Raw genomic sequence first — 71,717 nt, forward strand, 5'->3', positions numbered from 1 at the left:
TGAGGATGGGAAGAGGTCCACCACAGGGCAGATGTCCCCAGCCACATTGTCACTCTAGGCTAACTTTTTATTCTTTTAACTTAAAATGTTTCTATTTTAATGGGAGGGATCACATATGTGTGTGATGTGTGCATGTGCCGAGGCCAGAGGAGGCTGCAGGGTGTCTTCCACTCTACCTCTCTGTCTTCTCGGAAGATGGAGTCACTCACTGATTTGGACCGCTCTCCTTCTGCAGGCCTTGCTGGCCAGTGAGCTTCTGACCTCACAACGCTGGGCTCACAGGTGTGTGGCTATGCCCAGGTTTTTTGTTTTTGTTTTTACACAGGTGCTGGGAATTCTAACCTCATGTTTTCACAGCAAGTACTCTCATCTACTGAGGCATCTCCCTGGTCACTAGACCTGCTACTCCCCTTGATGAGCCCCTGCAAGTCTGGGAGTGTCATCTGATGCTTGGAAGACATGATTCAACAAAGCAGGACTTTCGCGCATAAAGCCTGGAACTTTGGGTAAATGTGATTTTTTTAAAAATCTGGCACAGGGAAGGTTTTTAGTCTGGACCCTTAGGAGTACCATGAAACATCAAAAGGATGATAAAAGCACAGCTTCATCACTTACTCAACACAGCTGGTTAAGACACTGGCCAAGCTTAGTGCAGTATTCCTGTTTTCAAATTATTATTTTTATTTTATGTGTATAAGCATTTTGCCTACATGTATATATGTATGTATGTATGTATGTATGTATGTATGTACATTCCATGTGTGCTTTGTGCCCCAGAGAGGCCAAAAGAGGATGTTGGATACCCTGGAACTGGAGTTAAGGGGTCTGTAAGCTACCATGTGGACGCTCGGAACCAAACCAGGTCCACTGCAAAAGCAGCCAGCCCTCTTTAACTGCTGAGCCTTCTCTCCAACCCCCACCCCTCCCCCACCCCGGTGTAATATTACTTAGTTGTCTACACTTGGAAACGTTCCTGCCTCAGGCCCGCAAACAGAATGCTGTTGTCCTGAAAGAGGTACTTAGCTGCTTCAAAACATGTCTGGAAATTGGAAGAGCAGATCTATGCAATATCAGTGAGGACAGGGCTCACTTAGCCCAGGCTGGCCTCAAACTCCTTCTGTAGTAGAGGATGACCTCTGATCCTTCTGCCATCACCTCCCGAGCCCTGGATTACAGGGGCCACCACCATTCCTGTTTCATGAGATACTGGAACAGTGTGCCTCCTGCATGCTAGGCAAACCCTCCACCAATGAGCCCCCCTCCCCCCACATCCTTAGAACTTAAGCCACCAAATGTATTGCATTTGTTGCAGCAGCCCAGCTAGCCGATACAAAGTACTCTCAACTTTCCTATTATTAAGTCCAGCTGGAGCTTCAAGTCTGGAGCCACAATACCTAAGGGTTTCTAGGCCTGAAACCTTGTTACAAAAATGCAAACAAGCAAACAAAAGGCCTCTTGTCTGGGATTCTTTGATGCTCTCCCAGTTTACTGCTGCCCGCCTTTATACTTAAAGCCGCTGTGCTGTAGTGGTTCCTCCCCACTCGTGTGTGCACATTTGTTCTCCATTGAAGATGGAGTTGATCTCTCCGTGGGGGAAAAGCTGAGGCTATGCTTGCATGCCCGCAATGGGGGCCCTGTCCCTTGCTCATGGCTCTTTCGAAGCCCTGCCCGGAATCTTTTCTGGGGCTGCCTGGGTGAGGCATGTCTCCTGGCCTGGATCGGTGGGTATCATCGGGTCTGTTCCCCAGCAGCCCAGGTCTGTTCCCCAGCAGCCCGAGGCAGTGGTCAGGTCTGTGATCCCGCGGTCGCTCAGGCCCCGCGCCCCCCGCCCGCGTCTGCGGCTGCGCGGCCGGCCCGGGAGGGGGCGCGGCGGGCGGCCGGGAGCGGGGCCGGGAGCGGCATGTCTCGCTACACCAGGCCCCCCAACACCTCCCTGTTCGTCAGGAACGTCGCCGACGCCACCAGGTGAACCAAGACGGGACCCCGCGCGAGTACGGTCCGGGGCGGCGGGGTGTCTGGGTGCGGGCTGGGCGGCGGGCTGTCTGGCTGTCGGATGCTGGCCCGGTACCCCGGTGCTGAGTTGCAGGCTGTCAGAGTGCCAGCCGGGTGTCGGGGTGCCAGTCGGGGGTTGGGGTGCTGGCCGGGTGTTGGAGTGCCGGACCGGTGTCGGGACACCGGACTACGGGCTGTCGGAGTGTTGGGGTGCTGACTAGGTGCTGTCGTGATGTCAGGATGCTGGCCGGGTGTCGAGGTGCTGGCTGTGGTGGCAGTGATGGTCCCGGCCTTGTTGTCACTGCGTCCTGCGGACGCCGCCCACTAACCTTCCGGAGGAACTGGGGCTGTCTCATCTCAGGATGCGCACCTTAGGCCTTGTAATTTCCTCTGCGCTGTTCAGACAGTGCTTACCGCCCAAATTTAATGTACGAGGCCAGCCTGGTTATAAAACGAGTTCCAGGACAGCCAAAGCTGTTACACAGAGAAATCCTGTCTCAAACACAAACAAACAACCAAGAAAACAAAACAAAAAAACCCAATAAATAAATATATATACACAAACGACTGGTCAATTCGATGTATATGTTTTTGAGTGCTAGGAACAGTCTTAGCCTTCATCATGGGTAAATAGTCAGTTTCAGTGCTGGGAGTCTTTATCCCCTCTAGCCCTCTTTGAAAATTCTGTCTAGATGATGCCAAGCATAGAGCTTAAGAAATGCCCCTTTTCATATAGCACTTTTTCCTTCGATAGGAGCCAGAGGGAATGGGAGGGGTAACATTAATAGACACCTGAATTTCACTGGAATTACTTAACCCTCTTTCTAGTTCTGCAGTCTTGTCCACTTAAGGAAAAGTTGAAGTTCAAGGAGTTGCCTGGACCCAAATAGGCACAAATCTATACAGCTCTTCACTTGTTAGTTATCTGGAGCAATCATGATATAAGTTTTGTTTTGTTGAGAGAAGGTCTGTACCTAGTCCAGGCTGGCCTCAAATTCCCTACAGAGGCTAAGATGACCTTGAACTTCTGATCCCTATTTCCTACACCTCCCTCTCAAGTGCTAGGATCACTGGGTGTGTGCCATCACTACACTGATAATTTACTCTTAGGGATATTGAGTACTTCAAATTTGATCACTATAAATATATATGTGCTACAACTGTAGACTGTGAATTAATAGAATTTTAAGATGCCTGTGTTTTATAGTTCTTTTCTTAACCAGTCTATCAATACATTATTACATAAAGAAAATTTAATATTTGGGTAGGCTTAAAAAAAACTCACACTTAGACAACTTGAACAATAAGCACCGGGTCTTCATGGCATGTTTACAAAAGAAACCCCAGGGCTTTCAAATTCTAACGGCCACAAGAGCTAGGCGGAGTAATACAGGTGGGTGAAGCGGTCAGCTTAAAGGCATAGTAGAAGGGTGTGGGCTGCAGCAAATGGGCAGGAACCATCTAATAGGGAAGTCATGTTGCCACTTTTTCTTTTCAGTTCTAGAGAAGCAAACCCAGGGCTTTATGCACGCTGGGCTCCCCTCCTGAGCTATAGTTATGGGGACATCGCTTCAACTTATTTCATTATTTCCCTCTTTCTGCTCTGACCTCTCCCAGAGCTGTGCTTACAGGCATGTGCCACTACTACCTCCAATCGGCCTCATCAGAAACCTGGATTTTTGTGTATATTTGTATACATTTATATATACAATATATAGTGTATATATTTGTAAGTTTTAAAACGTGGGGTTGGGGATTTAGCTCAGTGGTAGAGCGCTTGCCTAGCAAGCGCAAGGCCCTGGGTTCGGTCCTCAGCTCTGAAAAAAAAAAGTTTTAAAATGTTAGCATTATTAAGTTGTATAAGGGGCCAGCAAGATGGCTCTGTGAGTAAAGTTGCCTGCCTCCAAGCCTCAGCATCTGAGTTCTATCCCCGGGACCGACATGGCGGAAGAAGAGAACAACCCCCTCATGACCTCCGACTCACATAAGCCACATCCACACACACGATAACTAAATAAAGATGTATTCAGTTGAATAATGTGAATTCTCATTTTTGTAGATTTAGAAGCTATGAAATACTGGCTATTTTATATTTCTATAATGTTCAAACATTATGCATACTAAATGAAACAATCTGGGCTGGGATGTAGCTCAGCAGTAGATTGCTTGTCTTATATTCGTGAGATCTTGGGTTCTGTCCCCAGCACCATAAAGTAAAACAAACAAATAAAAAATGTCTTCATCTAACTACTTACCTTGGATCCCATGAACCCTCCACCCTGTGCTGAGGCTGATAGTTGAGAGTTACTAATTCTATTTCCTGTTCTTTCATCACTTTTTAGCCTGCCCCGGGGAGGTAATCAAAACTGAGATTATTTTGCATCAAGAGAATAGTAGTTTCTAGTATTTGTTAAATATTCACTATGTGACAGGTGCTATGTGACAAACTTTGAATAAGCCAGAGAAATGGCTCAGCAGGTTAAAACACTCGTGGCCAAGCCTGACAACCTGAGTTCAGTCCCCAGGGCAAACAAGGCAGGCGGAGAGCTGACTCCTTCGTGCTGTCCTCTCACCTCCACATGAACATGGTGACATGTGTGCCCGACACACACACATGCAACAAATGTAATTTTTAAGAACTTCACATATATTATCTTATTTAGTTTTTACCATCCCGTATGTCTTTTTTTTTTTTTTTTTTTTTTTGGTTTTTCGAGACAGGGTTTCTCTGTGTAGCTTTGCGCCTTTCCTGGAACTCACTTGGTAGCCCAGGCTGGCCTCGAACTCACAGAGATCCACCTGGCTCTGCCTCCCGAGTGCTGGGATTAAAGGCGTGCGCCACCACCGCCCGGCCATCCCGTATGTCTTAATTAGGATTACCACTGCTGTGATAAAACACCATGGCCAAAGCAACTTGGGGAGGAAAGGGTTTATTCAGTTTATGCTTCCACATCACACAGTTCATCATCAAAGGAAATCAGGACAGGAACTCAAGCAGGGCAGGATCCTGGAGGCAGGAGCTGATGCAGAGGTCATGGAGGGGTGCTGCTTACTGGCTTGCTCCACAGGGTTCCTTTAGCCTTCTTATGGAACCCAGGACCACCAGCCCAGAGATGGCACCACCCACAATGGATTGGGCCCTCCCACATCAATCACTAATTAAGAAAATGCCTTACAGCCTTCGCACAGCCCCATCTTATGGAGGCATTTTCTAAATTGAGGCTCCCTCCTCTCTTAAGACTCTGGCTTATGTCGAGTTGACATAAAACAAGCCAGTACATTGTATGTATGCTTAACTTTTATTTCAGTTTTTAGAGATAGAGTTTCACTATGAGGTCTAGGCTGTACCTAAATTCATGGTAATCCACCTGCTGTAGCCTCCTAAGACTATATGGTGTGAGTTTGTTTGCTTGCTTGTTTTCGGAAAAGGAGTCGTGGAGCCCGGGCCTGCCCGCAACACTCTGTGTAGAAGGAAGATAATGCACTCCTGATCCTTCTGTCCTTCCTGAGTGCTGGAAAGACACCCTGTGGCACTTTACCCAGTTTAGAGTCTGTATGTCATTGATTAACACCATGGACAGAGAAGAAACTGAGGCTTAGGAGGTTAAGTTGCTTGCCTAAAAATGCACAGCAGGTGGACAGTGTTGTGGCAGAGCCATTAGAGATAACCTGCAGTAACAATTTTTTGTACAAAGTTTGTCTAAGTTAATTAACAATATGTTGCCTTGACACTTTTGTTAGCTTTGAAATATCAGTATACCGATGAAGAAAATAATCATATATAAAATATGATTTAAACTATGTGGAAATGGAATTTTAAATATATATTTAATAGCATATTAAATATATATTAGCATTATATATATATATATATATATATACATATATATATATATATATATATAAGTATATAATGACATTGGAAGCAGAGTGGTGGTACATCCCAGCACTTGGGAAACAGTAGGATCAGGAGTTCAAAGCCAGCTTGGGCTACATGAGGCCTTGTCTTTTTTTTGTTTTTTGTTTTTTGGTTTTTTTTGGTGTTGGAGAGGGTGAGAGGAAGGCAGGGTCTTATTATATATTCCTGGTTGTTCTTACAGGCACATGATACCACACCTTTAAAGATCTTGTCTCAAAAAAAAAAAAACCAAACCAAAAATGAAACAAAAAAAGGAGGAAGCGGAGAAAAATAAAATGAGATTATAAAGAAATTTATTTGGCTGATTTTCTTTTCTTTTTTCATGTGTTTTAAAAGTGTGTGTATATGTGAGGTTGGGGGTCAGGTGTCATCATCTACTTCTCTCTACCTTATTTTTCTGAGACAGGATCTCTCACTGAACCCAGAGCTCACTATTCCAGCTAGACTGTCTGATCAGCAAGCCCAGGGTTCCATCTCATGGAGCAGGCCTATCTTGGTTACTGTCCTATTGCTGTGAAGAGAAACCATGACCAACACATCTCATAAAAGAAAGCATTTAATTGGGAGCTTGCTTACAGTTTCAGAGGTTTAGTCCATAATCATCATGGTGGGGGATGTGGCAGCAGGCAGGCAGGCATGGTGCTGAAGCAGTAGCTGAGGGCTTACATCCTGATCCTCAAGCAGCAGGCAGAGAGAGACTGGGCCTGGTGTGGGCTTTGGAAACTTCAAAACCTACCCCCAGTGACACACCTCCTCCAACAAGGCCACACCTTCTAGTCCTTACTAAACAGTCCACCAACTGGGAACTAAGTGTTCAAATATACAAGCCTGTAGGGGTTATTCTCATTAAACTACCATAAGACCTTATATCCAACTTATAAAAACATAGTTGGTTACACCTATAACATTTTTGCCATGATTGTACCTATGGGCGTACCTTGCCTGCAGGTTGGTTCTGGAGGGTAACTAATAGCATTGGCAGTGGTCTATAATGCTTTATGTGTGTGTGTGGGGGGGGGGTTGAGATTCCATTGGCCAGTAACTAAAAAAGAGGTAACCTATTCTTGGTACTGACAGTTTTATTTGGTAGTGTATGGTATCTAGTTGGCATATCTCCCTCCCCCATTATAGGGTAAATCCATTTAAATGCCTTTTATATATGTATATATTTTAGGCAACTTCTAACTGTAGTAGGTTTCCATATGACTTTTTCAGAAGGCTGTTGGAGTTAATTATCCCTTCCTGTATTCCCTCCAGCACCCTGCCCCTCTTCCTTCCCCATTCAATCCTTCCTGTTCTGTTTTTCCCTTTTATCCCTTTATAAAATGGCATTCTATTTCCCCTCCCTTAAAATTCCCCTCCTCCCCCATAGCCCCTTACTGATTACATAAACTCTGTGGGTATTCCAAGTGAAACACACATATCTAAAGATTCAAAGCTAATATCCATATATGAGAGAAAATATCTGATGTTTGCTTTCTGGGTCTGGGTTACCTCCCTCAATGATTGTTTCCAGTTCCATTTGTTTATGGGCAAATTTCATGATTTAATTTTTTCCTTTCTCCCTCTTATTGAAAATAGATTTTTTTCTCATAATATATCCTGATTATGTTTTCCCCTCTCTTTATTCTTCCCAGCTCTTCCCTACCTCCCCTCCCATCCAGATCCCCTTTCTGTCTCTAATTAGAACACAAATAGGCTTCAATGGGATTATAATAAAAATGTAAAAGAAAACAAAAACTAACACATTGGAATTGGACAAAACAAACAGAAGGAAAAGAGCCCAAGAGAAGACAAAAGGAACAGAGATCCTCTTCCTCACACTCAGGAATCCCATAAAAACACTAAACTGGAAGCTATCATATATATATATATATGCAAAAGACCTGTAAGGTAAAAGAGAGGAAAAATAGACAACTAAAATAATAATTATTTTTTAAATGAAGTGCTGTGACATGACATTATGAGGCAAGGAGCCTCCAGAGATGCTGGTGAGTTCATTTTCTATTGGAACAGAAATGGAGAGAGCAGACATACTTATCTTGGTCCTGACTTTAGTGGAAATGCTTTGACTTTGAGTGTCATTTGTTTTTGTTCTTTTTAAGCTTCCAAGTTTACCATTAAGTTGTCACTATGAGAGTGCTCAAGCTTTTTGATGAAGGCACTTAGTGTTAAACTTTTCCTCTATGACTACCTTCATTGTGTTCCATAGATGTTCTGTCTTTTGTTTTCACTTAACTCTAGGAAATTTTCAGTTTCCATGATTTCCCCCTTGGCCCAATTTTCATTAAATAGTATGCTGTTTAGTGTCCACGAGTTTGTGTACTTTCTGCCTTTCCTATTGCTGTTGATATACATATCAACATACATTCTTTTGTGGTCAGATAGACTACAGAATGTTATTTCAGTTTCCCTATATCTGTTGAAACTGGCTTCGTATCTTAATATGTGGTCAGTTTTGGAGAAAGTTCAATGAGCTGCTGTTCTTTAGTGTTTGGGTGAACTGCTGTAGATATGTGAGGTCTGTCTGCTTTATGTTATCATTTAACTCCAGTGTCTCCATTTAGTTTTTGTTGGCGGCCTGTCTATTGATGATAGTTGGGTATTGAAGTCACCCACTATCACTTTGTGAGGGTCAATATGTAATTTGAGAGCTAATTTATGAAACTAGTTGCCCTGTGTTTGATACATACATGTTTTGGATTGGAATATCCTGTTGGTGGATTTTTCTTTAAGTAAGTATGGAGTACCCCTCCTTATTTCTTCTGATGAGTTTTGGTTTGAAGTCTGTTTTGTCAGATATTAGAATATATACACTTGCTTCTTGGTTCCATTTGCTTGGGAATTCTGTTTTCTGTCCTTTGACCCCAAGATGTTATCTCCCCTAGATGGTGTGTTTCTTGGAGGCAGCACAAAGATGGATCATATTAGTCTGTATCCTTTTATTGGGAAATTGAGACCATTAATACTGATAGTTGTTGAACAGTGTTTGTGGACTATTCCTTTACACTGTGGAAAAATATGTCACTGTGATTGGTTTAATAAAGAAGTGACTGGCCAATAGCTGGACAGGATATAGTTAGGTGGGAGAACCAGACTAAGGACACTAGGAAGAAGAAAGCCATAGTCAGAGGAGTTGCCAGCCAGACACGGGAGGAAACAGGAGGTGCAAGATGAAAGAGAGATAATGCCATGTGGTAGAATGTAGATTAATATAAATGGGTTAATTTAAGTGGTAAGAGTTAGCTAGTAACAAGCCTGAGCTATTGGCCGAGCATTTATAATTAATGATAAGTCTCTGTGCATTCACTTTGGAGCTGGCGGTCCCGACAAAAACTCTGCCTACAAGTGTTTATTAGTTCTTGTTTTGTTACCATGGTATTGTTTTCTGACACTTCTGAGATCTTGTGCCTTCTTGGGTGTGTTTAGTCTTCCTTTCAGACCAAGGTACTCCCTCTGCAGAGCTGGTTTAGAAGATGTAAATTAAATGCTTTAAATCTGCTTTTATCATGAAATATTTTATTTCTCCTTTAATTACAACTCATAGTTTTGCTGAGTATAGCAGGCTGGGTTGGCATCTCTGGTCTTTCAGAACTTGCAGAACATCAGTCCAGGGCTTTTTTGGGTTTGGTGGTCTCCATTGACTAGTCAGTGTGTTGGTGGCTAGAGAGATGCCTCAGCAGTTAAGAACACTGGCTACTGATCCAGGTGACCTGAGTTTGATTCCCAGCACCATGTGATGGCTCACAACCATCTGTAACTCCAGTTTCCAGGGATCTGATGTCCTTTTCTGGTTTCACTGAGCACCAGTCACACAAGCAATACACCCACATACATGTATGTAAAACACTTCTACACAGAAAATAAAAGTAAATCTTAAAAAGTTACTGTAATTCTGATGGACCTGTCTTTATATGTGATTTGATCTTTCTCTCTTGCAGCTTATAATACTCTTTTTTGTTGGTTTGTTTAAGTCCTGTACATTTAGTGTTTTGGTTATCATGTGTTGTGGGGAGTTTCTTGTCTATTTGGTGTTATGTATACTTCTTGTACCTTGATAGGCAACTCCTTCTTTAGATTGTGGAGAGTTTCATCTATGATTTCATTGAAAATATTTTCTGTGCCTTTGACCTGGTTTTTCCCTCCATCTTCTATACCTATGATTTGTAGGTTTGATCTTTTCATAGTGTCCCAGATTTCCTGGATGTTCTGTTCCTAGTTGTTTTGCTTTGGTTTTGGTTTTTTGGTTTTTCAAGACAGGGTTTGCTCTTAGTTGTTTTGTTTTAGATTTAGCATTTTCTTGATTGAGTGATCCATTTCTTTTACCTTGTCTTAAAGATTTGATGTTCTCTCTTCTGGTCCAGTCTCTTGGGGATATTTTCCTCTGAGATCTTTGTTTGGCTTCCTGAATTTTTTTTAAAAATTATTTCCCTTTAGCTTTTCTTCAAAGATCGTCTCTCTTTTTTAACTTCTATTTTCATATCTTGAATTGTGCTCATCTTTTCATTCAACTGTTTTTTCATGGTCTTCAGGGATTTATACATATCCTTTGAGTTCCTTGAACACATTTATAATTGCTATTTTGAAGTCTTAATCTTGTGCATCACCTAAGTTGCTTGTCTCAGGGAATATTACAGTGGGGGTGCTGGTTTCTGAACGAGACTTGCTGTCATGGTTGTTCATTGTGTTTGTGTTTTTGCAGTGGGATGGAGGCATCAGGATTAAGACTGTGGTGTTTCTTGGTGTGGATTTCTGGTCTCACTCTTGTTGAGTAGGTGTTTGGATCTTTGCTTGCTGTTACCTCAACTTGTTGTGGACCAGTTAAATGATGCTTGGTTTTCAGTCTTGAGGCCATTCTGGGTTTCATGGTGGGGATCCCCATGGTTCCTAGTCAGTGCTGTGGGTAGGATGACTGACATTCAAGTGGACCAAAGCCAGTTTTTTTCAGAAGACCCATTCCTTCTGATTTATTGAATGAAAAGGTGAAAGGAAAAAAAAAAAACCACTGCCAACTAAAAGACTATTTGAGAAGGCAGCCAAGCAACATTAAATAAAGTAAATCATAAACTAGACACTGCCTGGGCACATAGTGGATGCCTAGTCAATGTTAACTGAATCTTTATGTAATCCTTCCCAGATCCTCACCTCTAGCCTTAGTAACTGATGGCTTATCAGGAGAAGGCACTCCATGTGCAATGCTGACAACCCCAGATCCCCAGATCCTACCGGGAAAGAGGAGAATTAACTCTTAAGAGTTGTCTCTGACCTTTGCATGCATGGCAGGTGCCTGCCCAGACTCACGGACTCACATCATACACACAAACAGATGTTAATATGAAACTAAAATTTTCAAATGTAATTAAAAAATCAGACATTATTATCTAGTCTGGAGAGGTTAGTTAATCTCACTTGCATGCCCACAGGCTTTGTGAACACATCACGTCTCCTTCCGCAGCTCTGCACCAGGAAGCTCTCGGTCTCCCCTTTCTTTCATCAAGCTCTTTACTAACTTTCATCACTGACAACAACTTCCTTCCATTCGCTGCAGCCAGGAGCTGTGCAGTCACCTTGGAGTCTCCCCACTCTGCATTGTTTCCGGAGCATTCTTCTTTCTTCAGAGCCGTGCTTTGAACTAGAAGCTTAAGGCAGAGTCCCTGTGAGCTCCCCGAGGCTGTGTGATTAATAACAGACTAGTGCGTGATTCCGTCTCCATCATTGTCTAGCTCAGTGACGTTAGAGACAGGCTAACCTGTCTGTGAACAACCATAGAGTTGTGAGAATTAAATGACCTTCAGATGAACGGCTTGTGTATGTAACTGTCAGCTAGCACTGCTAGACAAGTTGTGCCTCCGGTTAAATTGTAGCTCCACAAAGACATAATGCTATTGTCAGGTCCAAAGGAAACTCCAGTTCTCCAGACTCCAAAAAGCATTCCAAATATCCAGAAATGAGCTCAGCCTGGACTACAGGAGAATTGCCCCACCTGCAAATTCCCTCCAGCTCACAGATTCCCTCCCCCAAAGCTACTCATTCTCCTTATAATCCTGCTATTCTTGCTATGTTCTCTCTGTAGTCTGCTCCTGCTTCTCTCACTATTTTCTCTAGTCTCTGTCCCCTGCTGGTCATCCCTCTCTCTCGCAGACAGCCCTGGCCAGGTCCAGTCTACTTCTGTCTCTCTCTGTTCTGGACTCTTCCAGATGTCCTGGCTGTCTCTCTTTCTCTCTCTCTCTGCTATTCTTTTTTAAGTAAGCCCTGTGCCTATAATGGTAGAAGGCATACAGGAGGCTCAAAACACCATCAAATATAAGAATAAAGTAGTTATTTTGATTTGGGTTATATGGGAAAATACACATTTTTTTTTGTTAAAGTTCAAGAAATAATTCTGAGACTGCTTTAGATTCTAATTCTTGCTTTCTGAATACAAAATTCCAATAAACATGAAGTTATAGTGAGACAAGTGAATATATTCTTAAATGAAACCATCAAGTCTTGTGATGGAAATAACTTTCAGAGATGGATATGCTGGGTTTAACAACCACCTGTAATGTTTGTAAAAATACAGACTCCCAGGTCCCTAATCCAGACTCCCTGAATTAGGGTCTCCAAGAGAGAAAGGGTTGAGAGTGGTTTGGTTTTGTTTCCCTTTTAAAACCTTGGGTGAAACTAGGCATGGTGGTACACCTGCAATCCTAGCACTTGGGAGGCTGAGGCAGGAGGACTGTGAGTTCAAGGCCAGCCTGGTCTACACAGCAAGACTTGGTTCTCCTGTTATGCCCAAATCTCAGGGACCCCCAAAAGACCACCATGGAGCCTGAATCCCATATGTAAAAGCAAAGAGCCTTTATTATCTTCAAGCTCCGGGGGTGAGAGCAGAGAGCCCAGAGCCCAGGCAGGGTATCAGAGCAGAGGCTGGGGTGAGGGGACCTCCAGAGTTCAGGACCCTGATTAGCTGATATTTGTCTAGGGGTATCTGTAAAACAAAAATAGGTGTGTGCTAGACTCAGCGACATCTGGCTACCTTATCTAATGGTTGGAATGTTTGGGATGTCAGGTACTTTCCCTGGGTAGGGTCAGCTTATGGCTTTTCCTGGGTCTGGGTGTTTCCTGCCAGTAGGCCTGTCACAGAAGCTGTGTCTGGGCCTTTAAACCTGTCATGGCAGCTGTGTGGTCAAGCTGTTTTGGGGCCCCTCAACATCCCCCACTCCCCAAAAGAAAGAAATGTAGATAATTGTTACAAGAGATAGTTTTAGATACAGAAGTTTAGATAATACACTTAATTTTTTTTTTTTTTTACTTTTATTTGCATGTGGGCCTCTCTCTCCATGCTTGAAGATTAAAAGACAACTTGAAGGACATTGATGGGGCAATGTCTTTCTGTATGCTGTGAAAATATGTTGCTTTGATTGGTTAAAAAATAAAGCCATTTGGCCTATGGCAAGGCAGCTTAGAGGCAGGCAGAAAATCCAGATAGACAGGAAGAGAAAGGAAAGGAAAAAGCAGAGGCCAGCCACCACCAAAGGAACAACATGCCAGCAGACTGGTAAGCCACGGCCACGTGGCAACTTATAGATTAATAGAAATGGGTTAGTTTAAGATATAAGAGCTAGCTAGCAAGAAGCCTGCCACGGCCATAGTTTAAAAATAACATTAGCCTGTGTGTGTGTATTTGGATCTGAGTGGCTGCTGGACGGACAGGTGAGAGAGACTTGTCCTGACCGCCGGCCAGGCGGGACACAAGAAAACTTTCAGCTGGAGGAGATTGTTCTCTCTTTCCACCATATGGGTGTAAGGTTTTGAACTTAGGTCTTTAGGCTTAGCTACATATGCCTTTACCCATTGAGCTGAGCCCTCTCATTGGCCCAAAAATACACTTTGTTTTGAAAGTTTCAATTGGATTTCTGTAGGCAAAGTGTTTATTCCAGCTGTTTATATTTTTTTGCCTTATTTCTATACCACTCCAGGCCTGAAGACTTACGCCGAGAATTTGGTCGATACGGCCCCATAGTAGATGTTTACATCCCACTTGACTTCTACACTCGCCGCCCCCGAGGATTCGCTTACGTTCAATATCCTTTATTTTATATGTGCATGCAAATATAAATGGGTTTATATGTATTTAGGAGTGTATGTTATGAGATCGACATTGCCTAATTAAATGTGTTTCTTTATCTCAGAAAATCTCAAACAGTCTACAGTAGCTGGCAAGTACCCCCATGCCCCCAGTCTGGGCCAGCTTGTTAGCTAGACTCCAACCATAAACCTAGCATGACAAAAGGCACCTAAGCTGGAGCAGAGTAAAGAGGGAGGGTGGACATGGGTGTAAAGCCTGGAAGAATGAGGCCTTTATCAAGCAAAAGACAGTCTTTGAGACTTCCGGCTTTCCTACATTTATTCAGAGTTATGGAATCAAAGCTAAATCTGATTTTATTGGTTCTACATCTCTGAAAAGTCCACTTTTCAAGTCCTTAAGAGCTAAAGGTCAAGGTTCAAGACCCAGTGTCACTGAGGTCATTGCCAGTCTCCTTTTGTGTGCATTTTTTGAGCATTTTTGTTTGTTAGTTTAAGAAACTAGTAACAAGGCCCAGTATGGTAGCTCAGACCTCTAATCCTAGAGCTTGGGAAGCAGAGGGATCGCTGTTGGTTCAAGGACAGCCTGATCTATATACAGAGCTTCAGGCCAGGCAGAGCTACAAAATGAGACCCTATCTCAAGAGAGAGAGAGAGAGAGAGAGAGAGAGAGAGAGAGAGAGAGAGAGAGAGAGAGAGAGAACGAACAAGCTAGTAAGCAGCCTCCTGAAATATAGCTACTTCCATTTTACACAGCTATTGTCCATTATAGTAAGGCTTGGGATCATATGCTTTAGAGGAGGGAATTTAGTGGAGCATTTCAAATCAGGATATGTGATTCCAGATGGTCACAGATTGTTTTTGAATGAAAAACGAGGACATGACTGCTCCTATATATGGCTGAGGAAAAGGTTCATTGTAGACGTGAGAAAGAAAACAGCCAGAGGCATCTGGAAGGGGCCCAGGCTGAGCTGGACTATGGGGGGTGGGGCAAGAGAGGAACTAGGACCCAAGAGGCCAAGAGAGCATATATCCAAAATAGTTAGTTGTCTTGTAGAGGGAAGAAAAGCTGGGGAAGGGGAAGGGGAAGGGAAGGGAGGGGGAGGAGAGGAGAGGGGAGAGGAAGAAAGGGGACAGACTGGGTAGGGTAGGGGGTAGGGTATGCCAGCCAGGATGACTCTGTAACAGGTACTTGCAGAGCTGAAAGATGGTGGCCAGCATCCACTTTGATATGTTAATAGGCACCTCAGCCGTTTCCCAGGTTTCTTTGAGACCTAACTGTTTTCCTGTTATTTCACACTTACATCCCAGTAGTAAGACCTAAGGGACTGTTCAAAGTAGTAGGTTCAAAGGTGGGCACCATCCTCAAAGGACCAAAGTAGTCCTTTGGGTTAGCTTACTTTTATTGTTGCAGTTTTGTTTATGAGTCATTTCTCCTAAATTTCATCACTAGACTTTTAGTGATAGAGTACTTTTATTTACAGAATAAAAGCTTCTACACACTGATACTTTCAGTAAAAACCCTGATGGATCCTTTCTCTGAAAAGGGGGTTGAGAATAAGCTCTAAACAGTTTATTGTAAAATGCCAAATAATTTGAGATTAATTTTTTTCTCACGTTTCAAATTAGGCTGCTAATTGTATCTACTGTTCCATTTTTTTAAATTCATGTTTCTAAATCACAAGAGGGGATTTGTTTTCATAATAAAATACAAAAGCTTTTCTGGTTATTTATATTGGAGCCAGAACTTGGTTTTCCTGTAACTTAATTTCACATGTAAATAATACCCTAGAAATAGTTTTACTTACCATCTGATGTCCAAAGTGTCCTTAACAGCTGATCATGTTTGAAGATGTTCGAGATGCTGAAGATGCCCTTTATAACCTCAATAGGAAGTGGGTATGTGGCCGGCAAATTGAAATACAGTTTGCACAAGGTGATCGCAAAAGTAAGTGTAAATGACCATTAGCTCTCGATTACTTAACAGAATGGGCCTCAGTAACAGTAGCGTTTTACTTAAAGTTCTTCAGAAAGTGATACCGACTGAGTGGCAGCTACTGTGGTTTTCAGGTAGTGAACTGTTAGAAGCCTTGTTCTTCATATTCCAGCACCAGGCCAAATGAAGTCCAAAGAACGCCATCTGTGCTCTCCAAGTAACCACAGGCGATCCAGGAGCCCCAGCCAGAGGAGATCTCGAAGTCGAAGTTCATCCTGGGGAAGAGACCGGAGGCGGTCAGACAGCCTGAAGGAGTGAGTTCTGAAAGCAGCCGTGCACGGCTTCATCGTCTACGTTTTCTGGAAAACATTTTAAAGAATACTAGGGTCGGGCTACTTAGATGATGATTTTGTTTAATATGCACAAACAAACTTTTGTAGAAAGATATGCTCTTCTCTATCATGTATTGGATCTGCTTGTTTTCCTGGACAGTGGGGTTGAACTCAGGACCTGGCACATGCTCGTAGGTACTCTACTATACCTCTACAGGCACTGGGGCTATATTCCCAGCACCCTCTCCTTTTTAAACTTTTTATCTTTAGACAGGCTCTTGTTATTTTGGTTGTGTGCATTATAAAAACATGCTTATGTATGTGTGTGCACATGTATGCGTGTGGGTGTGCATGCATGTGTGTGGTTAGAGGTTTACGTCTTTCTTGATCACTCTCTACCTTGGGTTTTGGTAATGGGTCTTTTCACTTAACCTGAAGCTCATCCTTTAAGCTAGACTGACTGGCCAGTGACCTGGAATCTACTCTCTCCACTCCACCACATCCCCATTGCTGGGTTTACAGATGTGCACCATTGCCTCCTAACCTTTTAAAGGTGCTGTATAATCCTTAGCCCAGGCTGGGCTCAAATTTGAGATGATCCTCCTGCCTCGTCTTCCCAAGTCCTGGGATTACAGGCACACATCACCACACCTAGCTCATATATGGTTGTCAACTTGAATTCATTGGATATATTCCAGTGCTCTTAAGTAATCGTTTGAAGTGTCAAGGGACTTGACTTAATTTGAACTTTTTAAATAGATACTATGAAACTGGCCATAGTGGCACATACCTGGAATCCCAGCATTTGGAAGGCAGAAGCAGGAAGATCTAGAATCCAGTCAGGCTAAGTTAGGCATGTCTAGATCTGTCTCAGCCTCTCCTCTCCCACAAAAGAAAGATAATATATACCTCCCAAAGTGGGGAAACAGAAGCGGGATGTTGTGGTCGTCACGTGCCTGTAGCCCCAGTACTCAAGAATGGAATAAGCAGGATATTAAGCCCCAGGATCAAGGCCAGCTGGGGCTACACACTAAGACCTTATCTCAAAAATAAATACATAAAATAACATATACTCAACAAACAAGGTAGGAATTTTAGATAAGTAAAATTTTCCAATGAACCCAGTAATTCAGAATCTTGACTTTTGAAAAGGAGTAAACTAAAAAACTGTACTACAGTTGTTTATTAAAGAAAGGAGGTTGACTAAAATAAATCAATTTATTCTTTGTTTGTTTGTTTTGCTTTTCAAAACCGAGTTTCTCTGTATATCCCTGCTGTCCTGGAACTCCATCTGTAGACCAGGATGGTCGTGCACTCAGAGATCAGCCTGCCTCTGCCTCCCAAGCACAATTTATTCTTATAAATTGATAATGTATTATTATTATTAAGAATCAATTCCAGCTATGCCCATATTATAGAAAGGAGACAAGAAAATAGTAAGTTTGTTAAGAAGAGACATTCGCAAGTTACCTCTTTTTCCACTTAGGGATCTGTATCTATTTTATTAGAACATAGTAAACCATGGTGGAAATTAAATGTTGATACTACTGAAACAGTCATTGAAACTGGATTGTCAAACCCAAATTCTCTTAAACATGGTTTAATGCTTTAACTTTTTCACTGTGGAATTTTAAAGTGAATTCTGATCTTAAAGTATGATCCGATTACCTGGATGTGGTGATGATAATTGAAAGGTGGAGGAGGCGGCTCTGGAATCTGAGGCCACCCTCAGCTACACAGAGTGCCAGACTAGCCAAGGCACATGTGTGCCAGGCTGAAAAAACAAGCAAACAAACAAAGGAAGAGAAAAGAACAAGAAAACCAGTACACCTGCACTGTGGAGTTAGGGAGGAGGCTCAGTTGGTAAAGTGCCCGCATGCAAGCATGAGAGTCTGAGCTTGGACCCCTAGCACCAAGCCAAAGCTGGATGCTGTGGCATGTGTCTGCAGCCCCAGCACTAGAGGAAGCAGAGACAGGCATTTCCCTGGAGCTAGCTGGCCAGCCAGTTTAGCCAATTAGTGAGAGGTGGATTCAGCGAGAGACCCTGTTTCAAAAATAAAGTGGAAAGCCATAGAGTAAGACACTCAGTGTCAAGGTGGGCAGTGGTGGCGCACACCTTTGATCCTAGCACTCAAGAAGCAGAGCCAGGCGGATTTCTGTGAGTTTGAGCCCAGCCTGGTCTACAGAGTATGTTCCAGGACAGGCTCCAAAGCTACACAGAGAAACACTGTCTCAAAAAAATAAAATATAAAAAAATAAATAAAATAAAAATAAAAATAAAAAGAATGTAAAGAAGGCGAATTACCACTGAGTAATAGACAAAACCACCTGAAGGTCTCCTTTAGTCTCTGCATGCTCACACATGGGTGCCACCACTCCCCCGACCCCAACTCCAACACATGCACATACCCCCTGCCTCCCCGCTCCCACACACAATTAAAAATAAAGACAGCCTTTTACTTCTGCAGAATTTGAGGCAGATTTTAGGAGATTTTGGTCTGCAATGCCCTCATATCTGGGAATTTTGTCTCTTAAGTCCCAGCCATTTTGATAGCTTTGAACTCTTGAGGCTTGTAACTCAAGCTTTGTTTATTTTGATTATTCTCTAATGCTTTCAGATTATAAATGTTGTGAGGAGGGTTTTGCTTTTCTTTTGATAGAGAGTATCACTGTGTAGCCAAGGCTGGCCCAGAACTTGAGATCCTCCTACCTCAGCCTCTTGGAAAGCTGGGACAATAGGCATTTACCATCCCGCTAGCTCATAGAGCAGGTTGTGCTTTTACAAGCATTGTTTATGAACTTGAAATAATTGTTTCTGTCTTTCCCTATTTGTAAGGTTTTTTTCTTCTGATTTTTATGCCTGCTAACAGTTGTTTAACCCAGCTGGGTGCTGGGTGCATGTCTTTAATTCCAGCACTTGTGAGGTTGGACAGGATAATCACAAAACTGAGATGGACTGGATTGCACAGCAAGACCCTGTCTCAGAGAGAGAGAGAGAGAGAGACAGACAGACAGACAGACAGACACACACACACACACACACACACACAGAGAGAGAGAGAGAGAGAGAGAGAGAGAGAGAGAGAGAGAGAGAGAGAGAGAGGATGCTTAACCCAATCTAAATTTATAGGACTTTTTGCATAGGGTCACAAAGTAAAAATGTTTTGAACATATATTCTAGTATAACAGATATTGCAGACTTGTTACTTATGTTTGAGCCAAAAGCATGAGTGATAAAATTAGAATTATTTCTTTTAGGACTGGAGGTGTGGTTTGGTGTATTCACCTAGCAAACACAAGGCCCTGTGTAGTTGGGTTTTCTTTTTTCTTTTTTTACTCTTTAGGGGCCTGCCACACAGCTCCCAGATAAATACACAGAGACTTATTCTTATTTATGAATGCCCAGCCTTAGCTTGGCTTGTTTCTAGCCAGCTTTTCTAACTTAAATTATCCCATTTCTCTTTAATTACTGTTTGCCTCTGGGCTTTTTACCTTTCTTTATTCTATATGTCGTTCTTTCCCTCTTACTCCGTGGCCAGCTGTGTGGCTGTGTGGCTGGGTGGCTGGCCCCTGGCGTCCTCCTCTCCTTCTCCTTTTCTCGCTGCTCACTCCCTTCCCTAGATTTCTCCTCCTATTTATTCTCTCTGCCTACCAGCCCCACCTATTTCTCTCTCCTGCCTAGCTATTGGCCGTTCAGCTCTTTATTAGACCATCAGGTGTTTTAGACAGGCAAAGTAACACAGCTTCACAGAGTTAAACAAATGCAACATAAAAGAGTGCAACACATCTCTGCATCATTAAACAAATGTTCCAGAGCATAAACAAATATAACACATCTTAAATTAATATTCCACAACAGCCCCAGGTTCTAGTCCCAGTGCTGCCAAAAAAAAGTGTCTTGTCACTAATCTATTAAAACATAATGTGTTAATCAGATTTCCCATCATTATAACAAACATCTCCAAGAAGAACTTAGGGAGGAAAGATTTATCTTGCTCAGAGTTTCAGAGGATCCAGCCCATGGGAGGCTAGGTCCATTGCTGTGGGCCTGAGGTGAGGCAGACTATCGTGCCCAGGGACCTTATGGTGCAAACTGCTCAATTCATGGCAAACAGTAAGCCTGGAGGAAAGAACAGGTGCTAAGAAACAGCTGCTGCCAGGCAGTGGTAGCGCATGCTTTTAATCCTGCACTTGGAAGGCAGAGGCAGATGGATCCCTGAATTCGAGGCCAGTCTGGTCTACAAAGTGAGTTCCAGGACAGCCAGGGCTACACAGAGAAACCCTGTTTTAAAAGACTGAGAAAAAAAGAGAGGAGAGAGAGAGAGAGAGAGAGAGAGAGAGAGAGAGAGAGCGCTTTAAAAGCACCCCCAGTGATCCACTACTTCTTCCAAGAAGGCCTCACCTCCTACCTTACACCTCCTCCTGATGATGCCATACACTATGAGTTCATCAAGGGACTAACCCACTGATAAGGTCGGAACCCTCAGAATCCACAGGCTGGCAACCAGGCTCCTAATACTTGAGTCTGGGGAGGAAATTTTCCTTTGCTTTTCTTTTTAATTTTGCCAGTGTGGGTCTTTTACTTGCATGTATGTCTGTGCCTCACATGTATGCAATACTTTCAGAGGACAATAGTTGCCAGATCCCCTGGAACTGCAGTTACAAACAGTTGTGTGTGACTGAGCATGTGGTTGTTAGGAATTGACCCCAGATCCTCTGGAAGAGCAGCAAGTGCTTTTAACCACTGAGCCATCTTGACAGCGCCTGTTGGGGGTATATTTCATATTCAAACCATCTCACATATTCAGTGCAATATAAAGCATGCCCGGAAGTACTGTCTCTTAACCTGTTGTCTTGTATAAAGTACATGCTCTAATGTCACACATGCTTTCAGGTCTCGACACAGGCGGTCTTCTTACAGTCAGTCTAAATCTCGCTCCAAATCACTACCAAGGCAGTCTACCTCATCAAGGCAGTCAAGAACACCAAGAAGGAGTTCTGGATCTAGAGGAAGGTCAAGATCCAAGTCCTTACCAAAAAGGTCCAAGTCAATGGAAAAATCACAGTCACGCTCACCTCAAAAGCAGACTGGCTCAGGGGCAAAATCAAGATCACACGGACGACACTGTGACTCCCTAGCAAGATCGCCATGCAAGTCCCCCAGAGGGTACGCCAGCTCCGGAACTAAGACACAGACAGCAAAGCATTCTCATTTCCGGTCACATTCCCGATCTCGGAATTATCATCCTAAAAACAGTTGGTGAACAGCAACGTCTCGAAGAGCTCCAGGGCTCTGCTATAAGTTAGTAGACCTGGTTGTGGTTAAAATTCTTCAAGGCTTATAGAAATGTGAACTGGTGATAGTCACTTTGGGCATATGGAAGGAATAAAATTGCCCTAACTCTGACGACTAAATATTTGACCTCAATGTAAGGGCTTATCCACAAATCACTATGTCTGCAGTGTTACCGTTAGGCTGTATTTTGTTCACATTGCGGCAAGGGGGTACTTCCCAAAGGAAATAGGAAAATGGAACCAATACAAAAATTCTCCTTAGATATTAAATATTATCAATAATGTCCTTTACAAAAATATGTTTTACTCTAAAGCACTTTCCACATAAAAAGTAATTGTGACTATATGGAATTGCATAGGCCAAACTTAAACTCTCTGACATCTGTGTCTTCTTTCTTGTGACTTTTGATTAAGCTTGGGCCAATTCTTGGTAGGTACTAGTTCAAATTACAGTATTCTCAAATCTCAAAAGATAAAATTTACATAGAGATTCCATAACTGTTTAAAAGATAGTTAAAAGATATTTAAAAGATAACTCAAAGAGCATGTCATTGTTTTTTGAATACAACAGCATAGGCCAGTTGACATGAAATGATATAAATGTTTGCTTAAAATATGAAAACAAAGCCAGGTGTTGGTGGCACATGCCTGTAATCCCAGCACTTGGGAGATGAGGTAGGAGGGTCAAAACCAGCATGGACTAGGCAACATGAGACCCTGTCTAAAAATAAATAAATAAATAAATAAATAAATAAATAAATAAATAAATGCTCTTTTTAAAAAAGTGAAATCATTTTAGAAGTACTAGATTTTGAATGATTTGAGACTACTCTAAAAATTATGATGTGGAACACTCAGAATCCACAAATATTCATATTAAGCCTTACATATTTGAAGTATAGTACATTTTGTATAAATTCATATTTATACCATTATTTCTATATAGCTATTTTCATCTGCATTTTTTCTTTTTAGAGCTCTAGTTCAATATCCTAATTATATACAAAGTCTTTTTTAAAAAAGAATTAAACACTTAGTACATTATATTAAGAAGTACTAGCTAATGAGATGGCTTAGTGAGGAAATCCACTCACCACCCAAACCTGGCAACCTGAGTTCAGTTCCTGAACCCACTGAAAGGTACAAGAGAACTGACTCCTGCAGATTGTCTCTGACTTCCACACTTGTACTATAGCACACACACACATACACACACACACACACACACACACACACACACACACACACGTATGCAAAAACTTCATGTTCAAAGCTATACCTTCAAGCCAGACATGTAGCACATGTACATGCCTGTATTCCCAGCATTCAGGAAGCCAAGGCAGGTACTTGACACCAGCCTGGGAAACATAGAGACCCGATACACACACACACACACACACACACACACACACACACACAGAGAGAGAGAGAGAGAGAGAGAGAGAGAGAGAGAGAGAGAGAGAAGATTTCACAAAAACAGCTTTGAGGTGAGGTATGTGACTTTTACATTATGCTACTCTACATTTCAAAAACCAAATAAGTTTGTTGACAATTATTGCTTTTGTAGTTGTTATAACTTAGAATTTCTTTTAAAATGTGTTTGAGGTTTACATTTCAGAGGGTTTTGGTAGATTTGTGATTAAAATGTTTGCATATGATTGTCATAGGAGATATGTTTACAGATTTTCTTGGTTGGATCACATTACTGAAACACACTGTCAGCCCTTACAGCTAATATTTATGCCTGGAATACCTAAGAAACATGTCTTACATTTTCAGTATTTGGAGCCATGTTGCTACTATTAATTTCCAATATGGACTTCCATATTTTTTGCATTTTAAATCTTTTATGTGAAAAACAACTTTACAAAATAATTTGTATGTCAGTGATATTTGGAGAAGTACCACAAATTAATGTATATTATACTCTCTGAATATATTTTCTCTATTTAACCATAGCAAAATTTATTTATTTCAAAAGTTCACTCTGATGTTCCTCTGTAATAAAGCAATTATAAAAGTGTGGGAGACTGTTGAACACTTACGGGAAGGTTTGAAGTGCTATCCTGACATGTGCATATGTATACACTGTCGTCTTCAATAAGGACTAACACATGTAAAGTCTTGGGTTCTTCAATCCCAGCACCACAGGGGCAGGGGTAGGAAACCAAGGAATTAACTGTACACTTACAGATCATTTTATTAGGGGACTGTTATCTCAAGGGTGCATGATCTATTCATCACAAAATGTTTGCTAACAACAGACCAAAACTACTGTTCCATCCCATGCTAGCTTGGCGAATAGATGAGTAGAAACAGGCTTACTCACAGAAGCATGGGCAGCTTACAGGCAGCTGTACTGTGGAAGGAGAGCTTCCCCCCCCCTCCCCCCGGCTCCCCCAGCAACTGTTTCTGTGTCCTGTGTGCTGTCTCATGAGGCCTCCTCCCCTTCCTCCAGGAAATGTTAGTGGGCCCAGTCTTATGAGGGTCCTGTGAAGTAGTCATGCCTACTCTGATCTCTACATGGCAGTGATCACATCATGCCCAGATAACAGCCCTCCATAACACTTAGAAAAAAGTTAATTTATTCCTGAACATATTTAAAAGTTTCACTTATGCTCGTCTTGGTTTTCCAGTACAATACCGTTAATCCCAAAGATGCAAGGAGAAAGACGACTAACCTGAATCATCACAGCCAAATTAACTAAAGCAAGCAACTAATTAAAGCAAGCTTTTTTATTCATGTCCATAGGCTGTCTCCCCCTAAAATCGAGATGCAAGAGATCAGCATTGGATTGGATGTGAGGAAGACAAAGCTTTTATAGCCCAAATGGGGGATTTGGCAGACGAATAGGCAGGGTTACAGAAGCAGATCATAAGCATGCCAAGTTAGTTATAATGACCTCCTGAAACAAAGATATGGTCGCAAGGTGGTCATAACAAGGTAGTTATGACCACAGGTTGTCACAGGTGGTCATATAACCTTTTGAAATAGAGACATGGTTGTCATTTCCTGGAACAGGCAGTACAGAACCATTTGTAGTTAAGGTTACAGGTGGCGCATAGCCCAATCCTTGAGAAATAGAGATTTAATCATAAACAGGAGTAAGCCTAGTTGTCTTTACTATAAAACAGCTTTCAAGCCTAAGATGGAGGCAGGCTGGTTCATCAGTACCTAGTGCTGAGGAGGACACTGTTCAGTTTGAATGAAATGTAAAATGATAGTGGCTTAAATATTTTTTAACTTAAAATTTTTATGTATGTATGGGTGTTTGCCTGCATGTACGTCTGTGCATCATATGTGTGCCAGGTGCCCCAGGAAGGTCAGAATAGGGTGTTGGATCCCTGGAACTGGAGTTATATATGGTTTTGAGCTACCATGTGGGTGCTGGGAATTGAACCTGAGTTCCCAAGAAGAGCATTTGAGTGCTGTTAACCACTGAACCATCTCTCCAGCCTCTTAAACGATTGTGTTTATTTTTTTGAGAGGTAAGATTTGTTTTGACTCACAGTTCAAGACACAGTCCATCATGGTGGCAGAAGCAGAAAGCAATGAGTAAATGCTTGTGCTCAGCTAGTTTTCTCCAGTTCATGGCATCTGAAACCCAAGCCCAGGGGATGGTACCGCCCGTTCTTACTGTTGGTCTTGGTCTTAGTTAGGGAACCACTGTGACAAAAATGTCATGACCAAGGCAACTTTCCTTTTGTTTTGGTTTTTGTTTTTTTGAGAAAGGGCTCCTCTCTCTAACCCTGGCTGTCCTGAAACTCACTCTGTAGACCAGGTTGGCCTTGAACTTGGAAATCCTCTGCCTCTGCCTCTGCCTCCCGAGTGCTGGTATTAAAGGCATGTGCCACCATGCCTTGCCAAGGCAACTTTTAAAAGAAAGCATTTAACTGGGGGCTTGCTCACAGTTTCTGAGGGTGAGTCTATGACCATGGTGGAGCCTGTGGTGGCAGGCAGAGCACTGGAGTAGTAGCTGCTAGCTCACATCTGATCTGAAAGTTGCAGGCAAGTGTGTGTGATGGGGGAGGGGGACTGGGCCTGGCTTGGGCTTTTAAAACCTTAAAGCTCACCCCTGGACACATCTACTCCAGCAAGTTGGGGAGGAAAGGGTTTATTCAGCTTACACTTACACATTGCTAATCATCACCAAAGGAAGTCAGGACAGGAACTTAAACAGGGTAGATCCTGGAGGCAGAAGCTGATACAGAGACCATGGAGGGGTGCTGCTTACTGGCTTGCTTCACATGGCTTACTCAGCCTGCTTTCTTATAGAACTCAGGACCCACAATGAGCTAGGCCCTCCCCCATTGATCACTAGTTGAGAAAAGGCCTTACAGCTGGATCTCATTAAGGTATTTTCTCAACTGTGGCTCCTTCCTCTCTGATGACTCTAGCTTGTGTCAAGTTGACACACAAAACCAACGAGTACACTCACACCTCCTAATCCTTCCTAAATAGTCCACCAGCTGGGAACCAAACATTCAAATATATGAGCCTATGGGGGCCATTCTCATTCAAACCACTCCCTGCCCCCATAGACTCTTGCCATATCATAATGCAAAATGTATTTAGTCCAACTTCTAAAGTCCCCATAGTCCTTCATAGTCTCAACATGGTTTAACAGTCCAAAATCTCTTCTGAGACTCAAAGCAATCTCTTAACTATAAGCCCCTATTTTTTTTTTTTTTAAAAAAAGCATGTAACATACTCCCAACATAGAATGTATATTATCATTCCAAAAGGGAGAAAGGGGCATAATGAGAAAATGCTGTACCAAAGCAAGACTAAAAACCAGCAGGGCGAACTCCAAATCCAACTTGTCCATGCCCAATGTCCATCAAAGGGCTTATTAGATGGCTCTTTGTATTTCCCATTCCTTTCAGCTTTTCGGACTGCAACACACTTCTCTCTCTTGGACTGCTTCCCTAGTGCTCCTGCCTCCACCTCTTCAATATACCGTATGGATCAGAGGTGAGCTCCTAACTACTTCTCCACACCACGCCTGTCTGCTTGCCGTCACAGTCCCTGCCATGATGGTCATGGACTCACTCTCTGAAACGGAAGCAAGTCCCCATTTAAATGCTTTCTTTTACAAGTTGCCTTGTCATGGTGTTTTGTCACCCAATAATAATCCTACCTAAAACAGAAGTTGATTACAAGAGTGGTAGCTCACCCTGAGGGCACCTTCATTCCATGAAGCTCTGGGCTTTTCTTTACATTTCTCATCTACTTGAGCACAAGATTTGGCTCTAGCTTTACCTTTCCTGGTGTTCTTTTTTTCTTCAAACTGTACGTTTTATGTCTCTTTCTGCCTCGCTTACTCTTTTCATTGTAGTTCTGCGTAAGCATGATTACTAATAGCCACAAGACATAGTCAATACTAGACTGTCTTGCTGGGCAGTGGTGGTGCACGTCTTTAATCCCAGTACTTGGGAGGCAGAGGCAGGTGGATCTCTGTGAGTTCAAGGCCAGCCTGGTCTACAGGATAGCCAAGGTTACACAGAGAAACCCTGTCTCAAAAACAAAAACTACCACCACCACCACCACAACAACAACAACAAATAGGCTATCTCGAAATCTCCCCTGCCAATAGCATTAGTCCAAAACTCTTCAATTTAGCTTCAGGCAGATTTTTTTGGGCAAGGGCAAAAATCAGGCATATTCTTTCCCCAAATGTCACAGAATGGTCTCCAGTATTCATGCCCTCTGAAAGCTCTGGAGCTGGACCTCCACAGTTCACTTTGCTCTCAGCACTACTGTCTTCCATGCTCCTACTAGGATGGATTAATCCCCACTTAGAGCATTCAACCACTTTTCCAGTCCAAAGCCCTAAGGTCTTCCATATTCTTCCAACAGACGACATGACCAGGCCTGCAACAGCAGTATCCCACTCCTGGTACCAAGTTCTGTCTTAGTTACTGCCAACTTTCACTGTGACAAAACAATGACCAACGCAATTTTTAAAAGTTAGCATTTAACGGAGGGCTTGCTTACAGTTTCAGAGAATCAGTCCATGACCACAATGGTGGGGAGCATGGGCAGGCAGACAGGCATGGCACTGGAGCAGGAGCTAAAAGCTAGTCTGAAAGTTGCAGGCAGAGAGAGCAGGACTATGGTGATATTGTGTTCCCCAATATATTGTGTACCCTAGTAAACTTATCCAGGTGTCAGAGACAGAACAGCCACTATATTAAACATAGGGTTAGGCAGTGATAGCACACGCCTTTAATCCTAGCGTTCTGGAGGCAGAGATCCGCCTGGATCTCTGAGTTTAAAGCCACACTGGAAACAGCCAGGCATGATGACACATGCCTTTAATCCCAGGAAGTGATGGCAGGAAGCAGAAAGGGATATAAGGCATGATGACCAGAAACTAGAGCCTTTTTAAAGCTTTCAGCTTTTAGCAGCAGCTCAGCTGAGATTCATTTGGGTGAGGACTCAGAGGCTTCCAGTCTGGGGAAACAAGATCAGCTGAGGAATTGGCAAGGTGAAGTTGGATGTGGCTTGTTCTGCTTCTCTGATCTTTCAGCGTTCACTGCAATACCTGGCTCTGGGTTTGTTTTTATTAATAAGACCTTTTAAGATTTGTGCTACACAGGGTCTTGTTTGGCTTTTGAAACCTCAAAGTCCACTCCCAGTGACACACCTCCTCTAACAAGGCCACACCTCCAAATTCTTCCTAAATAGTCCACAAACTGGGAACCAAACACTCCAATATAGGAGCGTATGGGGGCCATTCTCACCATAGCCTTTCCTCCTCAACTAACCTAACCAACGTAATTCTGGACCAGCATGCTCAGAAGCTAAACAGTCCCTCATAGGTGTGCCTGGAGGCTTGTCTTCTAGGGGATTCCTTCAACTATTTTCGACTGTTACTGTGTGCTTGGAACTGCTCTCTTAAGTTATTCATTCATGTATTTGACCACATCTACATAAAACAATGCCATTCCAAATAAGGAGGCCAGGATGCAGAAGGATGAGTTACAGGGGCACACGGACACAACTGGAAAGCTGAGGGAAGGTCCATTCAGAGTTCTTTCCCTAAGCACTGTGCCCTGTCTTTTGCAAAAGTAGCCTTTACAAGTTCCAGGCCACCTACGACCACACAGTAAAACTCTTATCTTAAAAAAAAAAAAAATAACCCCCCCAAAAATAATAATCTTAAAGCTAAAACAATGTCTAGAGGAAAGCCAGAGAACTCAATCCATGTAAAATGCATATGGAGGGACAGCCAGATGGTTCAGTGGGTAAAGCACTTGTTCTGCAAGCCTGGTGACCAAAAATTGTCCTCTGACCTTCATAAGCATATTGTGGTGTGCATGCTAACAAGTAAATACATTTTAACAAGCGTGGGCTGTGGCCCTGGGTGAAAGTTGGCTGTGTATCATGTAAAGTTGCCTTCTATCATTATAGACTGTATCTTAGGGTCAGGCATGGTGGCTGTCTTAGTCTGTGCTTTATTTCTGTGAAGAGACACCATGATCCTGGCAACTCATAAGAGAAAGCATTTCCTTGGGGCTTGCTTAGTTTCAGAGGTTTAGTCCACTGTCACCATGGCAGGGAGCATTACTATTGTGGGGAGGAATATGGTGGTACGCAAGAAGACATGGTGCTGGAGAAGTAGCTGAGAGTTCTACATCTGGATCCGCAGGCAGCAGGAAGAGTGAGACACTGGCCCTGGCTTGGGCTTCTGAATCCACAAAGCCCACCCCATGACACACTTCCTTCGAGAAGGCCACACCTACTCAAACAAGTCCACACCTTCTTTCAAGTAGTGCCACTCCCTGATGACCAAAAATTCAAATCTATGAGCCTATGGGGACTATTCTTATTGAAACCCCCAGATTGGCACATGCCTGTAACCCAAGCATTTGAGAGGAAGAGGCAGGAAGATCAAGAATTTAGGTCATTCTCAGATGCCTCCAGAGTTTTAGGTTATCCTGGGCTATGTGAAACTTGAATCAAAATTGAAAACAAAAGAAAAGTAAAATACACACAGGGATATTGGTCTGAATGCGCAGTGGCTCTAAGAGCCATGGGAAGTGGGGAGAAAGGCAATTCCATCTTTGAAGACTAGCCTCTTGTGTCATTTAAGAGCAGCCTAATATTTGAAGAGTAAGCTTTATTTTGTTCACCTTTGTAAGGAACCTGAAGGGCTCTAGCAGGCCAGAGCAGGGAAAACATGGAATCGGCAGGGTTTACCTTTTACCCTTCTCCCTCTTGCTAAACTGTAGATTCAATCCTAAAGCTAGCTCCCAAAGTCCATTCCCTTATTTGGCCAGTGACTCATTCCTGAGACAAAACACCAAGGTCCAACAATCAAAATTCACTATTTACCTAACCTGTCCAATCAGGATTTACCAACTCACCCTAGCACAGACTGCCCCCTTTTCCCCTTAAAAACCCTCAACTGCAAAAAACCTGCTTGCTGCTGCTGCTGCTGCTGCCTTTGCAGCTGTTTACCCCCTACCCCCACCCATTTGCCCATCCTGGATAATAAATCTCCTTGGTGCTGAGAATTTGGTATCTGGGTGTGTCCTGTACTGACTCTGAGGGGGGCCAACCTCCCTTACAGAACCAGTGTGAGCCCTTGTTTTGTAACAAGAATACCCTAAAAGTAACTTGTCCAAGGTTGGGTAGGGGGTGTTAGTATGTTTTGGATAATACTGAAGAATGAACTTAGGGCCTTGTGTATGTTTGGCAAGAATTCCACCAGTAAGCGTATTATCAGCCCCATTTAAATTTTTTTGTTTTAAGAGAGGATATTGCTAATTCTAAATCAGTTATATCATCTAGGAAGGCCTTGATCTCCTGCTCAACCTCTAGAATAGATAGGATTATAGGCATAAGCTACCACATCCAGCCTTAACAGGATCAAAACCAAAGCCCTCTATGATTTTATGTTTTCAAGTAAATACCAAAATATCTTCTTGCTCCCCTGGGTGTGGCAGTCCATGTCTGTAATACCCATTTTGACCCTATCTCAAAAATTAAAAACCGGCCTGGCGATGGTGGCGCATGCCTTTAATCCCAGCAGCACTAAGGAGGAAGAGGAAGGTGGATCTTTGTGAGTTCGAGGCCAGCCTGGGCTACAGAGTGAGTTCCAAGAAAGGTGCAAAGCTACACAGAGAAATCCTACCTCAAAAAACCAAAAAAAAAAAGAAAAAGAAAAAAAAAATCAAAACCAAAACCAAACAGCAATAGCAAAAACTACCACCACCACCCAAAATCTCCTGTTCAAACGCCTTGGGCAATCTGTGGTTCCCACACATAGCTTTTGGGGTAGGGGGCAGAGTGTTTGTTTCCAATGCTAGGTAAGCACTCTACAGCTGAGCTATGTTGGAGATAACTGAAAGTCATCAAATGTTTACTGAAAGGAAAAAAACAACCGTGCATTGTGGCACATGCCAGCAATCCTAGCACTTGGAATCCTGAGTTTGAGGCCAGCCTGGGCTATAGGAGTCCCTGTCTATCAATAAATAAATAATAAGACAAAAAGTGTAAAAAACAAGTTTTGTTACTTAAAAAAAAATCTGAAAACAAAAATACAAGGGGAAAAAATTTTGTTAGAAAAATGAAAAATAAAACTGAAAACAACCAGGCACGTGCATGCCTGTAATCTAGAAATCAGGAAGTGAAGGGAGGAGGTCCGTCTTTCCAAGCCAATTTGGACAATGAGACCTATTTAAAACAACAAACAAACAAACAATACACACACACACACACACACACACACACACACACACACACACCCCAATCAACCAACAAAAAACCCCAGGGTCTGGAGAGATTGGCATAGCAGTTAAGGCTAAAGGAGCAGGTTCGATTTCCAGCAACCACGTGGCAGCTCACAGACATTCATAACTCTAGTCCAAGGATCACCTGACTCCCTTTTCTGGCCTCTGTGGGTAGCAGGCACGCATGTGATGCAGACATAGATGTAGGCAAAACTCATACACAAAAACTAAGAATTTTTAAAAATGAAGAACAAATTCTGAAGATGAAAGGAAAATACTTTTGACCTGCCATCTTTTCTCCCAACATAGGAGACTGCCAGGAACACATTCTCAATTCACATTTGATGGGTTAACTAACTCTAATCTTAGGGAATTCTCTGTAACTGAAGTACCTGTGTACACACAAGCAGCTCTGGAGGATGGTCTGTAATATTTACAGGTACTTTTAATGTTGAAAATTCATTGTGTGTATGCGTACGGGAGAGGGCTTATGGCATGGGATTATAGGTATGTACCACTAGGTCTGGCAGATAATTTAGTGGTTCTTCAATTTTTGTTTGTTTTTCAGTATGGGAAATTGAAGCTAGAGTCTCTTGCATGGTAGACAAGAACTCTAACAGTGAACAGTATTCCCAGCCCCAACAATGCATTTAATACACCCAGACTACTGCTGGACATGGTTCTAATTCCAACAGTGGGGAGGCACAGGCAGAGGACCACAAACTCAAGGCGGTCTGGTCTCCGTAGAAAGACCTGTCTCAAACTGAAAAATCGGAGAGGTTGACATATAACTCAATGGTACCATGCTTGCTAGCATGCCCAAAGCCCAGGATTCACTCTTCAGCTCCGCCCCCCTCTCTCTCTCACACACACACACACAGAGATTGCCTTTTAGAGCTGGATGTGGTAATGCATGCCTTCTGAGGCAGGCCTCACAGTGAACTCCGGGACTACAGTAATGTGGGACCGTGGCTTAAAACCAAACAAAAATAACTTTTTTGGGTGAGGGGTGGGTTCAGTAGACATTAATGATGATACATGACAAAGTAGACTGCCAAAGCCCCTCTACTTCTTCCAGAGGTCTGAGATGGAAACTTGGGGGAAGAGTCCGTTTTGGGAGATTGAGCAAGTCATTGGGAGCAAACCAGTAAACAGTGTTCCTACATGGCCTGCTTCAGTTCCTGCCTCTGGTGGCCTGCCCTGAATTCCCTCAGTGACAGACTGTGACCTGAGTTGTAAAATAAAATGAATCCTTGCTTCCCCAAGTTACTTTTCTTCTTGTTTTGAGACAGGACCTCTCCATGCATCCCTGTCTGGCCTGAAACTTGCTATGTAGACCAGACTGGCCTCAAAACTCCAAGATCCATTTGCCTCTTGATTGCTGGGATTAAAGATGTGAGCCACCAGACCCAGCCCCAAGTTCCTTTTTTGTCATGTTGGTTATTGCAGCAACAGAAAGCTAAATGTCCACCTTCACTGGCAAAACTGGCTTCTCTTTCTGTAATGCCACACTTGGTACACACTTCTCCCCAGCACGCCATTGTGAACCAGGAACAGGGTGGGGGTTGTTGGCTTTGCGCCAGCACCATCAGACCCAGGAATCTCGTCGGTCAGCCACTCTTGATCACCCATGCCACTGGGTGGGTGTTTAGTTACTCCCTTTCCAGAGCTGTTCTGGCCATGGTGCTCAGGGGGAGAAACACTGCAGTGGAGCCCTGGATCTGTTTCTTCTCAGCATTAACATTTAGAGCTCATGTTTCTGTTGCCATGGTAAACAGCATGACCAAAAGCAATTTGGGAGTTTAGTTTTGAGACAGAGCCTGGGTGGCCTTGAACTCACAGGAGATTTGCTTGTCTCTCCAGTACTGTGATTAAAAGTGGTGGCCACCATGCCTGGCCCTACAGTCCACCTTTGAGGGAAGTCAGGTGAGAGGCTTGGCTTAAGTTCCAGACAAAAGCAGACTCTGAGGAACCACTGAGTGATATTCTGGAATCTGTGGCCGCTGGTCAGTTGGGGCTGAAGAATCATCTGTGATCAAGCAGATGGCACCACTGAAATGTGAACTTGGCTTTACCAAGAGAACAGGTGGTCTGCTGGGGCTGAAAAATCAGCTGTAACTAGCATCATAAAGTCAAAACTGCTTCATTGGACAGTGGAGTACCTCCTGAAGGTCAGCTACACAAACTGGTCTGAGGGGGTCAAGACTACAAGTCAAAGTGGCTCAAGAACTTGGCGAATAATGTGTAAGAACCTCCACGTTACTGGTTTTAAAGGGACCACAGTATCTTGGTCTTGGCATTTGGCGTCACTGAAGTGCTACCATGACCTATTTCTGAGACAAGTACCCTCCTCCTGCTTGCAACTTCTGAATACTAGGATACAGGCACTGGAACAGCACTAGGCCAAACATAAAACTGTCTACCCTCATGTGTGTACCTTACTCGATGGCTCCCTACCTCGTGTGTACATATGTAGCGGACATGTACCATTCCAAGGGCATGGTCAGAGAACAACTTTTGAGTCTGTTTCATATGGCTTCTAGGGATGAAACTCAAGTTGTCAGGTTTGTGCAGTAGCACTTATACCTGCTGACCCATTGCAGCTTGCAGGAGCTGAGGCTCACAGGTTTGCTGAGCTGGCTGGCCAGTGAGCACTGGGATCTTTCTGTCTCCCTTCCCACCTCCATGATTACAAGGTCACTGGCTCAGTCTGCTAGGAATGCAAATTTGGGTCCTCAAGCTTACACAGACATCTCCCCAAACCTTCCAATATTTTTTTTAGTTGGGGATGGTGCCTGAGAGGTCACAGGATCACCTGCAGACAGAGGTTGTCCATCTCGTGGCTTCCAGGGTCTTCAAGCTGGTGCCATGTGCCTTTACCCATTGACTCGTGTATTTGTGGACTGCTCAGGAAAACTTTTAGAATAAGCCTTGGCTTTACAACCGAAGCCCCCATATATAGAGTTCGACTTTTAAAAATCTCTCCAGTTTAAGCATCACGCACATACACTATTGAGAAATTTGATTATTTCATTGTCCAACTGCCGTTTACCTTCATGTAAGCTTTAAATTCTAAAGTCTCCATCTAACACTGCAACAATTGTTTGGTTATTGTGTGCCATAGCACACAAGTAGTAAACTCTCTGCTTCCACCTTTAAGTGAGTTCCAGGGATCAAAATCAGGCTTTCCAAGCAAGCCCTTTTACCCTCAGAGCCGTTTTCCCCATCCCTTTAATTTAATATATAAAAAGTAGTTTCTCGCTGAAAAATGTAGGGGCATTCAAGAGCTCAGCAGTTAAACGCACCTGCTGCTCTTCTGAGTTCATTCCTCAGCACGGGTGGCCTACAACCATCTGCAATTGGAGCTCCAGAGATCCAATTCCTCCAGCCTCCAAGGGCACTGCACTCACATGCACATAATTAAACATTAATTGTTATATAAAAATTTTAAAAAAGCACGTAAGTCAAGCAGTAATAGTTCATATATATAAAAGTAAATTCTAAGTCAGGTGTGGGAGCTTACCTTTTTAATACCAGCTCCTCAGGAGGCCCAGGCAAAAAGACAAGTTTCAGCCCTGCTAGACCATGAGACAAGTTCAAGGACAGCATGGGAAACTCAAAAAACAAACACACACACACACACAACCCCGAAAACCTACATATTCCAGACCTAGATAGTTGACTGGTAGGGAGCTTGCCTAGGATGCACACAGCCCCGTGTTTGATCCCTAGCACATCAGCCAGGGGCGGTGGTGCATGCCAACAATCCCAGCACCAGAGAACTGAAGGCAGAATCCCAAGTTCCAGGTTATCTCACCTCTACAGCTGAGCTCTAGGTCAGCCTGTACTACATGAGATCCTGTCAGAATTGCCTATATTTAAACCTGCTTTACTTCTAAGATGGGAAATTCTTGCTCTCAGAGGTAGGTTCAATTAAATTTTGTAGTAAGATTGGTAAAGACTGTAAGAATTTCAAAGTCCAATCATGAAGTCACCTGCTCACACATCCATTCAGTCAGCAGTCATACACAAAAAGCCAAGACTAGCTTAAAAGGGGGGGAGGCCAAATTATTATTGATTTAAAATTTGATTACAACCAATTTTGTTGGCATTTAAAACTTGAGGCGTTTTAAATCTCAATAATGGCTACATACTGATATCCAGAATTCAAGTTTGGTAAAAATAGGAAAATTTCTAGTAATTACAGATTAAAAGGCAAGTCAATTTAGAGAAACACAGACAAACTCCATGTTTACAGTGATTGTGTCAAATTTAACCTTCAGTAGTACATGAATTTCACATTTAGATCTTAACTTTTGAGATATGACAGCTGTTCTTAGAAAATGTCAGTACCTGTGCAAACAGTCTTCCATGTGCTGTAAGCACCCACTTAAAATATCTCCACTGTATATATACAAAACACCCACCACATCTGCAGGGCAAAATACATACTTTCATAACAAAACTATAATGTACCTCTCAAGTATGAACAATATACACATAATACATGGTATACAGTATTTACAAAATATAAAATATAATACAAGCTGTTTATGTGTGACTTAAGCTCATCTGCTGGCAAGTTTCCACTGCTGTATCCATTTCCTTTTAGAGTCCAAGGATTTGGGAAAAATCTATGTTTAACATACATATTGAAAACTAAAATCTAAGTCTGAACTTTTAGGAGTGTTTTCAAGTGCACTGCCATCAGTTCCCGGCTTTGGCCGGGATTTTCAGCAGGGCTTCCCATCCAGTGACTCGGAGGCTTTGGAAGAACACTAGGGGAAGGTGGATCACTAAACTTTGCTCCAGCGTAATTTTCCTTTTGGCTCACTTCTGTTAGAAATGCTGATTTCTTCAAATGGTTGTTTTTAATGTTCTCGGTATTTTTAAAAGGCTTTTTTTCCTGCTTCTGCATTCTATCCGGGGAAGCAGAATCTTGCCAAAAGTCATTTTCATTCCTTTTTGCAGAGGTGATCTTGGTTAGTGGCAAGTTATACTTGCTTTTCTGTCTGTTTATCTTTGGTTGTTCACACAAGTGTGTACCATGCACAAGCTGGCCGTGGGGAAGGGCAATTTTCTCCGATTTTCCCATTTTTGATTTTAAAACCTACAAAGGAACACAAAAGTGAACACAGTTTAAAAGTTATCTTTAGATCATATATTTTGCATATCATCTTTCAAATTCCTCTAGAATTTAATCCAGTTTCAACTAAGTATTTATGTATTAGTTGTGCTTGTTACTAGGTTTCCAAATATGTTGCTACTCAAAACATGAAAATCAATGCTGTTATCAGCATACATATAAAGTAAAATATCAAACAAAAAATTCAAAGTAACTATGTCCATCTTATCTAACTGTAAGCAACTGTAACAAGCAAGTGTCTTCTGTGGGTTAGAAAAATGTTCCTGTATGCCTTTCATGAAAAATCTTTTTCTTTTTCCTTTTTTTTTTTTTTTTTCCCGAGACAGGGTTTCTCTGTGTAGTTTTGGTGCCTGTCCTGGATCTCACTCTGTAGACCAGGCTGGCCTCGAACTCACAGAGATCCATCCACCTGGCTCTGCCTCCTGAGTGCTGGGATTAAAGGCCTACACCATCTGGCTTGTGCTGTTACTCACAGAGATCAGCCTGGCTCTGCCTCCCAAAATCTGGGACTAAAGGGGTGCGCCACCACCGCCTGGCTATGAAAAATCTTTTAAGCTCTGCCAAGAGGCCTGTAAAGCAGAAAGAAGCAGGAGATCTAGGCCAGCCTGGGCTACTTGGCTAAACTTGTAAACTGACTCATCCCCCAACAAACAAAACAAAAACTTTTGCTCATTGTAGTAACTTTCCTAACCAAAACTGGAACCTACAGAAATTTTCGTCAAACAAGAACTTCTACAATTTAGATTCTCGCCTTTCTCGTACTTGCATGATAGCAAAGACACAAAAACCGAAAGCTAAGTACGGAGGTCACCCACCCACCCCACACATCGTTAAGGGTGGAACAGCCTCCCCTTTCAATACTGCCTTTGAAGAATAACATCTTCGTGGCCAGGCCTTTTAGATTAATACTTCAAAACAATCTTAGATCTAATCTTAGCAGATGTGGTGCTGCACGTCTGTAATCGCAGAATTTTGGGGAGTGGGGGCGGGGGCTAAATTATCAGTTATTCTCAATTGCACAGTGAGTTCTAAGCTAATATAGATTACATAAGCGCCTGTCTGAAAAACTGAAACTGAAATAAATTAATTAAAAAAAATAAAAACACTTTAAAATCTGTAATTTTGATTCCCCTCCACGGGCACACCTCGATCAAGTCCAAGTTTCAGTACGATGACTGTTTTTTGATAATGGTATCAACGAAGAATAAATCCTTCAAATAGCATGGCAAAGGTTTTTTTGGGGTGTTTTTTTTTTTTGGCTAAGACTACTCTCAAATCCCTCTAACCCCGAGGGAATTTTATCCACATTATCCAAATCAGTTAATCGGCGTAGTTCATTTTGCTAACTTCTAAAACTCATTTTGGGCACCGCTCACAGCACGGGGGGGCTGGGACACATTCGAGTCGGTCATCTGACCCACGACACACGCTCCCGCCAACTTCCAAAACCCCAGGTCCGGCGGCCTCTGTGGGTCAGGCCGCGCGTGGGTCCGGCCCGGGTGCCCCAGTGGGCACGGCGCCTGCGCCTCCGCCCCCACCCAGCACCACCTTCATGAGCGCCCCAGAGCGCCGCACGTAGCGGGCTGACGTCAGCCCTCCGCGAGTCCGCGGGCCCCGAACGCTGAAACCCCCTGGAACGCCGCCAACCTTCTAAATGCGGGCTGTTGCTGGGCCGCAGCCGCTGCTCCCATTGGCTGGCTTCGGAGCCAATGGGCGGCGCCAGCGCAGCGGTCCTGGACTCCCCCCCCCCCCCCGAGTTCCCCCCCACCCCGCTTCCGCCCCGCGACTCCAGCGAGCGTCACGGAAACTTCCCTCCCGAGTAAACAGCCGCCCCGCCCCCACCGGCCCTACCTCCTTGCCGAGCGGGGGTTGTCTGTGCAGCAGGGCTGTGGCCGCTGGGCCTCGCTCCTCCTGCGCGGCGATCGGCCCCGGGGCCGGGCTGCGGCCGCCCTCGAGGCTCGGCCGGTGCTGCTGGAACTGGTGGAAGCGGCTGGGGAGCTGTCCAGCCGGGCTGGCCCGCACCTTCTTCTTCCGCCGCTTCTTGGGCGCCGCCCGCGGGGCGGCCGCCGGGGCCAAGCTGCATCCGGACGGCGCGGCGGTGCGAGGCGCGGGGGCCAGGCACGGGCCGTCTCCCCCGAGGAAGTGCGGCAGGAAGAGGGTGGGTGGCAGCGCGCGCGGGTCCGGAAGGCGCGGCAAGGGCGGCGGGGCCGGGCTCACCATCGGGAGGGCCCCGAGGAAGCCGAGCGGCGCCAGGCGGCCGCCCAGAGTGAGATCTCGCTGCGGAACGGAGACGACGGTCATGGCGCGGCGAGGCTCGGGGTTCGGCAGAAGACGGGAAGCGGGTGTCACGGGGAGGCGGTGGCGGTGGCGGCTGCTGCTGCTGGGAGATTCGGAGCAAGGACCATGACTCGAGCGAGGCGGCGCAGCAACAAATAGCCGGGGCCGCGGCCGCGAGTGTTGTTACCCGAGGCCACGCCCCGTTCCCGCCCACCTCCCTGCGGCGGCCCAATCAGAACGCGCCTTCCAGGCCACGCCCTCGATTCCGCCTCCGCGCCCGGAGGCAAGACACAAACAAGCGGCTTGCAGCAGCTGGGCACAAAGAGCGCACTTTGCGCATGCGCGTCCAACGGGCTCTTCTGGAGAGTGTCCCGTGAACAATGAAGTTCGACTTTGGCCTCAGCTCCCCCGAGGCTCTCGCCAGGGGTGGGCGGAGGGAGGAATTAGGAAGCTGCTGACTTCGAGAAAGGACAGCTTATCCCCCCCCCTCCACACACACACCCTTTTTCATTCTATTTCGTTTTCAGCTCAACATTAAATTCGTATTTAAGAGATTTCAGAGAACACCAAGGATTTATTCATTCTCACTGGTGAAGATCTGACTCCATTTAACCTACAGTAAAGTGTGGCTATGTGGTTTCTCATTTATTCGGTTTGTGACGCTGCTAGTTAACCCTGGCGATGACAATAAGAATTAAAGGCCTTACTGATGGATTCCTAAATTTACAAAAAGTTCTCTAGCCAGGCGCACGTCTTTGATCCCAGCATTCGGGAGGCAGAGCCAGGCGGATGTACAGAGCGAGAGAGCGAGATCCAGGACAGACACCAGAACTACACAGAGAAACCCTGTCTCGAAAAACTAAATAAATAAAACTTCTCTATAGTCTCGAAAATAAAGTTCTCTATAGTCTCGAAAATGAGCCTTAGAATTTTTACTGCTTTTATAGCTAAAGATCGGGGGGAGGCCTTGAGATCTCATACTGCCCCTGATTCTTGATGCAGCTGCAGCAAACCAATTGGCCTTTGTCCCAGTAAGGACAAAACCAGCCCTGCTACAGTTTGCTAGTTAACTGGGTTAACACCTTTCCCCACAGTTTATACATAAAAACTGTAGCCACCAGTTTACCAGACAAGATGGTCCTCAGAACTAATCCCCTAAATCATCTTGTTTGAAACATTCCTTTAATGGTTAGTTTTTGTTGTTTTTGTTTTTCGAAACAGGGTTTCTCTGTGTAGCTTTGTGCCTTTCCTGGATCTTGCTCTGTAGACCAGGCTGGCCTCAAACTCATGGAGATCCGCCTGGTTCTGCCTCCGGAGTGCTGGGATTAAAGGGATTAAAGGGATTAAAGGGATTAATGGGATTAAAGGTGTGCCCAACCACCGTCCAGTGATTAACTTATTTTTTAATCCTCATTTTACATTAGGGGAATTAAGACATACAGAGGCTAAAGGATTTAATCCTCGTTTTACAGTAGGGGAATTAAGACGTACAGAGGTTAATGATTTGACACAAATCATTAAAAAAGTTAACAAAAACCGGGCAGTGGTAGTGTACACCTTTGATCTCTTTAATCCTTTTAATCCTTTCAATCCCAGCACTCGGGAGGCAGAGCCAGGCGGATCTCTGTGAGTTTGAGGCCAGCCTGGGCTACAGAGTGAGTTCCAGGACAGGCTCCAAAGCTACACAGAGAAACCCTGTCTTGAAAAAACAAAAAGAAAAAAAAAAGTTAACAAAAATCCAGGTTTGGTAGGATTAAAGTTTGAAGCTGGGGCCTGGTGGCTCAGAACTGTAATCCTATCCCCTGGAGAGGCTGAGGCAGGAGAACGGTAAATTCTAGTGTGGGAAATTTAATGAGAGTGCCTCAAAATAATAAAAAGAGGGCCAACTGGGTGGATCAGCAAGTAGGTAAAGTACTTGCTACATAAACCTGGCAACCTGAGTCCCATCCTTGGATGCCACATAAAAATGGAAGAGAACCAAAATCACAAAGTTGCCCTGTGACCTCCAACCACATGCTGTAACACACCTGCTCCTGCCACACACAGGCACACACAGTGATGAGAACAGAAGATGGGAATGGACTAGACAGAAACTTAAAAGATCTTATTAAAAACAAACCTTGAGCCAGTTATTGGGGTGAAAGCTGGAAAATCAGAGAAGCAGAATAAGCCACAGCCACCTCACCTTGCCAATTCCTCAGCTGATCCTGTTTCCTCAGACGGGAAGCCTCTGTGTCCTCACCTGAATCAATCTCAGCTGAACTGTTGCTCAAAAGCCTAAAAGCTTAACTAGCCTCTAGTTCCTGGTCCTCAGGCCTTATATACCTTTCTGCTTCCTACCGTCACTTCCCAGGATTAAAGGCTTGGGTCACCATGCCTGGCTGTTTCCAGTGTGGTCTTGAACTCACAGAAATCCAGATGGATCTCTGCCTTTAGAATGCTAAGATTAAAGGCATGTATGCCACCATTTTCTGGCCTATATCTAGTGGCTGTTCTGTTCTCTGACCCCAGGTATGTTTATTAGGATGCACAATATATTGGGGAACACAATTATCACCACAGAGTAGCTCCATTATTGTCCTTGGCCAGAAGTAGGGAATGTCCTTGTTCTCAGGCCAGGAACACTAGATGGGAGCCCTGATTTCTCATTTCTTCCTAAATAACCACTCCCATGTGGAAGGTAAAAGTGAGAATGTGACCAAAACTCCAATTCAGACACTAATTCATGATGGTGACCAGATTTGAATACAAGTCCCTGGCTTTCCATCCTGAAAAGGTATATCCACTCCTTGGTTTTAGCCCTCCTTGTAAATGATTTTAAGGTTACCTCTTGCTGAGGTGGGAGTGTTGCAGTTGCCTTAATCTGGGCTCTGTTGCGGACCATTAAGTGAAAGCTATTTCCTCCTAGTCAGAAGCATGGAGTCTACCTCTTGCCTTGGGTAGAAAGATGACAGTCTATAACTTCCTTTTTATCTCTTTTTCTTTCAGATACTGGCCAGAGCCTGGACGTGCTTTCCTGGACTCTCTGGGTTGGTCACGCTTTCTCTCTCCTCCGATGTGTCTAACCAGCTTTCCTGTTCTGTGGCTTTACAAAAAGGCATGTTTTTCTCTCCCTCTGCTCTGTCTTCTCCCTCTAGCTGCTGAGATTTACAGCATTTCCACTGTAGGATCTTCAAAACCAAACTAAACCAAACCAAAAAGTCTAATGAATTTTTTGTTGAGCTTCTCTGTAAGTCTGTTCTACATTATCTTCTTACTGAGACGAAGGACTCTGAGAGGGGACTCCCATTTCCCTGGTAGCATGTGACACCCCAAAAGAGACTCATCAAAATTTCCAGTAACAAGAAGTAAAAATTATTTTTATTTTATACAGAGTCTTGCTGTATAGCCCTCAGTGGCCTGGAATTCACTACGTAAACCAGACTGGCCTTAAACTCATGGAGATCTGCTTGCCTGTGCCTCCCCAGGCCTGGGATTAAAGGTGTGAGCCATCATGCTTGGAGGGCTCCAGCTTCAATGCTGAGGTGCACCTCCTCCCTTAAAAGCACTGCTTTGAAATGGCAGGGCTGGGTGGGCTTGGAGGTGGTGGCACATGCCTTTAGTCCCTGCACTTGGGAGGGAGGCAGGCCTGATCTACACACTGAATTCAGGACAGCCAGCGCCACATAGTGAGACCTGATCTTCAAAAACAAAACGACAAAAAAGCACATCGTTGATGCTCGTCGCCTGTATTATTTGCCATGCCAGATGACTGGGTTTGGTTTTGATTTGAGTTTTTTGAGGGCCTTGCTATGCAGCAGGACAGATGAGCTTGCCTGTGAGAGTAAGGGCAAGAGGCAACAGGCCGAAGGTCCCTTCTTCCACGTCCTCTCATGTGGGCCGCCACCAGAAAGTGTGGCCCAGGTACAGGATGGATCTTCCCATCTCAGATGATCCTGTCATGAAAATCCCTCATTGGCATGCCCAGCTGCTGGGGTTTCAGTTGATTCCAGATGCAGTCAAGTTGACAGCCTAGGTTAGTATTTGTGATGGCTGTTCTTGGTTGTCAACTTGCTTACATCTGGAATTAACTAAAACCCAAACATCTCCACCTGTGAGGGACTTTTGCTTAATTTGAAGTAGGTAAATCCTCTTTTAATCCGGATCTTTGAGGTAGGAAGGCACACCTTAAATCTGGGCCACACTTCCTGAAGGAAGCTTTTGCTCTTTGCCTGCGCAATTGCCCATGCCTTGCTATCAAGTCCATTCCTTCACTGGCTTTAGAGCCTACTTCTTCAGGATTCCAGTGTCTACAGAAGACCAGCTGACATCCTGCCTTCCAGACTGAGAAGCTACTGGATTCTTGGACTTTCCATTCATAGCCAGCCATTGCTGGATTATCTGGACCATAGTCTGTAAGTTGTGCTAATAAATCCCCTTCCTACATATAAAGAGATTTGTTCTATAAGTTCTGTTACTTTCAAGAACCCTGACTAATACACCGTCACACAGCTCTAATTCTCTAACTCTCCAGGCAATAGCATTAAAGGGTGGGTCCTCCGGGAGGTGATTTGTTATGTGGGAGCCCACAGGCAGCAGATAGTGAGCCTTGAAAGACCCATGGTGATGTGTGCCAACACAGCAAGCCCACAGTCTGTGACTCTGAAGATAAGTCCTCACCAGACTGATCAGGCTGACACCAGGCCTTGGGCTTCCTGCCTCCAGCAGTCTGAAAGGCAAGTCTGTGTTAGTTATAACAGCATGAGGTAGGTATCCTGTTGTACTAGCACAGAAGGGCACTGGTAATGCTGGACCTTCACTCCAGGCTTGGAACACCATCTTGAACATTTGATCTCTCCCAGAGTAAGGGAAGTAAAAAAATAAAATAAAATAAAATAAATTTAGAGAAATGTTGGAGAACTCTGACTCCTCTTAGAAAAAGGTGTTTCTAGAAACACTACATTATCAACCCTGGTATACTAGTTCATTTTTTTACTATTGGAACAGTTTTATTTTGGCTCATGATTTGGAAAGGGCAAAGTCATGGGTCTGTATCTTGTGGTAGCCTTGCTGGCATAGTCCTGCTGTGATACAAGAGACTGGGAGTTCACATATGTGTGCCTATCTCTTTTGGTGTCTTGCCCTCTTTGTTTTGGGGTAGGGGGAACAGAGTCTCACTATGTGGTCTTGGGTGGCCTGGAACTTGCTAGTAGATCAAGCTGGTCTCAAACTTTGAGATCTGCCCCCTCTGCTTTTGAAGTGCTGGGATCAAAGGTATACACCACCACACCCAGCTCTTACCCTCCTACAGATCCACCATGATTCAATCATGGGGGCTCCACTTTAGTGACCCAATCACCTCTCAAAATCCTCTGGGTTTTTGTTTGTTTGTTTACTTTGGTTTGTTTTCTTGAGACAGGGTCTAGGGTGGCCTGGACTGGCCTCAAACTCACCATGTAACTAAGGCTAACCTTGTACTTACTGTATCTCAGACTTGCTAGGAACTCAATATGTTGCCCAGGCTAGCCTCAAACTGGTAGCAATCTCCTGTCTCACCCTCCTTTCTGAATTATAGACTTGAGGCCGCACTTCTAAGCACCATAGCCAGATTAAGCCTCTACCCACACAAAATTTCACAATTGGGATTCAATCACAGCACATAAAAGTCAGGGAACAACACTCAGACTGTGTCACTGGGTGAAGAATAATTGGCTGGAGTCAGATAAGGTCTGTGCTCTGCCCATTGTCCTCCTTCTGAGCACATCTGGGCAAATAAGCTAGAAATGTCTATGAAGGTAAGGGGAGGTGGTTAACTGAGGAGAGATTGAAAGGCTGGCTGCTGGGTTTCATCTCTATAGACAGAGCCTCCAGACTCTGGGGAAACACGGCCCGTCAGGGTGGTTTCCTTTATCCTTTAAAGCAAAATGAACTGAAAAAAAATTTTTTTTTTTTTTGAGACAGGGTTTCTCTGTGTAACAGCCCTGTCTGTCCCAGAACTTACTTTATAGACCAGCTGGCCTCGAACTCACAGAGATCCATCTACCTCTGCCTCCCAAGAGCTGGGATTAAAGGCATGCGCCACCACCGCCCAGCATGTTTTTGTTTTTTTAAGACAGGTGCTAATGTGGCTCAGGCTGGCCTTAAAATTTCTGATCTTCCTACCTCTCCCTCTACATCTATAAATGCTGGAATTATAGATGTGTGCTTAACATTCCCTGCTTAATACTTTATGTTTTCTTTTTCAAAAAGAGAAGAATCTTCAGATAATAAAGTGGATTTTTTTGTGTGTTTTTTTTTGTCCATGACCTGTCTATAGAGTGTATTACCCCTACTCAGAGAAAGACTTAATGGTTACAGTTTTATTTTCTGATTTCACCTGATATCTTCAGAAAAGTGACATTCAATTATTTCCAAGAAGTTTAAAATAAATTAAGGGAGCTAGGTGTAGTGAAACACACCTGTAATCACAGCAACCAGGAAGCTGAAGCAGGAGGATTACCGTGAGTTTAAAGCTAGCCTGTGCTGCATAATGAGTTCCAGGACTGCCTGGACAACTTAGTGAAACCCAGTATCAAAATAAAAAGAGGGTCTGGAGCTGTAGTTCAGTAGTAGAGTCTGTAATCCTAGCCACTTGGGAGATAAAAGCAGGAGAATCAGGATTTCTAGGTCATCCTTAGCTATATAATGAGTTCAAGACCAACACTGGTTATATAAGACCCTGTCTCAAACATCAACAATAAGAAAAAACCAACTGAACATGGAAAGACCAGCCCAGTGGCTTATAGAGCTAAAGGCCAAATGAAACCTCTTTCAAGAGACTCACAGAAGGAGCTGCTCATGTTGGCATTCTGCCAGGTCATTTTTTAGTATTGATGATGACTCACTGCTATAAATGCAGTATCTAAAATGATGTAATTATTATTCCCAGTTTCGGGAGAGAATAACTAAAGTTTAGCCTAACTGGTAAGTTAGCATGTTACAGTTATTCTTAATATGTACAGGTACACAACATGTGATTAGTTTAAATATTGATGCTAACTTTCATCTTTGATATGAGACCTCACTATTAATAGATCTATATCTATTACCAACATACCTGTCTATTACTTACTACCTACCTATGTATTTTTGAAACAGAGTCTAGCTCAGGCCATCCTGGATTGCTCACTCCTTTTGCCTCTGCCTCCCAAGTGTTGGGATTACAGACATACCAGCATACCTGACTATATTTCCTGTACTTCTTCTGTCCCTTTATTATAGTGTCCTCTGAGTCACAATGTCATGGTTCTCTAAGCCTAGTTTAATTGTTAATCTTTTTGTGACTCCCACTAGCTTAATACTTTGTGCTTTATATACAAAGTCTACAATCAGAGTCTCAGCCTCTGTGTGTCTGTCTGTCTGTCTGTCTCTTTTTTATTTTTTTTAAAAGACAGGTTTCGTTATGTAGCTCAGCTGGGCTAGAATTCTCTTTATAGCCCAGGCTGGCCTCAAACTCATGACCCTCCTGCCTCAGCCTCTCACAAGCCCCCACCCCCACCACTCCACCCCCACCACCCCACCCCACCCCCGTCCCCAATTGCTGGCATTATAGATATACTCTACCATGCCCAACTGGGTCGTGAGAGTTTTGAGGACTGAACAGTAACAAAAGGAATTTATAAGCCATGGAAACAGAGAAGAAGAAAATTCCAGGACCACGTTTTTGTTGGCTCTTTGTCACTATGACAAAATATATGCTTCGAGAGAATTCACCTGGAAGGAAGAAAGGTTTGTTTGGTGATAGTTTCAGTCCCTGGTCATTTGCTTTGGACCTGCGGTGACACAGAGCACCAGAGCAAGAGGACAGGACAGCAGGAGAGAAGAAGAGGCCATGGTCCAGTACCTTGTAAGAGCATGCCCCCATAACTTATCTTCTTTCCACTAGGGCTCTGTCCCTAGAGGTTCCACTTCCCAATATCACCACAGGCTGAGGACCAAGCCCTCAATACACAGAGCTCTGGGAGACATTCAGGACCCTAACTATAATGCCCTCTAATGAATTATCTCAGAGTATCAAGGATGTAGTGAATGAGCAACATGAACCTCCAGGCAGAAAGCTCACACGTTGTCAACACCCAAGTTGAAAATATTCCTACACCGAGAAACTCAATGATCAGAAAAGAGATGATCACTGAAACACTTCCAGAGAGACACAGGTCTCCCATGAAGTGTTAAACCTTGAGTGGTATCTGATCACTAGAACTGGAAGGTAGAAGACAGTGTCCAAATGACCTCAACATTCCAAAGGGAAGTGACTACCAACACAGAAGCCTGTGGTTGATATAGTGTGCACCCCAATAAACTTATCTGGGGGTCACAGAACAATAACAGCCACTAGATTAAATTTAGGATTAGGCAGTGGTAGCACACACCTTTAATCCTAGCATTCTGGAGGCAGAGATCCGCCTGGATCTCTGAGTTTAAAGCCACACTGGAAACAGCCAGGCATGGTGACTCACTCCTTTAATCCCAGGAAGTGATGGCAGGAAGCAGAAAGGGATATAAGGCGTGAGGACCAGGAATTAGAGCCTTTTTTAAGCTTTCAGCTTTTATCAGCAGTTCAGCTGAGATCCATTCGGATGAGGACTCAGAGGCTTCCAGTTTAAGGAAACAAGACCAGCTGAGGAATTGGCAAGGTGAGGTTAGCTGTGGCTTGTTGTGTTTCTCTGACCTTTCCGAGTTCACCCCAATACCTGGCTCCTGGGTTTGTTTTTATTAATAAGACCCCCTAAGATTTGTGTTACAGAAGCCTGTTTCTCCCAAACTGTCAAGCAGAGGGCCAGAATCTAACTTTCTCAAACACATAAAACCTAAGACATTTGCTCTCATTTGGTCATTCTTAAAGCTTCTCTGTTGTATGATATTTTGTTTGTGTTCTGACAAATAAAGCTTGCCTGGAGATCAGAGGGCAGAGCTAGCCACCAGAGGCCAGGTAGTGATGGCACACACCTTTGAGCCTAGCACTTAGGAGGCTCATGCCTTTGATCCCAGCACAACTGGGAGGTGGAGACAGGAATATAAAGCAGATGGAGATAGGATCTCAGCCCCCATTCAGTCAGAAGATTCGTAGATGTAATAAGTCTCTAGTGGCTCCTCCTTTGCTTCTCTGATCTTTCAGGTTATTACCCCGATATTTGACTCCTGGTTTTTATTGATGAGACTGATTAGGATCACACTTCACCCCTCTTTTCAGAGACAAATCCAGAAAGAGAAAAGAGAAAGGATGATGACCCATTTGGGAAATGAGTGAAAAGATTTATGGGTAAGAGAGAGAGAGGTGATCTTAGTGTGACAAGCTGTGCAGGTGGCCTAAAGACCAACTAGGCCAGACTGCAGCAGAATTGATGGTTGCTAGGGGATTCTAATAAAAAGATTAAACTGATAGAATCTGTAGTATATTTGAAAGAATTGAAAAAGATGTACTCTTCTGTCAGAGAGCTCTGGAATAAACAAATCATTGATAAATGAAAAACAAAATCAAGGAAAGGGTCAGGGAAATTATTACTATTTAAGAAAGGGTTTCATATAGCCCACATTGGCCTCAAGCTTGCTGTGTAGCTGAGGGTCCCCTTGAGTTCTTGATCTTCCCGTCTCTACCTCCCAGGCACCAGGATTACAGGAATGTGGCACCAACACACATACCTTATGCCCCCTGGGGATTAACCTAGAGCCTCACACATGCTAGGCCAACACTCTACCAACTGAACTATGTCTGCAGTCACACTTATTAATTTGAAAGACAAACAGAAGTACAAGAAACAGATATCAAGAGATTTTAAATTTATGACATACCCATAGTAGGAAGATTGGGAAAAGAATATGTGCATATATGTAGATATCTGTCTGTGTGTGGGATTCTGGGTACTGACAGGTCAAAGAAACCACATCTTCAGCTGAAGGAATGGCTAAGCAATAGAGTATATTTTCGGTATGGGCAAGGTCCTGGAGTTGATCCTCACTGCCAAATGAATAGCAAAAACAAAAATAAATAAGCAGATGTTTCGTCACTTTTAGTCCCCACTGGTGAAAAAAAATGTGTTTTAAGCATTCTATTTAAAAATATGTCCCAAGGGACTGGAGAGATGGTTCAGTGGTTAAGAGCACTTGTGGTCCCTGAAAAAGGACCCAGGGATGAAGAGGTAGTTCAGCAGTTAAGAGCCCTGGCTGCTCTTCAGAGGACCTGGGTTTCATTCCCAGCACCCACCTGGCAGCTCACAACCATCCTTAATGCCAGTTCAGGGCATCTGATATCCTCTTCTGGCCTCCACTGGCATGGTGTACAGACATACAGGTAGACAAAACCCCCGTATGCATTTAAAAAAAGAAAGAAAGAAAGAAAGAAAGAAAGAAAGAAAGAAAGAAAGAAAGAAAGAAAGAAAGAAAAAAAGAAAGAAAACTCGAGTTCAATTCCTAGCACCCATATCAAGCAGCTCACAAGCACTTGTGACTCAAGATCTAGGAGTATTTGACATTGTTGGCCTTCTTAAGCACCCACCTCAGGCACATCCATACATAGACATGTATACATAGTTAAACATAATAAAAATAAATCTTAAATTTAAAAATATATTCCAAGAGCTGCTTGACCTAGTAGCCAACATCTGTAATCTTGGTATTTGGGAGGAAGACCAGGAATTCAAGGCTATCCTTAGTTTCATAGTGATATCAAGGCCAGCATGGGTTATATGAGATCCCTGTGTCAATTTAAAAAAAAAAAAGTAATCCTAACTCTTGCAAAGTTAGGTAAGAGAATTGTTGTGAGTTCAAGGCCAGCCTGGAGAACGGAGTGAGTACCAGGCCAGCTGGGGGTTACTCAGCAAGACCACATCTCAGTGAAACCACAATGAGATACCATGTCACATCTACCAAGCTGGCTAGAGTTAGAAGGCCAGCAGTGGTGGGTATTAGTGAACTTTTCACTCTGTGACAGTTGCTGGGAGAAATAACATAAGGAAGAAAGAATTATTCTGCCTCAGTTTCTACCCAGGTGGGCCGAATCTATGACTTTGGGCCCAAGGTAATGCTGGATATCGCAGTACTGGGAGCAGGTGGCGGATGCTGGCTCCCTCATGGGATCCAGGATATGGAGAATAGCAAAGTCAAGGGGGTGGGGCGGGCCAAAGCATGATTCAAAGGCACACCCCAAGTAACCTACTTCCTTATCTAGACCCTACCACCCAGAGTTCTACAACTTTCCAGTAGTCTATTGAGACTATGAATCCATCAGTGGGTTAAACCATTGCTTAGGTCAGAGCCTGCATGATCTAGTCATCTCTGGACATACCCTCACAGCACACCTATAGGTGCATTTTATTGATATCCTACACATCTCTCAATCCAGTCAAGCTGGCAAAAAGAATATCACTTCGAGGATGTAGCTATGGTAGACAGCCTCACATATCAGAGTGATGTTATAAAACCATGCAGTTATCTTGGAAGCAGTTTGTCAGTTCCTCAAAAAATGTTTGACGGTTATTGACGACCTAACAGTAACACTCCTTGGTGCACCCAAAAGAACTGAAATCATGTATATGGCAAAGTCTACATAGAACAGTGAGTGTGTGGTGGGTGTCAGGTACAGAGGGCAGACATAACTCAGGGCTGTCCAGTACTAAGGATACCTCAGCCCATTACACAGTATTCACAGTAAAAAAAGCGGAAACAGTCCAAGTCTACCAAAGAATGAATGGAGAAACATGATACAGTATGTTCAGCACAGCTAGCCACATCTGACTACAGAAAGAGTTGGAACGCCGTTATATGCTGTAACTGTGACTCCTGGGAAGACTGGCCCGAAATGTGTTGTGTTGCCCAGACTGCCTTAGCCGTGCAGCAATTCTGTCTTGGTCTCTTGAGTCCTGGGATTACAGGTATGTGCGCCATGCCTGGTTCATCCGTCACTTTAACATCAAGATTCTCCCTTTAAATTCCACATCTTTCTTCCCCCAGCACCACTTTCCTGATTTAGGTAAAAAGCTGTGGAGTCTTTTGAGTTTTGAATGGGTCATAACAGAGATCCTCGGGCTGGAAATGACCAGGAGCCTGGCCTGCTGCGCCTGCTGCTTTAATGAGCAATCTCACTTGGTCACCTCGGAGACGGTCAAGCAAAGCATCAGCTGGGACCTTTCTCTGAGTGAAAAGTGGCAAATACCTTAGACCAGAAACCAAAACACCTTCTCTACCAGGAAGCCAACAGAGGGCATTACAAGAAAAAACGAAACTGGGTCTGAGAGATGGCTCGGTACCGAATACTGGGGACAGGAGTTTGGGGACTCAGAACTCATCTAAATGAGTGTGGTGAGTGTGGTGGCCTGTCAGTTATTCCAGACCCCAGGAGGCACAGAAGCACATAGACAGCTGGATTGACAGGCTCTGGGTTCAGTGGAGAAACTCTTTCTCAAGCATAAAGAGTGACTGAGGAAGACTCCCGGCACCAACCTCAGGCCTAAGCATGCATACTCACACGCACCCCCACACATGCATGTGCAAAAAATAAGAATCATCAAGTTCTGTTTTGTAGCAAAAAGAAAAAGAAGACAAATTATTGCACTAAGAAGATGTGTCTTGTTGGGTATGGTGGTACAGACTTGTAATCGTGGCATTTGGCATGCTGAGAAAGAGGATTGCTCATGAACGGAGGCTAGTCTGGGTTACAGGGGGGGGTTCTGGGATAGCCACGCCTGGATAGTGAGACCTTATCTTAGGAAAAGAAAGAACTAGAGAAGGAAAGAAGACAAGAAGCGAGTAACTGTCTTTAAAAGGACTTGAGAGGGGGACACGGTTGGAGAGGTGGCTTAGTGGTCTAGAGTACTTGCTGTTCTCGCACAGGACCTGGGTGTAGGTTTGGTTCCCAGCACCCACATGGTGGCTCACAACCTTTTGCAATTCCAGTTCCAGGGGACCCGATGCCCTCTTCTGACCTCTGTGGGCACCAGGCAAGCACAGGGTGCACATGCAAACATTCAGGCAAAAAACCCACATACATAAAATGAACATTTTAAAAACAGGTTTAAAGGATTTGAGGATCATTACCATAGGGTGGTAATAGGTGGTAAGGAGATGATCTTCAAAACAAAACAAAGCTTCACATGTAATTTCTGGTTCAAGCTTTTGGGGAACCAGCCTTATACAAACAGGTTAATTAAAGGAGGTGCTAATGAAGAACACATGCATGTATTTCTTACACACTTAGTAAGAGCCCAGAATCCATCCTTCCTTCCTTCCTTCCTTCCTTCCTTCCTTCCTTCCTTCCTTCCTTCCTTCCTTCCTTCCTTCCTTCCCTCTTCTCTTCTCTCTTCTCTCTTCTCCTCTCCCCTTCCTTCCTTCCTTTCTTCCTTTCTTCCTTCCTTCCTTCCTTCCATCTGTTTTGTTTTGAGACAGAGTCTCACTGTGTAGCTCTGGCTAGGCTAGCCTGAAACGTGCTTTGTAGACCAGGCTGCCCTTGAATTCACCGAGATCTGCCTCCTCTGTGTTCTGAGTGCTGGGATTAAAGGCATGTTTGGTGAACAAATGTTCACTCACTAAAACCTCCTGTATACCAAATACTATAACATACTTGGGATTTGCTGGGTTAAGGAGTTCATGGCCCCAAGACACTTTGTAAAAATTTTTATTTTTAGCTGGGCGGTGGTGGCACATGCCTTTAATCCCAGCACTCGGGAGGCAGAGCTAGGAGGATCTCTGTGAGTTCGAGGCCAACCTGGGCTACAGAGTGAGATCCAGGAAAGGCACAAGGTTACACAGAGAAACCCTGTCTTGAAAAAAAAATTATTTTTATATTTTACTCCTGATATGGGTTCTGGAATCAAACTCAAGCCCTCCGGAAGAGCAGCAAGTGCTCTTAACCACTGAGCCCTCTCATCTCTCAGGCATGGGCTAGGCAGGGCAGTGATGCAAACCTCATTCCATCAGTGTCAAATGTAGTAGCTACAATCTATTAACATTCATGAGAAAGCCTCTGAAGCTTCCAAGGACAAAGGCTGTATCTGTCTATTCACTGAAACACTCCTGAGGCTGAGGACCGGTGCCTCCCGGGACACCAAGCTGGTTGACCTTCCTTACCTGTTTTCTTTGTTCAGGGCAAACACAGGCCCTGAGGCAGATTTGTTGACTTTAATTTGTGTGTGTGTGTGTGTGTGTGTGTGTGTGTGTGTGTGTGTGTGTGTGTGTCGGGGAGGGGGGCTGATAGCAGGACCTCTTACAAAATCGGCAAGTCCTGTACCACTGAGAGGCATTGCCCCATACTTATACTTCTTTAGCCTGTCTTCTCTGCTTCCTGGTAATATGTGGTGTGATTTTGTTATTGGCTCAACCCCCATCTCCCTTGTAATCTCTGGAAAGAATTCAGACACAGAATGTGGTGGGGAAGACAGGCAGAGGTCACTGAAAAGCAAGCACAGTACATTTTCAAAGATAACAGGGACAATGGCCAAAGAGACCACACTGACCCAACCAACACATTAGACAGAGTCTGACTAGCTTCTCTGCTAATGAAAACAAAAACCTTCCTTTCAGGTCAGAGTCCTGGCCAAGTGGTCGCTAGGTCTGTTGGGACTGACTCACACTGGCTTTTACAGGAAGGAGCTCAGTGAGGGCCTTCGTGGACTAATGTTTTACCAGAAGGCTCCTGCTATGCAACCATCTTACGAGGTTCAGAGAGAGCTTTGTGGACCCTGGATCAAATGGTTATCTTTCAGGCAGCTTGGGAGATCATGTCAAATCTGGAGGCCACCTTTCCTTCCAGAGCCGGAAGATGATTCAGGCCTGATTTTCTGATCCTTCATTCACAAGCCTTTACTTCACAGACTGCTGACCGTGGAGAGGTCCTGCCCCAACATCCTCCAAGACTTCTCACATTGGACTAGCTTCCTAGTCATTTTTCCCCTTCCTCTTTGCTGGGATATCAAATCTTCTCCCTTTCACCCAAGACCACCCTCCCATTAGGAATTTACCTCTATCCAGGGTTGACTTCAGGTGTCTGCAGCTCTATGCATTACTGAGTGTTTGCACAGTTTAAGCAGAAACCGGAAGCTGAGTGAGAAATGGGGATTCTAGCCTCATTTTAAGAGTCTGGGGTCAAGCAGAGGTGCCAAAGGGAAGGTGCTGATGCCCTGGCACTGCAGTTAGAGGCAGTTGTGTGCCACTGGGGGTTCAGGTCTTCTGCAGCTGCAGCAAGGGCTTGTCCCGGCCCCTTGTTTTGCTTCATTTTTTTGGAGGGGGGTGGTTTCATTTTGGATTTTTGAGACAGGGTCCCTGGCTGTCCTGGAACTTGCTCTGTAGACCTGGTTGGCCTTGAATTCACCAAGATCCACCTGCCTCTGCCTCCCGAGTTTTGGGATTAAAGGTGTGCCCCCCCCCCTTGTCTGGCTCTTGCACCCCGGCTGGGCTGGAAGTCAGTCTGTAAAACAGACTTGCTTTGATCTTCCACCTCCGCCTTGTACTGGGCTGACAAGGGAGCCTGGCTGTGCTCTGTCATCAGCCTGGTCGTCTCTCACACAGACCTAGGAGGGGAGCTTCCCTAAACCAGATCTGCAATCACTGTTTTAGCCCTATGTACTTTTGAGCACAAATGTCTATTTTTCCTCCAGTATTTTTTTGAATAATGAATTTTTTTTTAATTTAGCATAAATACTAAAAATCTCCTTCCAGTTCAGACTTTCTTCCTCCCTCTCTGAAGGCCTTTCTTGTGGCATACATTCACACAAACAGACACACATAAAGGTTAAAATAAATCTCTTGACGAATCCAAAGTAAAAATAATAGTAATAATTTCTAGGGCTCTATAGTAGAGTGTTTGTCTACCATGTGCAAAAATGCCAAAAAATAAACACTAAAAAAAATTAATAATATTAGGGACTGGGGAATTGGCTCTGTGGATAAAGACTTACTGGGCAAGTGTGAAGTCATGATTTGGAATCCCCAGAACTCATGTAAAGCTAGTCAGGCATTGTGTGTTTATAATCACAAGGTTCCTTTGGGGATGGGGGTGAGGGAAGGAGAGTCCACAAAAACTCGTGAGCCAGCTACTCTGGCATATGCAGCAGCAAACAACAAGAGAGACCCTGTCTAAAGGTAAGAGTCAAGGACTGACGCCTAACAATGTCCTCTGACCTTAGCACACCTTCCGTAGTGTGCGCGCATACACACACACACACACACACACACACAGAGAGAGAGAGAGAGAGAAATAATATAATCTTTATGCTTTAGGAATGGTGCTGCACACCTGTGGTTCCAGCATATGGAAGGCTGAAGCAGGAATCTCAAGTTCAAGGCCAGTCTGAGCTACATAGTGAGACCCAATTTAAAAACAAACAGAATTAGAAAACACAAACCCCAATGAATGAACAAATTCTAATTTAATCTGTGCCATACTTTTATGACAATGTAGTTGTGATTCTTTTCTGTGGAAGAGATCGTGAAATGACGAGAGGCCAGTAAACTTTTTGTCCAAAGCCTCTAAGTAGTACTACTCACTCCAAGCTTTTCAGATCCTCCACTCTAGGACAATCGGGACCCTTGGCTCCGCTCTAGGACAGTCGGGGCCCTTGGCTCCGCTCTGGGACAGTCGGGGCCCTTGGCTCCGCTCTGGGACAGTCGGGGCCCTTGGCTCCGCTCTGGGACAGTCGGGGCCCTTGGCTCCGCTCCAGGCAGTCGGGACCCTTGGCTCCGCTCTGGGATAGTCAGGACCCTTGCTGCTCTTACAGGCCTAGCATCTGTTTGGGGCAGCTCACAACTGCCTCTAATTCCAGTTCCAAGATATCTGACACCTTTTTCTGGTGTCTGCAGGTACCCACCTGCACATATGCACACACAGATTCATACATAATTAAAAATAAAATAAATTCTTAAAACAATAAAATTCCCCTTCCCCCAAAACACTGACTCCTCCTCGAGAACCCTACAGCCATACTGGGTGTGTACTCTCCTTTCTCTAAGCTCCTCTTTCTATTAACCTTAGTTTATGTTTAAACATTTGTTTACTCATTTATTTAGTGTGTACATATGCATACCTGTGAGGGTATGGGGGACTGAACTCAGGCCATGAGGCTGAGTAGCAGGTACTCTTACCTACTAAGCCATCTTACCCCATCTTTCCTCCTCTCCTTTCTTCTCCTTCTCCTCCTCCTCTTCCCCTTCATGTTGCCCAGGTTAGCCTCAAGATCCCTTTGTAGCAGATGATAATGTTGCATTCCTGAGCTTCCTCTCAAATGCTGGGATTATAGGCATATGCTACAATGCCTAGCTAACTTTTCTTCCTAATAAACCGCAGCTCTGCTTAAAAAGAGAGGGAAGGAGGGAGGGAGGGAGGGAGGGAGGGAGGAAGGAAGGAAGAAGAGAACTACACCAAAAATGGAATCTATTTTTATCCAATTGAAATGACATATTTGAAATTTAAAGTCAAAATGAAGCTCACAGTAGCAGTGAGTGGTGATGTTTAGTTATCAGGAGGCCCCTGAGGGCACAATGATGAGAGAAAATCCACGGAGAAAGAACTGGGTCCCTCAGACACGTCTCTAGTGTGAGTTAGCACAAACAGAAATGAGACTCCAGCATGGCTGGGGCTGACGGCAGCTTGCACAAGGCCAGACATTTCCTGAATTGCAACACTTCTTGGCCGGCACCTTTCCCTTCCTGGCAAAGTCCAGTGTTACTCAAGTCTCCTTAGCCTTTGCCAGCCAGTTGGATTCCCTTTACTGCTGGGGTGTGGCTGTTTTTAATACTGAAGTAGGCTGGCCGCTGGAGGGCCTTCGCAGTGAAGGTTGCTGGCAGGAAAAAGGCGGAGCTGAACTTGCGTGTGAACCATCCTTCCAGACTGTCACACTAGGTCATCACTTGCATCAATAACACCGTGAATCTGGGGTGTGGCGAATCTGGGGTGTGGCTGAGACTGAGCAGTGACTGGAATGCCCTGTTGGCATGATTTCCGTGGACCCTTGACAGACTGTGAGCGGACTGAGGTGAGCCTGCCTGAGTCACAATCCCTACTCAGCAGTTACTTGGTAATCATTATTCATGATGGTGGGCAGTCGCCGAATATTCCAGTCTTGCACCGTGTTGCTAAACTTAAGAACTGACATTGGTTGTCAGGTTGAAAGGCTTTTAGAACACAGCAGTGACAGGCCAGCCCCAAGTCCATCCTCAGAATGGGTCCTGCCTAAGACAAGGGAGGATGCTGCCAACCATTCTCAGGCCTCTTCTACCCTGAGGCTCTCCCTAACCTGCCCGCTTCATGCCTTGCCCATCTTTTTTTTATACTCCAGGATGGCCTCTACTTGTGGCAACCCTCTCAGCCCCCTCAAATTCTATAGGATGAACCACCTTACCTGGTTCTCTGAAGCTTCTGAACCTCGCTGTGTCTTCCTGGAGCCCTACCTCTGAGAATACCTCCAGACCTCTTACCCTGGCTCTTCCTAGTGTCCCCATGAAGGGGAATTTTTCTAGGGTGTCTGGCTGTGGACAGTCAATGAAAGTATCTTTCCTAAGAGCTGGACATGGAGGCTCTCTCATCATCTCAGCTTGTCCCTCTTCCCCATCATCACATGCCATCTTTTCCTTTGGGCTTCCATAGCATCTTATCAGGGGCTTTCGGGTAACCTTACAGGACACCCCCTTCTTGTTAACTTATTTGTCTGTGAGTTATATTTCCCTTTTTGTCTGTTGGTTTTGAGGCAGGCTCTCAGTGTGTGGTCTGGGACTTGATAGGTACACCGTGATGGCCTCAAACTCATGCCAATTCTTCTGCCTCTGCCTCTCAAATACTAGGATTACAAGTTTGCACATGGTACCCAGCCATATCTACTATTTTTTAAATTTAATTGGGGCATTTATTTTGTTTTTAGACAGGACCTCATGTACTCCAGGTTGGCTTTGAATTCTTAACCCTTCTGTCTCCATTTTCTGAGTGCTAGTATTATAGGCATGCACTGTCATGTCTGGGTTGTCTTTTTATTAACCCCATTAAAAAATCATTACAGGGGCTGGAGAGATGGCTCAGAGGTTAAGAGCACTGGCTGCCCTTCCAGAGGTCCTGAGTTCAATTCCCAGCAACCACATGGTGGCTCACAACCATCTGTAATGAGATCTGGTGCATGTAGGCAGAACACTGCATACATAATAAATAAATAAATAAATAAATAAATAAATAAATAAATACTTAAAAAATTGTAAGTCAGGCATGGTGGTGCATACCTTTGATTCCAGCACTTGGGAGGCAGAGGCAGGTGGATCTCTGAATTTGAGGCCAGTCTGGTATACAGAGTGAGTTCTAGGACAGCCAGGGCTAAATAGAGAAACCCTGTCTCAGAAAAAAAGAACAGAAACAAAACATTTATTTATTTGTTTGTTTGTTTGTTTGTCTGTGTTTGGGCATGAGTACCAAGGAACCTGTGTGGAGATCAGAGGACAACTTGGAGGAGTCAATTCTTTTTCAAATATGTGGGTCCCAGGGATCAAACTCAGGCTCCCCAGCAACTGCTTTTACCTACTGAGCCATCTTGTCAGCCCTTAACCCTTTCCTTTTAAGGCCGAGCATTGTAGCTGGAGAATTTTTCTCCAGCTCCCGCCACCAAGTCCCGCCAGTCCCAGAGCCCACTTATAAAATAAACACACAAACTCTTACATTATTTAAACTGCTTGGCCATTAGCTCAGGCCTGTCATTGTCTAGCTCTTACTCTTATATTTAGCCCATTTCTATTAATCTTTACTTTGCCACATGGCTTGTGGCTTACCGGTACTTTACATCTTCCTTGTCCTGATGGCGGCTGGCAGTGTCTCTCTCTCAGCCTTCCACTTCCCAGAATTCTTTTCCTTGTCCCGCCTATACTTCCTGCCTAGCCAATGGCCAATCAGTGATTTATTTACTGACCAATCAGCAACACACTTGACATACAGACCATCCCACAGCAGAGCATGGTGGTGCTCACCTTTATTCTCAACACCTGGGAAGCAGAGGCAGATGGATCTTTGGGAATTCAAGGCCAGCCTGGTCTACACAGGGAGATCCAGGTTTGACACTGTACATTACATAGTGTCCTGGCTAGTTTATGCCAACTTGACCCAAGGTAGAGTCATCTGAAAGGAGGGAAACTCAATTGAGAAAATGCCTCCATTAGATCAGGCTGTAGGGCATTTTCTTAATTAGTGATTGACGGGAGAGGGTCCAGCCCATGGTGGGTGGTACCATCCTGAGCTGGTGGTTCTGGGTTCTTTAAGGAAGCGGGCTGAGCAAGCCATGTTGAGCAAGCCAGTAAGCAGCACCCTTCCATGGTCTCTGCATCAGCTCCTGCCTCCAGGATCCTGCCCCGTTTGAGTTCCTGTCCTGACTTCCTTCAGTGATGAACAGCAAATATGGACGTGTAAGACAAACAATCCCTTCCCTCCCAACTTGCTTTTGGTCATGGGATTTTGTCACAGCAATAGAAACCCTAACTAAGACACTCAATGAGATTCTGTCTCAAAAAAAGAAAAAAAAAAAAAAACACTGTTGACTGTGGAACCTCCACCATCGCTACCATCAAGTCCATCACTGTGGTATCCTTATCTTCCCTTCCCAGCTCTGCTCCCTACCTCAGAGCCCCAAGATTTTTTTTCCTTTTTTTCCAAGACAGAGTTTCTCGGTGTAGTGTGTAGTCCTGGCTGTACTAGAACTCACTCTATAGACCAGGCTGGTCTTGAACTCACAGGGATCTGCCTGCCTCTGCCTCCTAAGTGCTGGGATCAAAGGCGTGCACCACCAATGCCAGGCTGCCTCAATATTTTTTCATTTTCTGTTTTTGCTAGCCTGGGTGTTGGGAAAGTTGTGCAAGCTTCCACACTTCATGTTCCTCACGTGTAAAGTCAAGAGAATGACAACTGGCATCTGTGACGACTGCATGTGACCGTTGCACAGCACAGTGCCTGACAAGCATCAGCCACTGCCACCACTCAAGAATATCCCTGACACAAGAATCAGTTCTTAAAATGGTATTTATATGTATTTTATGTATGAGTGCTCTGCATGTGTACCTGCAGGCCAGAAGAGGGCATCAGATCCTATTGTAGATGGTTGTAAGCTACCATGTGGTTGCTGGGAATTGAACTTAGAACCTCTGGAAGAGCAGCCAGTGCTCTTAACCACTGAGCCATCTCTCCAGCCCCCACAAGAATCATTTTAATTAATTAAACATTTTTTGAATGGATGTGGTGGTTTGAATGTGAATAGCCCCTATAGGCTCATATGTTTGAATGCTTGGTCCCCAGTTAATGGAACTGTTTGGGAAGAATGGGGAGGTATGGCTTTATTGGAGGAGGTAAGTTACTGAGGGTGGGCTTTGAATATTCAAAAGCCCACACCAGGCCCAATGTCTTTCTCTGCCTGCATGTAGATCAGGTTGTAAGCTCTCAGCCCCATGCCTGTGTGCTGCCATGCTTCCTGCCATGATGATCATGGACTCACCTTCTGAAACTGTAAGCCAGCCCCCAATTAAATGCTTTCTTTTGTAAGAGTTGCCTTGGTCCTGGCATTTCTTTATTTCACTTAGAACAGTAACTAAGACAGAGGACTAAGAGATGGCTCAGAGGTTAAGAGCACTGACTGCTCTTGCAAAGGACCTGGATTCAGTTCCCAGCACCCACATGGATGGTGGCTCACCACCACCTGTAACTCTAGTTCCAGGGTATTGGAACCCTGTTCTGACCTGTGTACATGCCAGGAATACACAAGGTGCATATACTTACATGCAGGCAAAAACACTCATGCACATAAACATTTTTTTAAAAACTGTGAGGCACAGGCTTACAAGGTAGTCCTGTTGGCTCTCAGACTTGCAGCAATCTTCCTGCCTCAGCCTCCAGGAGGGTGAGATTACAGGTGTGAGCTACCACACTTGACTGAAATATACTCTAGGTTCCTCAGTACTGGGGAGCAAACCCAGGGCCTTGCACATGTTAGACAAATACTTTACCACTGAGTTAGACCTGCAGCCCACCATCTGATACATGATAAAGATACCAAGAATATGCATGAGGGAAAAGAAAGCACCTTCAACAAATGCTGCTGGGGAAACTGGGTGTCCATATAGAGAAGAAAAATGAAATTATACCCATATCTATTACTCTGCACAAAAAATCAACTCTAAATGGATGGAAAACTTCAATGTGAAACCTCATCAAAAGCATTGAAACTTCTAGAAGAAAACATAGACCTCATCCTACAAGATACAGGTGCAGGAAATGAATTTATAGATAGGACTTTATTTGCTCAGGAATTAAGGACAATAATTGGCAAATGAGATCTCATAAAACCAAAAAGCTCCTGTACAGCCAAAGAAATGATCAAGAGAAGAGGAAGCCCACAGAGTGGAAGAGAACCGTTGCTAGCTGTATAAAGCTGACAGAGGAGTCATATCTAGAATATACAAAGAACTCAAAACACAGAGTCAAGAAAACAACCCAATTAAAAAATGGGCAAGGCACCTGAACAGAGAATTCTCAAAAGAAGAAATAAAAATGGCTGAGATACCTTAAGAGGTGCTCAACATCCTTAGCAATTAGGGAAATGCAAATTAAAAGTCTTTGAGATTCCATCTCATTTGTCAGAATAGCCAAAATCAAGAAACAACTGACAACAGGTGCTGGAGGGGATGCAGGGAAAGAGGAGCCCTCATTCACTGTTGGTGGGATTTCAGACGTGTGCAGCCACCGTGGCCATCAGTGTGGTGCATTCTTGAACTAAGAATAGAACTACCACGTGACCCCGCTGTACCACTCCTTGGCATCTGCCCAAAGGACTTGACATCCTACTGCACAGATGCTTGCTCAGCCCTGCTCATTGCTGCTCTGTTCACAACAGCTAGGAAATGGAAACAGCTTGGATGTCCGCTGTAACAGGGCCCCAGACCTTAGTAGACCCTAAGACCTTAACATAACTGACTCCATGATGGAAGTGCCATTCAGGCTGTGAAATGTAGACAGCACCACCTGCCAAAAATGAAACAAAGACCTAATCCATCGAAGTCCATAGTTCTGGGAAAGTCTCAAAATGTGCTAACCTTGCTTTTTGGCTTCTGTAGTCCTGCTTCTGGCTAACTGTTCTTGTTAACTAAAGCAAGTCAACCCAGAACATGGTTTTTGTGCTTAAAAGCTCACCCTGAGAAAGGCTCAGGATTACAATGGGATCCCAAGTACCCAGTGTAGTCACTGGCCTACTAATAAAGATTTTCTACTGGTTTAAATCCATGTCGGAGCTGTTGTCTCTGGTGAACACCCCACAACCTCCATCGATAGTGAGTGGAAAATGAAAATGTGGTTCATATATATAATGGAATACTCTTCAGCTGTAAAGGAAAATAAAATCATGACATTTTTCAGGTAGATGGATGGCACTAGAAAATATGATAGTGAGGTAATCCAGACCCAGAAAGACAAACCCCACATTTGTGGATCTCTCCTCTGAGGCTTCAGGTTTGAGTTCAAACCCTGGAGTGACCCTAGAAGCCGGGGAAATAGAAAAAGACCACAGAGCAAGCTTTCAAGAGGGGCCTGTAGGGCGCAGGTGCTGTGAATATGAAGATGGGGACTTTAATGGGTTTCAGGAACTTTTGAGGTCCAGCCTCTTCAGTTTCCTTCCCAGGGGCCCAGAAGAGACACTACTAACAGCAGGGGTATTCAGCAGGAAAATAATCTAAGTACACCGAACTCTTTCTTAGTCCATCTACTTTATTCCTCTGGGATAAAATTCTACCTACACAGCTTCAGTTCTGTTCTCATGCCTAGCTCCTTTCTTGCTTGATTTCTCTCTACATTTATCTGCTGTCTCTTCTATGTTCTATCTTAATTCTCTCATCTTAGTTCTGCCCCATCTGGCTCTTCCTCATCTTCCATCTCATTCTTCTAGTTCTCCCCCCTGGTTGTCCAGTCAAGATCCTCTCTATGTCTCTGAGGTTTGCAGTTATATATCCATGCAATAGCAGTGCTCTAGCCAAAGCAAGGTCACCAGGCTTGAATTCTTACAGGGTCATAAAGGCAGATAAGAGTTTTCCTCAGGCAGTGACTGTCAGGCCTTCTTTTACCACCCAAAAGGGGAGTGGTAAAGGAAGAGGTCAACTGAGAGCTAAAACAGGTTAATATATCAGAAAAAGGCAATTTATGTGCTCAAACTACATTCCTAGAGGTGGTTAGGTAAATGTTAGGAGTCTATAATATTAGTATAAATACCACTAAAGCTGTATAAGAAAGGAGGGTCTGAGTTTAATTTACCTTAATTCAGGAGATCGTTTGACCTTGGGTGCTTGATAGATATTTCAGATAAAATACACTGTTAGGAGTTCTTGGAAGCATACATAGCATACAAGAAAATCATTGCAGGAATTGGCTAATACATGTACAAAAGTTAAAATATCACCAAGACTTCTTAAGCCAAGGCTTGACCTTCAGAAAAGTCCTTGACCTTTCCAAGTAGTAGCTTTTGTGATAGTAGCTGAATTCCATACATTTTCCTTCGGCTTGCAGCAAATGGGGATGGGGACAGGTGTAATACAGAAGGAGAGGGACAGAGAGGAGAGATAAATAACATTAAGGATATTTTTGAGCACACAGGGAAACATTATTTTATAAGCTTACTTAAAAATACACATGTGTGTATGCACACACACACATACACATATGTACCTTAAAAGATTTACTGTTATTGTTTTTAATTATGTCTAGGTGTGTGGGCATGTGCAAGCGAGTGTAGCTACCTGCAAAAGCTAAAGGTGTCTGATTCCTGGCGTTGTGAGCCATCCAACATGGATGCTGAGAACCAAATGTAGGTCCTTTGGAAGAGCAGCAAGTGCTCTACACCTCTGAGACATCTCTCCAGCCAAACTAAATAATTTAAATGGAGTTACTCCACAGGAGTGATAATATTCCCCTAAAGAGCCACAGATTGTCTAAGAAAAACCCCAGTGCCAAGCATGTTGTTAGTCACAGGAATCCAAGAGAATCCTAAAACAATACAGGCTGGTGCTGTTGCCCTGGGTTGCTTCCCAAAACTTGAAGGTAAGACCCTCCTGCTGAAGATACCACCTATTTCAGACACAGGACTTGGAGGAATTGAACTAGAACTGACCTAGAAGTTCACTTCACAAGGAAGTACCTGAAGATGCTATGCAAGCTGCCAAGTGAGAGAAACAATCTGTAATCCTACCTAGCTCTAAAGCCTATGAACTGTGGTGATATTGTGTTCCCCAATATATTGTGCACCCTAATAAACTTATCTGGGGTCAGAGAACAGAACAGCCACTAGATATAGACGCCAGAAAATGGTGGCACACACACCTTTAATCCTAGCATTCTGAAGGCAGAGATCTGTCTGGATCTCTGTGAGTTCAAAGCCACACTGGAAACAGTCAGCCCCATTGAGCTTTTAGACTTTTGAGCAGCAGTTCAGCTGAGATCCATTCAGATGAGGACACAGAGGCTTCCAGTTTGAGGAAACGAGATCAGCTGAGGATCGAGGTGAGGTTAGCTGTGGCTGGTTCTGTTTCTCTGATCTTTCAGCGTTCACCCCAAAACCTGGCTCTGGGTTTGTTTTTATTAATAAGACCTTCTATCAATTCGTGCTACAATGAACCATAATGATGGCTGGCTCAGCAAGACATCACCAGTGGCAATCAATGGCTGCCAAGGGAGGAAGAATCAGTTTTTCGCATGAATGAGTTCTCTGATGGGTTATCCAATCCAAGTGGTCTGTCTTGAACATATGTACAATCAAGCAACACTAAATGAACTCAGTAAGTTATGCATGTGTAACAATAACAAAAGAGAAGAAGAGATATGAATTTGAGAGGGAGTTGGGGGCACAGGAGGAGTTGGAGAGGAGAGGGGGTAAATATTATGAATACAGTACTCTGAAATTCTCAACTTATTAAAAATTAAAAATAAAACCTTAAATTTAAAAAAAAAGTTCTCTTTATTTTTCAATTTTTGTTTCTTTCTTGAGAGATCAATTGACTGAATCTTTTGAAGAAAGCATCTTTGTATGTAGCCCAGTCTCCCTGCTCCACCTCCCAGTGTTATGGGATATTTTGATTGCACCCTGACACTCCGGACACTGACAATAAAGTTTACCTTGAACCAGAGGACCAGAATTAGCCATAGAGGTTTTGGAAGACCCAGGACATATAGAGAGACACAGGAAGTAGTAGGGAGGGGCTTAGAAAGATTATTGGCCCTTTTGGATTGAGGAAGGAGAGAGAGAGGAGGTCATGGGTTGCTTCTCTGCCACTTCTCTAATCAATCAGGTTCTTACCCCAATATCTGACATGTGATACCTGTCTTGTTTGGATTCTGTTCTTGTGAAAACAGAGGAACTAGAGCAGTTAAATGACTTTACCATAAAGGCACTTGCTAGTAAGCCTGGTGACCAGAGTTCAATCCCTGAGACCCAAGTGGTGCAAGGAGTACTCTGACCTTCACATGAACACGGTGGCCCATGTGTGTGCATACTTGCATGCACATGCATGCTCACACACGAATGTGAAAAAAATGTTTAAAAGAAAAATGAAACAGGAGCCATATGTAGATTCTCAAATCAAATAAGGTTCAGTATCTGGCAAGCACTTCTCTGGAAAATGTGTCAGGGGAACTAATCAAAAACATGTTTGAGGATAATTATAGAAAATGAGAGCTGATTCGAACAAGTACAATGCTACACATGAATGAAAATGTCATCTAAAACTCATTATTTTGTATGCTTATAAAATAATTTTATAAAAAGGAGGGGGGTGACTGTCATTGAAGAAGTACCTGGGCCCAGAACATTACTTTACTTTGAGTCAGGGTCTCATGTATCCCAGGTTGGCTCAGAATAGCTGAGGATTACCTTGAACTCTGATCCTCCCTCCTCTATCTTCCAAGTCAATTAGATTAGCCTGTAGGCAGGTCTGTGGGGGCATTTTCTTGACTAATGATTGATGTAGGAGGGCTTAGTCCACTGGGGGCAATGTTATTTCTAGGCAGGTGGTTCTGGGACGTTGTAGTGGTTTGAATAAAAATGTCCCCTATAGCTGGGCTGTGATGGCTATACAGAGAAACCCTGTCTCAAAAACAAAACAACAAAATGGCCCCCATAGGCATACACACACACACACACACACACACACACACACACACACACACACACACTGTTTTTGAAAACAGGGCTTCTCTGTGTAACAGCTCTGTCTGTCTGGAACTCAGTCCGTAGACTAGGCTGGCCTCAAACTCACAGAAATCTGTCTGCCTCCACCTCCCAAGTGCTGGGATTAAAGACATGCACCACCCCTCTCCCCACCCCCACTCATATATTTGAATGCTTTGTCATCAGAGAGTGTCACTACTTGAAAAGGATTAGGAGGTGTGGCCTTGTTTGAATAGGTGTGGCCTTGTTGAGGATGTGTGTGAGCGGGTGGGCTTTGATGTTTCAAAAGCCTAAGCCAGGCCCACTGTCTTTTTCTTCCTGCTGCCTGTCCAGTACCATGTCTGTCTGCACACCACCATGCTCCCTGCCATGATGATAATGGACTAAACCTCTGAAACTGTAAGCAAACACCAATTAAATGCTGTCTTTCATAAGAGTTGCTGTGGTCATCATGGCGTCTCTTCACAGCAATATAGCGCTAAGACAAATTAAATAGTTTCTTGTTTTGTTTTGTTTTTCAAGACCGGGTTTCTCTATGTATCCCTGGCCATCCTGGAACTTGCTTTGTAGACCATGCTGCCCTCAAACTCAGAGATCTGCCTGCCTCTGCCTCCCTAGCGCTGGGATTAAGGCCTGTGCCACCACCACCTGGCTAAAATAATTTTTTAATTGAAAACGTAAAGAAAAGGTAGTTTGGCAGGCATGCCCAAAATGTCTGCTCTTGAGAAGTAGAGGAAGGAGGATCTGGAGTTTAAGATCATCCCCTAATAAGAAACTGCATTAATTTCTTTTCTATTTCTAAAGGAACTTTTAGAAGGAAGTGGTTATTTGGGTCTTACAGTTCCAGAGGAATAGGAGTCCATCGCCATCATGGCGGGGAACATGGCAGATGGCAGGCATGGTGCTGGAGCAGCAGCTGAGAGCTCACACCCTGATCTATAAGACAGAGAGCTGTCTTAGTGTGTGTTCTGCTGCTGTGATACAAGACTGATAGGTTAAGGAAATAAGGGTTTACTTCAGATCATGGCTGAAGGTCGGGCGGCCATGCAGGGGAAATCAAGGCAGCTGGAACTTGAAGCAGCTGGTCACATTAAGTCTCAGGCAGAAGAAGAGAGCAATGCACACTTGTTACCACCCAACCCCCTCTACACAGTCCAGGGTCTCGTCCAGGGAACAGTCCCAGCAACAATCCCACATAATTAACAGAATTAAGAAATCCCCCACAGGCATTCGAAGAGTCTCATCTTCTAGGTGATTCTAGGTCCTATTACTGTGCCAGTCAATACCAACTTTGAGACCAGGCTGAGCTATGTCAGACACTGTCTCAGAAAACCACATCCTTACTGTAAACAAGTGTGTGTGTGTGTGTGTGTGTGTGTGTGTGTGTGTGTGTGTGTTTCATATGTGAGTTCATTAGTGAGGTTGGTGGTACATGCCTGTAAATCCCAAAAAGTCTCATGTAGCTCAGGCTGGCCTTCAACAACATATGTAGCTGAGGATAACCCGAATGCCTGATTCTCCTGCTAGGATGACAGGTCAGCATTTCAAATTTTATTTTGTTTTCCAAATGGATCATCTTGATGCTGTTATTAAATACCCTATTATTCCTCTACTCTTTTCAAATATTTTGATTTTACATACTTTGTGGCAATAAATGGGATTCTACACACACACACACACAGGGTTTCTCTGTGTAGCTTTGGAGCCTCTCCTGGAACTCACTCCGTAGACCAGGCTGCCCTGGAACTCACAGAGATCTGCCCACCTTGAGTGCTGGGATTAAGGCATGTGCCACCACCACCTGGCTATAAATGGGATTTTTTAAAAACTCTGAGTCAGTCTTCCTTTATAGCCTAACTTGAACTTACTCTGTAGTCCAGGTTGGCTTCAAGCTCATGGCAAGACTCCTGCCTCAATTTCCCGAGTGCCTGGCTTATAGTCAAGGCTGTATACAGAAGTGAAAATGAAATCTGGGAGTGGGAAAGTGCATGATGGGGAGAAGGAAGAGGGGAGCACTTTCCAGCAGAGGTGGGGCGGGGCAGGATGGGGCATGGGACTTCCTGAACAGGGCTGGACTTTACAGGGTTAAGAAAACAGGCTAGTAGACAAGTTTTCTTTCTAAATAATTTTCTTTCTACTCTCATCAGTAAGGAAAGTTTAGGTGAAACTACAGAATGAAGATCAGGGGAGCTTGTAGCCCAGGCCTTGACCTTCGGGAAATCTGGCAGTTCTCTGGTTTCAGCCTCAAGTGTGCTGGGATTGCAGGCATGAGCCATTTCATCAGGTTCCCACAACAGAATTCAGCCAGCAGGAGGCTGTGCCAATTCAGGCCAATGCCTTATGAAAGACAGGGCTTTGTGCTTTTGAACTCTTGGAAAACTTGAGCCAATCCACAAAACAACATATCGTTCTGCTGAAGTGACCAGAAGAGAGTCTGGGCCACATGACTGGCCCCTGGCGTGCCCACAGAGAAAGAGCAGGAGAACTCAGACTACAGTCACAAGCAAACAGCCGTTCTACTCCTGCCCCTTCATGCCCGCCAGCCACCGTTTTTAAGGAAGTAATTTCTAATGCACCAATAGCATCTCTTTAAGGGATTCTATCAGGAAGTAAGGCCAATGACTGACAAACGGAACCCTGGGAAATTAAAAAGCTTCTATACAGCAAAGGGAACCATTATCAAGTAGATAAACAGCCCACAGGGAGGGAGAGAACTTATACATCTGACAAAGGATTAATATCCAGAATATAAAACAAAAACAAAAACAAAAAAAACAACAACAAAAAACAAAACCCATGAAACACTGATTAAGAAATCAAAGAGCCAGGACTGGAGAGTTGGCCCACTGGTTAAGAGCACTTATTGTTCTTGCAGAGGCCCCAGCCTCACTTCCCAGCACCCACACAGCAGCTTCCAGCTATTTGTAAATCCAGTTACAAGGGGATCCAATGCCTTCCTCAGACCTCTGAGGGCACCAGGTACCATACGTGGTGTACACACATGTATGCAGCCAAAGTACTCATAAACATAAAATAATCAAGTAAAGCTTAAAAGAACAACAAAGAACCCAATAAAAATGGGTTAAGCAGCTTAACACAGAGTTTCCAAACAAAAAATACAAATGTCCAACAAATACTTCTAAAGTGTTCCACAGCATTAGCCATCACAGAAATGCAAAATAAACTACTTTGAAATTTCATCTCACCTGTCAGGATGAGTATTATCAAGAAAACAAATGATAACAAGTCCTGGAGAGCATGTGGTGATGGGGAGCCCTATTTACTGTTGGTGAGAGTGTAGATTGGAACAACCACTATAGAAATCAATGCAGAAGTTCTTTAAAAAACCTGAACTAGAACAAACAAGACTCGGCTGTACCACTCCTGGGCACACACCCAAAGGACTCTACATCCAGCTACAGATACTTGCACATCCATGTTCATTGCTGCACATTGCTGATGGAATCAATCTAGATGTGTGGTACACATACACAATAAAAAAAGATGAGGGTCTAGAGAGACATCTCAGTGGTTAAGAGCACTTACTGCTCTTGCAGAGGACCCAAGTTTGGTTCCCAGCACCCACGTGGCAGCTCACAACTATCTGCAACTCCAGTTTCAGGGGATCTGACATCTTTTTCTGGCCTCTGTGAGCACAGACATGCACATGGTGCACATACCTGCATGCAGACACGCACATGTATACATAAATGAAATATTTTTTTAAAATAGGAAATTTGCAGACAAGTGGATGGAACTGGACAATACTATATCAAGTGAGGTAACCCAGTTCCAGAAAAACAAATATTGCATGTTCTCTGTCATATGCAGACCCTAGTTTATGGTGTGTGTGTGTGTGTGTGTGTGTGTGTGTGTGTGTGTGTGTATGGAGGCCAGAGAATGGAATAGGACCAGGAGAAGGCGAAAGGAGCAAAGAGTATTAGGAAGGGTGGTGTGAAAGTAGAAGGGACAACTGTGAGCTGCAGAGATGGGGACAGGAGGGGGCGGGGTAGGACCAACCACAGCTACGTATGTATGGAAATATCCTAAGAAAACCTGCAACTTTGTAAGGGTATCTGAAGAAAACACCTCTAGCTGGGTGTGATGGTGCACATCTGTGATCCTAGCACTCGGGAGATGGAGGAGGAAGGAGAATCAGGAGTTCAGGGCCAGCCTTGGATACAAGAGCAAGGACAGAGGCCAGCGTGGGCTCCATGAGACTGTCAAAATAGACAGACAGACAGACAGACAGATAGGCAGATAGGTAGGTAGGGGTGGGTGAATGGATGGATGAATAGACAGACAGGTAGATAAGGGTGTGGCGGTACATGTCTGTAATTCTAACACCTGAGAGGTGGAGGCAGGAGGATTAGGAGTTCAAGGTGAACCTGACTGCAGGAAACCCTATCTCACAAGAACAAGTAATAGTAATTGTTAATAAATAATGATTTTCTTTTCCAGAGTCTCTTTTTTTTGTGATAAATGCAAGACCTCTAGCAGCACTCAACGCCTACAAGCACCAGCTCTTGTTGCTGTGGTTATGGAATCAGGCTTGCCATTCAAGGGTCCAGTGCACTGCCCTGACCCTGGCTCAACCCACTGTTACTCCCCATGATTCAGGCTCAGTCTAGAAGCTTAGCACAGGAGAGTTCCCGGGGCCCCACAGCTCAACTCCCAACTCACGATGAGGCACCATCAATAGGAGAACTGGGTTCTCAAAGGTTCCTAGTTACAGGTTGACACAGCAGCTTCTTCAAGTGACACTCAGGGGACCAGCACAGTGACTAGCTGGCCATCTCCCACAGTACAAAGACTTCCAGTTTTAGAGGATTTTGCTGGTGAGTCATGAAGTTAAAAAAGGAAATCTGTATCGGTAATAAATCTTTTTAGAAGTACTCTGTGTTCTTTTGAAAATCGATTGTTTCTAAATGACTACTTTGACTAACATCAAAAGAACAGAACAGATTTCTGATGTCATAGATATTAGTGCTTTATGAGAAATTGTTCCTAGTTTGTGTTTCTGTTTTGAAGTTAGCACATGAAATTTCTTTTTAAAATTTTTTTTTTTTTTTTTTTTTTTTTTTTGCTGGGTAGTGGTGGTGGTGCTGGTGGCACATACTTTTAATCCCAGAACTCAGAAGGAAGAGGCAGGCGGATCTCTGTGAGTTTGAGGCCAGCCTGGTCTACAGAGTGAGTTCCAGGACAGCCAAAGCTACACAGAGAAACCCTGTCTTGAAAAAACAAAACACAAACACTTTCAATTTCATGTATATGAGTATGTGCATATCAGTGCAAGTGTCTGGGGAGACCAGAAGAAAGTGTCAGGTTTCCTGTGAGCCCTCTGAGGTGGCTCCTGGGAATCAAACCCTAGTCCTCAGGAAAAACAGCCAGTGCTTTTAACTGCTGAGCCATCTCCCCAGCCCAGCACAGGGGATTTCTTATGAAGGGTAGGTACTTCTAGGGGTTTAAATTTTTTAATAAATTTAGTGAGTGTGTTTCTTTTCTTTACCTTTTTTCTTTTTGAAACAAGGTCTCATTAAATAACACTGGCTAGTCTGGAAGTTGCTATATAGACCCTAAACTCACAGAGATCTGCTTTTTTTTAATTTTGTTTGCTTGCTTGTTTTTGAGACAGAATGTCACTGTATAGCTGTGACTGGTTAGGAACTCACTATGATACTAGGTTGGCCTCGAACTCACAGAGATCCACATGCTTCTGCTTTTGAAGCCTGGGTGGTGGGCCCCCCAAGGGTGAGCATGGGCAAGGAGGTCCCACTGAGCCAAGGGTTAAATTCCTCATAGGCCTTCTGTGCAGACTATGGGAGAACACAAGAAGCAGCACCCTGGCCCC

At 44.1% G+C, this 71,717-nt stretch overlaps 2 protein-coding genes across 3 annotated transcripts; one reads left to right on the top strand and one right to left on the bottom strand.

Moving 5' to 3' along the window:
• The first annotated feature begins 1,900 nt into the window (after window positions 1-1,900).
• Srsf12 (serine and arginine rich splicing factor 12) lies at window positions 1,901-22,380 on the top strand. 2 transcript variants are annotated; one of them, XM_059255709.1, is made up of 5 exons: window positions 1,901-1,965; window positions 13,873-13,972; window positions 15,815-15,926; window positions 16,087-16,228; window positions 21,141-22,380. In XM_059255709.1, exons 1-5 carry the CDS (start codon window positions 1,901-1,903, stop codon window positions 21,508-21,510), a joined length of 789 nt encoding a protein of 262 aa, XP_059111692.1. In that variant the 3' UTR covers window positions 21,511-22,380. The 2 variants fall into 2 exon arrangements, with proteins under 2 accessions (XP_059111692.1, XP_059111693.1); XM_059255710.1 differs by having other exon boundaries at window positions 21,201-22,380.
• Window positions 22,381-35,329: 12,949 nt separating this feature from the next.
• Pnrc1 (proline rich nuclear receptor coactivator 1) lies at window positions 35,330-38,918 on the bottom strand. Its single transcript, XM_059254082.1, has 2 exons — window positions 38,280-38,918; window positions 35,330-36,392 (listed from the first exon to the last, which is right to left on the bottom strand). Exons 1-2 carry the CDS (start codon window positions 38,727-38,729, stop codon window positions 35,949-35,951), a joined length of 894 nt encoding a protein of 297 aa, XP_059110065.1. The 5' UTR covers window positions 38,730-38,918; the 3' UTR covers window positions 35,330-35,948.
• Between the last annotated feature and the right edge of the window lie 32,799 nt (window positions 38,919-71,717).

This window comes from Peromyscus eremicus, chromosome 2, assembly GCF_949786415.1.
Source record: "Peromyscus eremicus chromosome 2, PerEre_H2_v1, whole genome shotgun sequence".
Classification (NCBI taxonomy): Eukaryota; Metazoa; Chordata; class Mammalia; order Rodentia; family Cricetidae; genus Peromyscus; species Peromyscus eremicus.

Excerpts from the sequence above, each read along its gene's own strand:
- Srsf12 (XM_059255709.1), top strand. The coding sequence starts at position 1,901 with ATGTCTCGCTACACCAGGCCCCCCAACACCTCCCTGTTCGTCAGGAAC. Across the intron at positions 13,973-15,814 it reads GCCCCCGAGGATTCGCTTAC|CTGATCATGTTTGAAGATGT; the intron begins GTTCAATATCCT and ends TGTCCTTAACAG. Across the intron at positions 16,229-21,140 it reads CGGTCAGACAGCCTGAAGGA|GTCTCGACACAGGCGGTCTT; the intron begins GTGAGTTCTGAA and ends ACATGCTTTCAG.
- Pnrc1 (XM_059254082.1), bottom strand. The coding sequence starts at position 38,729 with ATGACCGTCGTCTCCGTTCCGCAGCGAGATCTCACTCTGGGCGGCCGC. Across the intron at positions 36,393-38,279 it reads AACCCCCGCTCGGCAAGGAG|GTTTTAAAATCAAAAATGGG; the intron begins GTAGGGCCGGTG and ends GTTCCTTTGTAG.